This window comes from Saccostrea echinata, unplaced genomic scaffold (assembly GCF_033153115.1).
Source record: "Saccostrea echinata isolate AGI-Se365-2 ecotype Australia unplaced genomic scaffold, CSIRO_AGI_Sech_v1 ptg000029l, whole genome shotgun sequence".
In the NCBI taxonomy this organism is placed as follows: Eukaryota; Metazoa; Mollusca; class Bivalvia; order Ostreida; family Ostreidae; genus Saccostrea; species Saccostrea echinata.
Window position 1 is genome coordinate 36,106,123 of NW_026889778.1, and position 62,672 is coordinate 36,168,794.

Here is a 62,672-nt window from a genome sequence, read left to right on the forward strand (position 1 = left end):
TTATTTATACCAGTGTGTTGCCTCTTTGGGAAATGAATTTTTCAATCTTTAAATCTAAATTTAGAAATTTAAAAAGACCTACATGTACCTGTTTTATATTTCCTCTTTAGAAATTCACATATCAGTAATTGTTTATGGTCATGAATTAATGTGTTAAATTAACTACAGTTTAATTGCAGAAATATTCTTTTTATTTTATGAAAACATTCTCCTGTGGTTTTTGTCAAAGAAATAAATTCCTTTTTACATGCCATACTAAAATAATTTCTTTATATACGATGATAAATCATGTGCTCAAAGACCTATGTTGAATCTTAATTCTTTTAAAAAGATTTTATGCATAGAGGTAAGTAAAAACTTCATATGCCGGTCAATTTATAAAAAAAAATATTAAAAGAGATTTACAAAGCAAAATCATTTTTCAATAAAAGTTTATAACTGTTTTTTGAGTTTATTATAATACAACTTTGTACAAGCTTTGTTTGGAATATGCGAACAGATTCTAAGATTGACTTAAAAAGGAAATGTGTCTCATAAACAGGTTGATTAAGAGGCAAAGACAACAGTGGCACACAAACTTAAATGAGACGAAATAAGATGTTATTAGCTCGAGGTAAGCTGCAAGCTGCATAATTATTTTGAAAAATTCAACATAGAGTTCACCTGATTTTCATTAAGAGGGTAAATAAAATATATTTATTAATTAGAGTACAGTATCATCCTAAGAAATAAAAATAACATGATCTTTCTTTTTACAGCACTTTTTGACGAGAATTGCATCCCTCTTTCATGTTCTTTTAATATTTTTCTTTTCAAGTAATTTTGTTTGCTGGTGTTCCCCCTAATAAAAATGTTTGGTTGTGGCCCCTTTTACTGAAATTGCTTCTCTCAGGCCTTTGGATAAAGCATTGATGAGCTTGAGATTCAGGCATTTGTACAGTAACATGGTGTATAAAACTTTTCCCTGTGTGCTCGGGAATTTCACTCACTTCCAAGTATAACTCTTCGTTTTAGAGAAGAATAAGCTCCGTCCAGGTCTATAGTAAGAGGGTGCAAGGGGCGGACCTCTCCCTTTTCCCGAATGGTCTTTTGCTGTAGATTTAGCATGAACATTTAAAAAAAATTATTGAAAGGCTGCTTGGTCACTTACGTTTTGTTGCAGAATGCTGAAAGTGTGCCAGACATTAAAATTTGCCGAAAAGTTAGAGGAAAATCCCTCACACACGCACGAAATAGGATTTTCCAGCTTGCATGTCAATGTTTTTTTGTGGCTGCCTCCCCTCTCTTTGCAAATCGTTGCTACGGGCATGCGGTCATTGTTGTTTCGAATAAAACTAAAAAGCTAGTACTTTACCTTTAGTTTTTAGGGAAACATGAAATCGATTTTGAGGTGATCACTTTTACTTCACGGTCCGTGTCAATACTTGTAAACACCACAAGTTTTACATCTGAATATTGACCGTTCACGGTAGCTCAGTCGGTAGAGCGATCGCTCCGTGATCGGGAGGTCGTGAGTTCGAATCTCGGCCGCGACTGACCTAAGTCGATAAAAAATGGGTAGCAACTGTTCCTTCGCCATGCGCTCGGCACTTTGAAGTGAAAGTTGAGGGTCCTTCGGATGAGACCTTAAAAACCGAGGCCCCGTGTCACGGCAGGCGTTGGCACGATAAAGATCCCTCACTACTCAATGGCCCTAAGTGCCGAGTAAAGGTAAAAATTTGAAGCCCTTCACCGGTATATGGTGACGTCTCTATATGAGTGAAAAATTCTCGAATGGGACGTAAAACAACAAAATTAATCAATCTGAATATTGCACTTCACGAAGAACTTATATGTCGCTACCACAGTATAAAGAAGTGTTATAGAGACTGATAAACATACTCTATGATGTTGTTTTTTAGATATACAGATACTTCTGTTTAGATATGTACACTGACCCTAACCTTTCTCTATCAGTCATCACTCGTTGTAAGCTTTCATTAAGGACATACTCAACATAGTTGGAATTTTTATTGTCTTTTTCCCTGGAGTTGAATGAAATATATGGAGATAACGAACAGTATTTAGGCTCAAAAGTCCATCAAACAATACAAAATAGGAGCAGAGCAAACACGGACCTCCAAACATCAGAGGTGGGATCAGGTGCCATGGAGGAGTGAGCATCCCCTGCCGACCGGTCACACCCGCCGTGTGCTCCTTGTCATGATCGGGAAATAACGGAGAAATCCTTCGACAATTCAGTGTGTAAATAATGGCCTAACAATTAGTATGAAAAACGTCAATCAGCATTTGACTCAATGATAAATTGTATTTGCTGACAAGGTCATTGTACCGACCATAGAACTTACGAAATGATGACTTTAAACGAGACAGCTGATATTCTTGTTTCATCAACATGTTTGTCAATAATTTACCTCGTTTTAGAAATTGTACATTCATAGAGCATGCTCTTGCGTATCGAATCAACTGAGAGATATATATACCCCGTATGCAGGTGAATAAGGTATATTGCTGCATAAGTAAGGGAAGTTGACTATTTAAAAGTCATCACGTTTATCGTAAAGCTTGGTTGTTAGATTACCATTAATGTCATTTTCAAGTAAAATATCCAAATATGAAACAGATGTGTCAGACTCTGTGGTATCTTTTATCTCAAGCTCACCGGGATATATCGTATCGACATAAGAATGGAAATAGCCATTGTTAATTGACAATACGTCATCGATATATCTAAATGTCGAGTTGAAGGCCAAAGCAAGTGTTTTCTTCTTTTCGCGTACAAGATTTTGGACAAAGTATGCTTCATATGAATACAAAAAAGGTCTGCTAATAACGGGGCGCAATTAGTACCCATGGGAATTCCAATAGATTGTTGGAAGACCTGGTCTCAAAAAAACCACATAGAAATTGTCAATCAGAAACTCAAGCATCTTTTAATGTCAACTTCAGAGTACTTGTGTGTACAATCAGAAGAGTTCCAATACATAAAGGAACCGTGTACTACATTTTAATGTCTATATATGCTGTTGTTCACTTCTTCTAAAACAAGTCTGGATATACAAAATATTAAGAATGTATGTTTATTAATTTTTGTTTATCTTTCTTTGAATTATATATAAATTTTCATCAGTTGATATCTTTTCAAAACCCCTGGTAATGCATGCTGATTTTTTTTGTCTACGAACGTCTGATGGCACTATCATCTTAAATTAAGAATATCTTGAAAAATTATCAGTAGGTAACGTACGTTGCGTATGTCCTTAAATATGCTATAACTTTGTGCTTGCTCACGATTATCTCACAATATATCAATTTTCAGACGTTTTTCTATATAAAAATTACTAAATTCGTGTACCTTAGCATAGAGATTTTGAAAATTTTACATTTTTTTTGTTACGTTTTAATGTTCGAGAGTCATTCGATGGAATATTTTGAGTTCATCATTAAATATTTTAGCCGTTTAATGTCAAAGCTAATGCACTGGAGATAAACTTTAAAATTTAATTTTGAAAAGACACTTTGAAATCATTTAAATATCTTGTTGGATAAAAGGGATTTAAATTTAACCTTCTGGACTGAAGTTACAGTTATATCCTATTTTCATTTCCTCTTACTGATGCAATCTACGCGGCTAGGATAAGGCTGTCCGAAGAATGTCACAGTGCACCAGCCGTAGTAACTTCTCTGAACTACCTAGATATGACGTCATAATGGAATATGACGTCAAGTCACTGCAAATTTGAGCACACATGACGGGGAAAGTGTCATAATTTTTACATTCCTTTCAAGTCACATGTAGAATATTCTTTACGTTGATGTTTAATTCATGTGTCTGGATTGTTGTATATATCTAATGCATATTAAGCCTTCGGACAGCCTTAACATAGCTGCGTAGTCAAATTCACTAATTGCTTGTGTTTTGTAAATGGTCTATTACATTCAGTAGAAAGAGGAATTTCTTATGAATGTCGAATATCAAGAAAAAAATCACATGTTGCGTTTTACCCTATCCGTATTTAACACATTAAATAATGTTTTTGATGAAACTTGAATTGTGCATTTTAAAATTTGAAGCTCTGACTCATTAGAACTTGAAGTCTGATGATCAACCAAAGGCGCTATATCACATTGCCTCACAAATTCTCTATTCATGTTAAAAGATATCAATTTTTATTGGTAGAAATTTAAGTGTTTTTTTAATGATCTTAATGTATATACTACATGACAATTTTTTCCTCTTCAATAACGAGAACAGGGAGTTCGAGCTGAGACAAGGCGCTAATCAGTCATGCTTTATTTATTCATGCTTTATCAAAGTATGATACATTTTCTTTTTAATAATTCTATCACATAATTCACTAAGCAAAATTAAAAAAAACAAAACATTTTTCAAGTAGTGGAAAAACAACGTTGTCTTCACACAAAAACTTTACAACTGAAATAACTGTAGAATAAATACTATAGGTATATCTGCTACAAATCATGATAATGTTATCAACGTGCACTTGATATTACTGTAATGTCAGATACATTTTAGATGTCTTGATATATATTTGAAACAAGCGATGTGGTGAAACTATCTATTTCATTTTGAAATAAGTTTGAAAGAAATGAAAATGTTTTAATTATTTTTGAAACGCAGCAATTTGATCACCATTTACACATATATTGATAATACATATAATATTTTTATAAAATACATGTATACATCTTTAAAACCTACAAATGGAGTCAGATAAACTTTAAAATGCAGTATGAATATTTAACTTCAATCCTTTACAACTGTTTGCTCCGGGTCTTCATCCATTTCTATATCTAAATCTCTGTCACACTGAGTGCTCACTTCCATACTGTAAGTGTCCTTCTTTTTCTCCATTTCAAAGAAAAACATTGCTGCTTTAAATCGGTAGAATATTACAAGTGGGAAAACTATTTTGTTAAATATTTTCCACCATATGTCGTTGTAAAAAGATTTTATAGAATATGTAAAAGCAGGGTACCTTTCTTGCGCTAAGGAATCGACCATCCAAAATGCTAAGTTATTGGTGGCAAGCAGGAAAAACATAATGCCCAGTTGCTGCTGAGAGATATCGCTGTCCTCATTATGTCTAAGTACAACCAAATACGTAGTTTGAAGGAAAGTGTTAAGCATTGTAAGAATTGCATTAGCTCCTCCAACGTTTTCTTCAATTGAAAAAGCACCGAAGCAGTTAAAGAAATTATATGAAACGTGTGCAAAAGCACAAATTGAGAAGACAATTGTGTCCAAATGCATGTTTGCATGCCTAAACCAAGGGTAGGTTGCAACAATAATTATCAAGAGGAACAAAAATTGTAATATGGCAAAACCAAATTCAACTTTGCTATAAAAACGGTAATATAAAGTTATAGTTATTTCACCAGGTTTAGCTCTAACAAGCACAACAACAATTGCAAATAAAACGAATAGAAAGATGAGGAAACAAAAAATTCCTTTAACCGTAAATTCGAATTGTTGTTTATTTTTTATTTTTAATAAAATTAAATTCACACAATTCGGATTTGTCGCTTCTTCGTTTGAGCGAGTTTGCCCCATGTCGGTAGGTGTAGCCGACTGAGCATCGTGCTTTGCAAGAGAATACTCTAGCTTTGACGTCAGTAATTCTAAAGCCATGAGAAAATATTCGATCTTTAATGGTGTCGAGAAAGGATGAATTGCATCTGAAATATCATCATAAAGATTTTTTGGTGTGACATTGACGGTATTATTTAAACTAGAATTACTAGAATTAGACACATGGAAAATTTTGTAGATTTCCTCAGTTTCTGTATCTAGCCAAATGCATAAATTTACTGTCATTAGGATAGTGAAGGCAATACTGGTTAGTTTATTTATTTGAAGACAATTGGAATCATTGGCACAGAGGTAAAACGTTTGAATAGTCGTAAAAGTACAACACAAAATAATGTATGGCAATGGGCAGGAGCTTTCATTATTTAATGCATCTGCAAAAAATGATGCAATCGTAAAAAAGCCTAGAACAAGAAAAAATAGTCTTTGCACAGAGAAAACAACACTTCCTTCACAACTATTTTTAAAGAAGGTTGCAAGAACCAAAATTAGATAACAAAAGTTTCCAGTCACAGCAATGGTTGTAAGAATTGTACAAAGAGGGTATATGTATTCTGTATCCCCATTTGCTTCTCTTGATAAATCAGATAGAAATCGTAAGCATAGTATAGTGCTTGCGATTAGACCGAAGAAAAACAATGTCATCAAATATACGCAGCATTTGACGTCACTTTTGTTGTCATCAACTGCAAAGGGAAAAATAATAAAGGTGATCGATCAAATTAATTTTAAAACTGCATTAAATATTTCTCCAAAATCTAACAAAGGTTTATGTTTGTTTAAATAAATGTAATTCATGTGTAAGTTCACTTTCTAGGAAAGGTTTTAATGATGCCATATAACTTTTTCCAAATGGAATTTTTATATAAAGAGTCTCATATTACATAAATATTTTTTTGAACATGTTCTCTATTTAGAGATATGAATTGTTTTATCCTTTCACACACACAAACACACACACACACACCCTCACACACACACACACACACACACACACACAGAGTTTACCAGCAACAGTTAGTTTTGTTTCATCGGTTTCTGTCTCTGGTCTGGGAAGGAGACTTGAATCTTCACAAACCTCTATTTCATTCTCATCAGAATTCATCTTCAATTTTCTTTGTTCTCGTTCTTTTAATCTGTCAATAATATGTCTTGTGTTTTATCAAAGATATGTATCATTTGTCTTTTATCTGTTAAATGGATAGAAATATTATGCATATTTTCATTTCTGAATATATTTATATTTTAAAGTTAAATTGTATGAAATTCAAAAATCGTGAAAATTGATTAAGAATAGAATGTTTTTAAAACCGAGAGATTACAAAAAGCGAAAAACAAGAGATCGGAATGGAAAAAAAAGAATATTTTTCGTGCCCATAGTGATGTGGGTATCGTTTCACCACGCAGAAGCTATAGTATAGTTAGCAGTGGTAAGTTTATTTGTTTGATTATTGTTTAACGTCCCTATAGAGAATTTTTCACTCATATGTAGACGCCACCACCTGACGGTGGAGGGCTGCAAATTTAGACTTATACTTGGCAGTCAGGTCCATTAAACAGTGAAGGATCTTTTCGTTCCAGCGACAGTGACACGGGACCTCGATTTATACGGTCTCATCTGAAGGACCGGTCTCCACGTCCCGCATTTGGATTTGAACCCGCGACGTAAGGATCAATTCCTTACACCCCGACTAGACTTGAGGAAATGCTCTTACCACTGCGCAAGTAGTAGTGGAACGTAGTCGAATAAGTGTGTATTATGTATCAAACACAAAGTTTTCTATGAACATTATGCTCACATTACAACAAGGTGAGGTCGTTCAATATATGCCAGCATTCAAATAAAGAAGATGGGTGAACATGACGAGCAAAAAGCCTACAGTGTGACAAACAAGAAGGTGAAAAATTAAATGTCAATTATATCAAAATTTTCCTTAATATTTCATCTAACATTGAAGTACATTTTATGTAAAATCTCTACAATTTGCAAAAATCTCAAAAAGATTGAAATTATTTCCTTATGAAATATTATACATATACACAGACTAAAGAGGGCAAAAAGAGTTATTTTCTCATACTATAACACTATTTTTCGATACGAGTTGGTCTTCGCTACATTATTTTGAAAGTTAATCCACGATGTTTGCATAAAAATATATATATTTTGGTTTCCAAATATATGGAACAAGGACCCACTATACCTTAAAAATATACTTTTATGACATATCATTCGCATCTTTTCGAGAAATACTTAAAGTCCAAGAAGTCAAGGGTCATATCACAGACATGATTTAAATGCCACTATTCGTCAGGACTTGTGTAGTCTAGTGGTTAGAGTGCTAGTCTCGATAGGAAATGATACTCAAATTTTTATTGCTAGGGTTCGAACCCCATGAATACCACTATTTTTTTTTAATAAAAGAATAAATTTTACCGAGAAAATTTTCCTCAGAAAAGTTTTGTTTATCAAAATTTCATAAATTTCAATAAGAAAACTTTACTCTAAATACTGAATTCACAAATTGAACATGATTTTTATATATCTGAAGCTATAGGCTTTCTGCAAGCTATGTTCGCCCATCTCCTTTTAACTAAATCACAGATGAGTTTTAGCGACAAATAAATATATCTATAATTATAGGGTAAGTAAATCCAAATGGAACTCTGTTAGGTTTGTTTAAAAGGTAGGGTTTTCATAGCCTAATGCCCCTAAGTAAGGTAATATAGCATGGACTAGCATGGACTACCGAAACAACCAATTCAAAACTGTCTTGGACCTTGAAAATATATTATGACATATATATGGTTTATCTATCAAAGATGTAATTTTGGCAAGTATATTTTATAGATTCTATAATCGTAAAATTTCAAATAAATTTAATTTTGTTTTTAGATTTAAATATTTATTAAAACGTAATCTAAAAAAATGGTTATAAATAAAGTAGTAATCCCATTCAAAGATTGATACACCGTTCACGGTAGCTCAGACGGTAGAGCGCTCGCGACTGACCTTAGTCGATAAAAAATGGGTAGCAGCTGTTCCTTCGCCATGCGCTCGGCTCTTTGAAGTGAAAGTTGCGGGTCCTTTGGATGAGACCTAAAAAACCGAGGTCCCGTGTCATGACTGGCGTTGGCACGATAAAGATCCCTCACTGCTCAATGGTTGTAAGTGCCGAGAAAAGGTCAATATTTGAAGCCCTTCACCGGTAAATGGTGACGTCTCTATATGAGTGAAAAATTCTCGAATGGTACGTAAAACAACATATAATCAATCAATCAAAGATTGATACTGAATAACGGTTTCAAAAGGTTTCTAGAATCAGTAAACTTTTGATTTGAGAGATCTGATTACTGTTATGTATTATTAGGTAATTAAAAAGATTCATTACAGATGAATGATCAATTTTTTTTTCTTTGCTTTCTGTTTTGACTCTTTCTTTGAATAACTTTGCGATTTTTTTGGCAAGAAATCACCTTTTTGCTATGGTTCTTCATGTTGCCTCAAATTATTTTTATGTCTAGTATATCTAGGATGTATTTTGCCTCTTTTTGTTCTCATCAAATGATTAATATAACACGTATTTATTAAGGAGAAATGATACAAAATAAATAAATAACAAAAATGGATACCTGGATTGGAATGTATTTTAATGATTTTTGATAAAAGTTTGTAGCATTTGTCCTTAATCATTGATACAAAGTAGCATAAGTAAGTAAAGAAATTAGTTAGATCCCAAAAACAAAATAATGCTTATTTTTCTCCCCCCTCTCGATGTTTTCTAGCATTCAGTTTTTACAAAGAAAGTCATTTTTTTTAATTCCTGCTGAAAAATAAACTATTTTGCAACTTACTTATGAAACTAATGATGCCTTCCAAAAGGAAACGTATTTCCATCACACATAATACGTATAATAAACTTGTGAGGAAAAAACTCAACGAAAAATCAATGCACTAATCAAAACTATGCTTATGTTTTGGTGTTTTAGAAACGAGTATCATAAATACTTTTAAAACACACTGTCACGTGAAATGGGTCTTATGGTTAAAAAAAATCCCATACTTTTGTTTTCACAAAACCTTATTTTAAAATGCTTCCTGGATAAATATAAATAAAAACCTTACTTCATTATATTCCGAAATTATATGATATTCATTTCCATCATATGATAGTTATTAGCTACTATTAATAAGTTCAATTAATTCTGAAAGCTTCCTGGTAGATATTTTATCTTTCATTGTACTACATCTCTTTTTTCTAAAGTAATTCTTAATGTATTGTTTCATAAAACACTCAGTTACTTGAGCAAAGGTGAAGTGCAAATAACATACTATACTTATGTATCTCTTTCGTTGAAGCCTGATTTCATGGAAAGGGATATTGAAAAATATATAAGACGTGTAATGACATATTGCACGTGCATGTTGTTAAACTTGTAAATAGCATTATAAAATCGAAAGTGAAAATTTTTTCGCTAGATCTACATGTGCAAATCATTAAACCCATATGAAGTAAGTAAAATTGCAATTGTTTTAATTTAAATTAGTCAATTACTTAGTTGTCCAAATGAATTACAATTTTTTCCGAACAAATTACTAATTTGTCCAAACGAATTACTAATTTGTCCGATCGAATAACTAATTTTATGAGCAGTTAATGACTATAATTATTATATATCAACTTTCACTTGCGGTCTTAAGATTAAAGAAACCTCTATGTAAGGGTAATTTTTATATTGGTTTGAGGGTGGTGATTAGGTATTTGTATTCGATAGACATACTTTCAAAGAAATTCAATATGTTTATGGGGAAAGTGGTCATTCGAACTTACATGTAAAATTTTGGGATGCAGACAAGACGTGTAGGGTGAGTTCACCATGCAATGGGCGCATATATTGCTTCGAACAAACTTGAAGTTATAAATTTGCATTGAGCCTGAATGTCTCCGTGTTTAGACTTGTGTCTGACTAAAATCCGAAGGATTAAAGATGCCAATTTTTATTATCATGTGTTGATAAAAATACCAGGATAATGGCCTTGAAGTTACGCCATATTTGACTCATCAAATGGAAGTAAACAGATTTTTTTTGATTTTGCAAATTTTTCTTACTATCATTAGATTTGATAATTTTATAGATTATCTCAGGAAACTTGATTTCAAAGTTTGTATATTAAATTTTCAAAGAAATGTTTTACTCAGGCCCGTAGGAAGCAATTTCAGTTTTTTTTTTTTTTTTGGGGGGGGGGGTACAGCTATACATTTTCAGTTGAGGGGACATTATCAACTACCAAAAAAAGGTCCTCAAACGTTTTTATGAAGGGGCACAAGCATATAGTAGCTATGTTTTCTATAGTAAACTAATTATCGGCAAAATTATTTGGGGGGCACGCCCCCCGTGCCCCCCCCCCCCCGTTCTTAAGGCCATGTTACTAGTATGTTCATTTTACCATGCATCGGACATTGTCCGATGCATGGATAATTACTTTCTTGTTCTTATATAAAAAACATGTTTAATGCGCAACATATTAAGTGAAAATACAAAGTATCGATATATGAAAACTAGAAGTGGCCTCTTCATATTTCTTCAGACTAGATGATAACCCCTAAGACCAATGCTCAAGTTGCCATATCACGAGGCTTTGCAAGGCCTTTCTACGGCGATGTGATGCAACTAAAATTCACATTGGTTGATCAATAACCTTATTCAAATTAAACTGGAGAATCAGTTTTTAAATTAAGAATAACTATATTTTTATGTCGTTTATTCATAACCATTGCAAGTGTTTTAAAGACCACTGTAATAAAGGTTGGCAAAACATTTGCAAAAATTAACAATTCATTGCAATTTGAAGATGCAAGCCGGTATATTTTTTAGATACTAACAAGGAAATCTACCATTTTTAATGTTAATGTTGAAACAAAAGGGAAAAACATCCATTCTCTGCAGCACTCAATGAATCCATATCCCATTAAAAGACGTGTGTACATGTAGCTAAAATGTGAATTGTATCATAAAGAAAAAATTGCAAAATTCTTTTCCAGCTTTCACATTCCTTGGGCATATATAAAAAAGAATTTATATATCCTCTATTGCATCGCAGGAACATAGAGGGCTTGAAGTTAAATTGCATTTGTAAAGGTCATTATTCAATACATTATCATGCCGAGGTCTGGTTTTAAGAAATTAAGTTGCCAGTTACCATAATCAATACATGATGGTGGAGCCAGTTCGTTAAATAGGTTACTACGAGGGTTGTCCGGTAAAATCGTGGACAAAGCGTTTTTCTCGAAAAATAATGGGCGCACTAAGCTGAAATTTTCAGCAAATGTTTCTTCATCATATCTAAGTGCATCTTAATTTTTTTGATAAAATATAGACAAAAATAAAGATTTTATTATGCTTGAATGTGCACAGGGTACAGTCCTACGGCGCACGATAAAAAATTCAGGGTTTCATTAGCGAATACACGAGTATTATTTCGAAATAAAAGTATTAAATAGATAAGGTTGGGGTAAAAATTATCATATTTTTAATCCACTATCTATTATTTCGTCTTTTGTAAAATATCAAGGCATTTGCTTAATTTTTCGTTGTTTCCCGAGCATTTGAAATGGGAAAGTGGTAAACGCAACACACGAAAAATGGCGACGTTTGGTGACGTTACGGCTCACCGGAGAGCAGTTCAGTTTGATTTAGATGTAGTAATGATGCCCTAAGAAACTTTAAATGACTACAGAAGAAAAACAAATATAAAAATATCACTAGATCTTTAGTATACAAGTGAAATGCGAGTTTTCTAAGCGGAAGTTTATGATCTGGTCCCCGGGTAGAACAAAACATGCGGGCAAACAGCTACTGGCAATAGCAAAAGACGCTGTCACTGTAGACCGTCGATATAAGAGAGCCTGTTTAGTTGAATGATAGTGAGAGTACTGTCCATAACTTACTAATAAATCTTCAAAAGGTCCCAGGTGTGTGCGAGATTGGTTCCTCGACTATTTATCGAGGAATAAAGGGTAAATCAAGTATGTGCATCAATGAAAACCCCGAATTTAAGTGGAGCTTATCTAACTTTTATTTAGAAAAAAGGAAACGTGACGCTGCTTTAGAGACTTTGACGTTATTATCCGTGCACCGTAAGGCGATACCACATATAACATAAAGTCTCATATTTTGTTTATTTGAGCAGATATCTGTTTGAAATTTGCTATGTATAATGATGAAAAATGTACTAAAAAGTAGTGAAAGTTTTAGAACGCAGTGATTATTATTTTTCAATATAGACAACTTGTCCACGATTTTACCGGACAACCCTCGTAATTTTACATTTTCTAAATTTGACATCAATCGTAAATTTCTAATTTCAAGTGGTAGAGAGTTCTATTGCGTCAACTACAGTAGGAATAAATGTAGAGTTTTAAGTTTGAAATATCGTAATTTTCATAATTTCTTATAGAATAAAAATATGTACTACAACGCAATTTGATTTCAGGTTTGATTCAAAATAATGTATTTAACATAGAAAAAAATATCATAAACGAACATTGCGACATGCATTTATTCACTGAAACGTATTAGCATAAGTAAGTTTTTTTGTATCATTTACATTTTATATCACATTGTCACGTGAAATGGGTGTCATGGTAAACAATTCCCAAGTCAACTGAAAATAAAATACCCCTGTACATGTTTTACTATAAATAGATATCTCACTGTATTATTTTTGTCATCATCTAATATCTACAAACAATGTATTAGCTATGATTAAAAATAGCATATTTATGTAAACCTTCCTGCTTATAGTTTGCTCATGTATCATTTCCGAAAACACTAAGGTACTTACACCAAGTTTTAGTTGTGTTAGTTATATGAAAACTAAACATAAATGAATTGCAAAACTTCTATTTCGAGAGAAAGTAATTAACACTGTTTCATTCATTTCAAGTAGGCCAAATATCGTTTTTTGCTGTAAATTAATTTAATTGATTTCTCGGAAAGAGCATTAAAATTTTGAAAAAATAAAACTTCTTAATAATCAATTATAGCAAGTGCAACATGACTCAATAAATTGTTTGCATATATAGCCTACCATACGCACATTTACTTTGCATAACAACATATCAAGCATACGCCTCCTTTAGTGTTCCAAGAAATTATTTAGAATTTTTTATGTTACATTTATTTAAATTGTTGGATTAATAACATGCAAAATAACTTAATGTTACTATTTTATTTAATGACAGTACCACATACTTAATTTCTAATGATACATGCAGTTTTCATGGATAGCCTCCCATTTATTTAATATACCTACCATGATAGTTTGCTGATGCCATTGTAAATAGAAAGCATATTTCAGTATGGGATTGTTAAATCTTGTGATATTTCTGAAAAACCGAATATTTCACTTTCTACTTTGCAATTGTATTGTGTGATACACAAATTCTGAAAAAAAAAAGAGGAATTCAGATAAGGAAAAGAGTTTGTAGGCCAAGTAAACTTACATTCAAAGATCAAAGAAGGCTTGGATATTTGCTAAGTAAGAACAACACTAAGTGTACAAAACGGGGTTTCATTCCTAGTCCAATCAGCTCTTTCCCTCTGTTGAATTCCTTTTTTTTTATAATTTGTCCCATGTAAATCAATAGTAGACAGTGAAATACTCAGTGTTTCAGAAGTATCGCTAGTTTTGCAATTCTTTGATAATAAACATCTACAAAAAGGCTTTCTTTTTTCAAAAACACTCATTTTGAAAATTAGCAATCGAACGGAAGTATACAATGAAATCGGTGATTTTTTCATGAAAACTATATAAAACAAGAAAGTAGCATTTATTGTCATTTAAGAAAAAACTAATTTTAAACAATAAATATTTTATTTTTAAAATATTTTGAAAAAACATTTCACGAAAAAATTCTCAATAATTTTTGGGAACACTATATTTGCAAAACATGACAATAGCAAAACCAACTCACTAGGTATAATGCCAAAGCGTTTCATCGGATGTTATATCTGGTTATGACATTTGAGAAAGTCAGTTGTACATCCTGTGTAAAGAAGTATCGAAACTATGTCGCTCCTTGATGAAGGAATCGTTTAGCACTTCTCTTGCTTTACTTTCTATAGATATTGCTTGATTTAGTCAGACAAGCTTTTTGAAAAGCTATTACTTGTATCAATTACCTATATTTATTTCTTTCCTGCGTAAATTAGATATATAACAGAAGCCCAATAGTGCAAACAAAAACTAAAAAAAAGATACAAAATTAAAAAAAAAAAAAAGAAATTAAAAAAAAAAAAAAGAAAGAAAGAAAATGATAATATAAAAAAGAAAATACAAAATAAAAACCAAAATTATCAAATAGGAAAAACGAAATAAAAAAAAAAAACGAAACTAAAATACGGAATTTAGATGTGCATGTATGTTAAAGCCCGAGATAATAAGCACCGCCTTCAGATTTACCTGGTCTGTATACCCCCGTCAATTCAAGTGAATTAAGGTTTATCATTGGGTGCTTAAAATTGATTGACATTTAGCTACTAGTTCCTGTGTATACCTTGTACACCTTGTTTGACGCTCGTGGAGACCATCAAATTAACTTTTGGTCTTTTCATGTTTACCGCATATACAGGCTGTATAACAGCGCGATAAAGAAGCCTTCTGCAAAAAAAAAAAAAAAAAAAAAAAAAAAAAAAAAAAATAATAATAATAAATCTTAATTTACAGCATTAAATTAATTTATGTAAAACATCTGACATGGCAAGAAGAACAACTCTGATTTCTTTCTTCGTTCAATTTACATTCTTGTAATCTGATAATTTCTTATCAGCAACCGACCAGATGCTCTAATTTTGCACACGCCTTCATTCTTCCAGCGTGCATTGCCTCGTCAACATACATTCGCCAGTCAACTTGATTTGTTTTTATTGTGGGATATTCAACCCCTTATTATCGCAGGTACAAAGCTCAAATCTGTACAACGAATTTCTTATTTTTGTTATTTTGTTGGATTATTCTTTATATGTGCCTTGATGAGATTCTTTGGGCTGCTTCTGTGTATGCTTTGCAATCTGATGCTTTTTGTGTTTGACTGGCGAAAAACGTAAATACATTGTATGACTGCGTTAAATGATTGTATATTGTACTTGAGATATCACTTCTACGAAATGTCATGAAACATTGCATGAGAAATATATGTTTAATTAAACCCTGTACTGTTACAAGTGGTAACATGTGATTTAGTATCAGCTCCAGTAGACTGTGAGCTGGCACAGTTGTAAACGTACATTCCCGAAGGCATGAGTTTGCAGAGTGAGCTGACACTAATGCATCTCATATGATGTTGCACGTACGTTTTGGAATGTGCTATGGCACATAAAGTATGCATTTGTATGACCTTTCACTCCTAGAATAATTTCTTGAGCCATGGCGAAAAATTACGATGGAAATAGAGTAGGGAAAAAGCTGCTAACACGACGCTTTTTGCGTATAATGGATAGCGAGGATAAAAGCAAAATATCAGTAACAACTTTGCCTTTGTGTACAAAGTATTGAGGGTTTCTTACCCAGTATTTCTCGCTACGTGGGTTGTTATCTCCTCACCGGGGTGTTAAAAATATTTTTGAAAGAAATACGTATGTTAACAATTGATATATAATTCGTTCGAAATTGGTTAATTATAATCTAAATTTACTTAAATACTGTACGAGTATTTTTAACTCTATGAAAGCATCGTTCTCACAAATTTTTCACCATAGGACACATTTGCTAAAAATAGGATCACGCGACTTTTCATGAAGACGGGAAGTAATATATAAATATTGCATGTAGTTGAGTGTAACATTGAAAATTTTCACCCCAAGAAAACCATTGTCAACCGAGGCGCAGCCGAGGTTGACAATGGTTTTCGAGGGGTGAAAATTTTCAATGTTACACTCAACTACATGCGATATTTATTATATTATACTGAATGTTTTATACAAATACATATAACAGTGAACCTTGCGCGCATAAATTCTGCGCAGTCACTATTTTTTGGAATATCACCCGTCGTCAAGCAATGTTGACTGTTGCTACGCTGGAGGGCGTGGCTTCAACATTCAGCGGGTAATAGTGTTTTTTAACAAATGTTTCTCGACGAATCAGATTCAACTAATTTACATGAAAGTATAATATCTGTTAATATTGACCGTGATCGAGGCTACGATATTCACGATAATAATTTTTAAAAAATTTGAAATGGACAAGAAGGATGAATATCTTATATTACTTCAAAAAATATACCTGTATTCGTTAATTTTAACAATGAACTTAACTCATTGCTAAAATGACTTAAGGTACACAGATTTTTACAAAAATCGATGGGATTTTCGTTTGTTTGACATTAGTGTAATAATGATATTTTCTATCGATGTAGAAATCTAATAATTTTATTTCCCGATGAAATGTAGGCCAAACAAGCTGTACAGGTAATACTCATGGACTTCCTGTGTATACTGTTTGTGTATAGGGATTAACGCTCTGCACGGTCTGCACGACCGTCAATGCCTCGGGGTACCAAGCATGTAAAATTAAGTCCCTCCCCTTACTTGAGAAAACTCTGCGGTTAAAAATCTCGGCCTTTAAGGACGTGGACCCATGAATCATTCCATTAGGCGCACCTGTTTTAAAGCATTAATTCTATATAAAGACCTGATTTTTTTTTCAACATTAATACAAGTGTGATAACATTCACATTTACACTCAGCTCTTCTCATATGAATAGCATAATAACCAGATGGAATAGACGATCACAACAGGGGGAATTTTTCACCTTTGGTTATCAAATACGCTTAGATCTATGTTTTTATCTTACATTTATGTGAAGTTTGACCAGTTTGATGAATTTGCAAGTGATTCTAGAGAGGACTATTACAAATTAACATTAGCTCTCTTAATCCCTCAGCCATCAGGTATATTTATCAGCAAACAATGAATCTGGACATGAGACATCAAGGGGATGAGGAAAATATTCGTATGTTCAGAAAATCTTGAAAATTAATAGAGGTTTATTAATACATTTTAAAATTTACTCAAGCTACTATTTTCCATTAGTAAAAAGCAAGTGCAATTACATCTATATGATAATAAGCGAAAAGCCAAAGTGCGGTTTATTTTTCCGACTACAATTTCAAAGAGAAGTAAAACAAAAGAAAGAAAATGAATTCAAACGATGGGAAACTAAATATACAATTATTATAATAAAATGTATACTTGTAATGATTTGATCATTCGTATATGTGTGGACAGACAAAGTTAACTTCAAAATGATTCGATTAGGTTTAAAATGAATCAGATATCCTCATGACATTGTGTGAAATTCAAATTATTAACATCGTAGATATTGCTTATAGCATGGTTATTAAGAGATGAAAGAATAAATGTGAAGGAAATTGATTTCGGTAAGTATAGCCTCCAGATTTGAGTATTAGTGAAATGGTTTTCCTGTGACAGAATATCTTTCTTTTTCAGAACCCTGACTTGAATAGGAGACAAAACTTAAAACTTCATTTGTCAATCTGTTTAATGACACTTTGAAATTCTAAGAAATTTTCCCCTGTAAAAAACGAAAAAAAAATCTACATACATTTTGATCAAGTGGCATGTTTTTAAGTGACAAATAATTCATAATACAGAGTAATAAATGGTCATAGGCAAATTTTGCTCCAGTCAGAGTCTCTATTGCAGCAAAAGCCTTCTTTGATTTTTTCAGTATATGTACAACGATCTCCATTCATTATTCATTTCATCGAGAAAGACACGACAAAGATAGGATAAGCACGATTATATACTTTCAAAATATTGGATTTATGACTGGTGAAGAAAGGAAGAAATTTTACATACAAAAGTATTGGACTCCTTTTGAAAAACCGAAAATTTTAAAAAGTTTTCGGAGTTTAGAGACTGACAGAGTGTTTGACATTGGGACAAAAATAGAAAAAAAAATCGGAAATCCTAATCATCAGGAAACCAGGAAAATGTCTAAATGCAAATGATTAGTTTGAACAGAAAAAAAAAGTAAAAGGGAAGAAACAAAATTGTTCTCAAATGATAAATGAGCTTAATCCGTACGTAAATACATGTGAAACGTTTAACCCTGTCTCTCTCACTTGACGGAAATAGTTAAAATGTAATGAGACAAGCCGTCATTCCGGTCCTTGATGATGAAGATCTGTTGACGTTTGGTGTAATATTAATTAATAACTTACGTATATGACTGGACCTGATTTAGTAAACTTAACTCGATTAACTTGACTGTTGGACGGAATGATGATTACTTTATATAATCTATATGCGAGACGCCTTGGATTTTAACTCCCCCATCTAGCAATAGCATCCTCAAACAGTTTTAAAACTGCCGATTCGAAAATGTTAATTGTATGTTGAATACTTTATAAAGACAAAATTGTTTTTTATGGGGAACGCTTTTTGTGACTAAGGTACCCCTTTTAAATTTTTATTTTGACTTTCCACACGTGGTTATGAGAAATGTATTTAGATGTATTTATATATCCTGTAACAACGTTTAATTGGAAAAACAATAAAATAAATGTTTTATTCAAGATAATTATTTTCTTAATTAAGGATGACAAATTTGAATTATAATTGTTCTTGATTTTATTTTCGTGTGGCGCGACACCAGAAATCGCTATCGAAAGTAGAACAAAAATGACGCCGAAATGAATTTTCAAATGTAAGGTGTATAAGAAATAACTTTGAAGGTTAATTGTAACTAAACTTCATTGCGGAGAGGACTGTGACGGTAAAAATTGTCGTTTTGTACATATTGTCGTCGGCAACAATATGTACTTACCTTTATTGCACATATTGCCGTCCATCGGTACGTATTGTCGCCAGCTGAAAAGTTAAACATGTACATATTGTCACTGGCGACAATATGTGTCTCACTCTCCTATATTTTCCCATGTAAAACTTTGATCACCCATTGTGACTCACCCTACCCCGGGGGTCATGATTTGAAGATACTTGAATCTACACTACTGATAGTACTTCCATATAAACATTACTAATCACGGGCCTACTGCTGTTTTTAATGGTGAATCGAAAAATTTCAGAAAGGGGGAGGGGTCAGAATTTTTTAGACAAGATAAAAATGTCATATGTGTGCGATGCTGTATTACTATATATTAAGTAAATTATTTCATTATGAAATTTTACCTGTGGATCCACCTTTGGCTCTTGAGAAGAATTCTAAAAAAAATTCTGTATATATTACTAGTATGTAAAACTTTGATCTCCCATTGTGGCCCTACTCTAGCCCTTTGGGTCATGGTTGAACAAACTGATTTTGCTTAAGTTTGTTTGTTTGTTGTTTAATGTCCCTCTCTCGAATTTTTCACTCATATGGAGACTCCACCATTTGCAAGTTTTCAAAATAAGCTTCAATTAATTTTTTCTTACACAGTGGTTCTTGAGAAGATTTTTAAAAGATGTTACTAATGTTTCACCAATTCCTAACTTATTCTCTTGAAAGAGAGCATTGTCCTTCATTTAAACAAACTTGAATCCCCTTTATCCACGGATGCTTTGAGGCAATTTTGGTTGAAAGTGGCCCAGTAGTTCGTGAGAAGAAGCTGAAAATGTAAAAAATTTATAGACGGACGGACGGACGACAGACAAAAAGTGATCAGAAAAGCTCACTTTAGCTTTTACCTCAGGTGAGCTAGAAGTGCCAACCCCAACACCAATTATATCGGCGTTTTAGAAGAATGTAAAACTAATTTCCAGATATTTATTACTACTGAACAAAAAAAAAACCATTCAATCTCAAAGTATATATACAAAAAAAAAAAAAAAAAAAAAAAAAAAAAAAAGAATAGGTTAATTTATCAGATATCTCAAGTGTTACGGTATCTTGACATTTCATTGTGATATGCACCAATCCTGGACAGAATTTTCTAACCGAAACCTTTTCTCCCCACAGTATTGCGAGTTATGCTAAATAAATACAACTTGTTCACTTATTAACTCACATACACTCTGTCTCTGTCTATCCTTCTTTCTGACTCTCTCTCTCTCTGAGTGTTTTTTGTGTCAATCTCTCTCTCTCTCTCTTCACGACCTTAGTAAGTATTCTTCATCACAATATATCGGCGACAAAATGTGCAAATGTTCACAGTACATATTGTGGCCGACAACAAAATGTGCCGATGCGTGAATGTACATTTTGTCGTCCATTATGCACGAGGAAAAAAGGCTCGTCTCAGTACATATTGTTGCCGGCGAAGATATGTACCGATGGACAACAATGTGTGCAGTGAGGATTGGTACATTTTGTCGCCGACGACAATATGTAGAGAACGACAATATGTTCCGTCCCAGTACCATTGATGTGATAAAGGCTTGGATTAAATTATTGAGGAATTTGGAACCTTTATGTGAAGGAATCCTTGTGTTGATCAATTTGGCGATTTATTCCTGAATGATTCGCTTAACATTGCATCGTTGCTATCGTTTTATGTCTAAAATTTCCTTTTAAGTCGATGGAAGGGAAAATATTTAGATAAAAGACGCCAGAGCGCTACCGATATATTATCTCCAACCACATATGAAACGCGGAAGTTTTTACAAAACACGTGAAAATTTCCTGCTCCCAATCCGAGCAAACTTCCTGTCATATTCATTTATGATGATTCAAGAAATCTAGAGTGCCACACAGTTATTAAAGACTTCGGAAACTACGTTTTTGAACTGCTCTCAATAGAATTTATTTACCATCTAGAAATATAAGTAAACAATATAATTACCTCCAAATGGGTTTATCTTAAAAACTCTTTTAATGCCACACGATTATTAAACATTTGGATGTATTTCATTTATCACTTTTTAAACTTGACAATGGAATAATTTCTCCCTTTGTTAATGCAGAGATAAGCTTTTGCAACATTACAGAAAAATGAATTGAATGGGTAATGCAAATGTCTGCATTGGTTGCATCTGTAATCCATGTTTCAGAAAGAGACAATGGAAGTTTCTATGTTTATATATGTATACATTCGTTTAAAAATTACATGTATTTTAACCATATGATTAAGTAGATTAATTAAAGAAAATTACATTTTTAAATTTTATTTCTTTTAAAAGGTATACTTAAGACTGTAACTCTTACTTGTAATACTACATTCATACATTTTCTTAATTCTACATCCATTGTGAAATGGTATCCCCAATATTTTCAATTTATTCTTTTTTTTTCAAAATTTACGCCTATTGCAACATTTATTGAAATAATACCAATAAAAACCAGTTTTTCTTTTTTTCTTTTTGTCTGATCAATATTTTTTGCTTCCGACATTTAAATATTGACTTCAAAGTCAAGACTGAGGTTTAGATTTAACTAAATGTATTTTTTGGATTGCTTTTCTTTGATTCCCATAATTTTTATGTGTGCTTGATTATAATATATTCACATTGTTGATGTGTGCTTCATCATAATATATTCACATTTTTAATGTGTGTTTTATCATAATATATTCACATCCACTGAATTTGTTAGATTTTTTTTCTTTTTTATATTTTCTAATAACACTGATTGCCTTATTCAACAAATAAATTCTTAACTAGTAAGATATGTTTCTAAAACTTAACAAACAATGTTACATTAAGAGCAATTATACAAACTTTCACTCCTTTAAGTCATCCCACTCAAAATATAAACTAAACCATTTTACTAATTCTGAAACCAGAGTATAACTATTGAAATTTGAAAGTACACTTGATTTAACAGTTTGTATTAGTGCATAAATACGTTTTTGTTCTAAAAAAAAAAAGAAAATAAAAAAAAGAAAATAAAAACATTTAGCAAAAAAAAAAAAAAAAAAAAAAAAAAAAAAAAAAAAAAATAACGAAAAAAAACCCCAATAATTCCAACAAGAAGGGCAGAGAATATTATTAGTTTTCCAAATTCAAGTTATACTGTCTAATCCTAGCATTTGATTCAGTTTCCTGTATGAATTTCTGTGAGCATGTTCAATTTCTGTATGATTGCATATTTGTCTGATCTGAGCTTATTTCATCTCAAAAACATCAACAAATAATTACTTCCGTATGGCAGGCCTTAATGTTTCCGTGTTGCAATCTGATTTTTATTTAAGGGATCCAAGTATCGAAGCATGAGTTGAAATGAAAGCGACTTCTAAAATATGTCAGAAGAATCAAATTTCTAAGGAAATCTAATTGCTTTGGATTGTAATAAGTACTCAAGAGTGTGATAGTAAATGCAGTTTTCCATGGAATAGCCCCTAAATGGTTATATGTTCAGAATTATGGAATGCAATCTTAACATCTTTGGAAATCTTTGTGTTCTTATAATATACGTAAGCGTTGATGCCAAATATGCTTTGATTCAGAACTGTACTTATGTGAGTGACAGAGATGGAGTAAAAGTAAATTGTTCCTCCCAGGGATTGACAACTGTGCCAGAATTTTGTCAAAATGTGCAAGCTCTGAATAACGTTTCCATTGGAAAAATAGCTACTGATCCACTTAAAATTATTGAGCTTGACTTGTCGAACAATAACATCCGTAATCTCTCTGACAATCCATTTCATTGTCTAAGAAATTTAAAAGTTTTAAATCTGGAAAGAAACAAGGTCGAACTTTCAAACAGAAATTACTTTAAGGGATTGTTTTCGCCTTTGATATCACTGTTTCATCTAAATATAAAACACAACTCGAAGGAAGGATATATAAATGACACCATTTTTGCAGAATTGAAAACATTAGAAGTACTTTCCATCGACACGCCAAATGGAACAGTATTTGGAAAACATTTTTCTCAGTTGAGGAAACTGCATACTTTGGATCTTTCAGGAATAAATGGATACTGTTATATGAGACGAATTAAAGAGAACACTTTTCAGTACTTTCCATTTCTTCAAATTTTGGACATATCTGCATGTATGATCAAATATACTGACAAGGGAGCGTTTGGTATCCTTCACCATTTATCAGAACTATGTCTTTCATACAATGTAGATCTAGGATTTGAAAGTTTAGGAAACATAACATTCAATCTACAAAATACAAATATTCAGAAGCTGCATTTGGAAAACATCAGGTGCTTCAGAGGAGCTGGAACACAACTTTGTAAGAGTCACTTAAAATACCTTTTAAATACAGAATTAAAAGAGTTGAATTTAGCAGGAAATCGACTAGAATGGATGGAAAAAGGCGTGTTAAGTAATCTACCTAAAACCCTCCAAAAACTGTCTATGGCAAATAACAGACTATCTCTGGGGTTATATGATTTTGAATATCGCCTACTAAAGGAATTGAGAGAATTAAATGTTAGTTTACAGCTGAACCCACCGAGTGTAATAGAAAAACTATTTCAGATTTGCGACGAGAATCCCGACAAACTTCCTTGCCCATCACTTGGGGAAGAATTACAGGCAAAAACAATTCTATACAAAAATGGACAGAGGCAAGATTTGCATTTGGAGAAGGCAAAAGAGAAAAAATCCATACCTTATGTTACGTTTTATCTACCCCCAAAGCTTGAGGTTTTGTATTGGTCCTCTAGTCGTTTGTTTGGATATTTAGGCAGAGTCGGATTTCATGCAACCTCTCTTAGAAAAATATATATGCAAAACAACATTTGGTACTCATGGAAAGGTCCAATATATGGATTAGATTCTGTAGAAGAACTTGATCTCTCTCAAAACTTTTGCTTCAACATTTCAACAGAATTTCTGTTACACTTTTCTGGTGTTAAAACATTAAAATTCAGAGGCAACAATCTAGCAGAAAGTTTATCATCGGATTCTAAAGGATTAATTTTCAGAAATCAGGTAAACCTGGAATTCTTAGACATATCTAATAACAATATAGAATATCTACCAGGGCAAATATTTATTAATGTCACAGGTATCAAGCAACTATTGCTTCAAGGAAACCGTCTTTACAAATGGGGAGTGAAAATAAATCATATGAGAAATTTAAGATATCTTGATCTCTCAGGGAACCGCATAGAGACCCTCACTTCCACTGACATAGAGTATCTTAATCAGCATTTTCAAGCCGGGAATCTCACCGTGGACTTATCCAATAATCGTCTTTCTTGCACTTGCGAAAACCTAAACTTCTTACATTGGATAATAAAGTTTTCTCCGCATTTCAAAGATTTCAGCGATTATTTCTGCCTTGATGAATCTCGCTTTGTTCAAAATCTTCAGAATTCGGTAAATATATTGGACAAAAATTGTAAATCATATTTGATCTGGTATGTTATTAGTTGCATTGGATGTACTTTGGTGGTCACCATTACCGCATGCTACTTAGTTTATAAAAACCGCTGGAAAATACGTTACTTACGATACATAGCAGACAAAAAATTAAAGGGATATCACCGCCTTGAATCAGGTGGAGGCGATGATACTTTTGAATTTGACGCTTACATATCCTACTCTGCAAAAGATGTATCATTTGTAAAAGAAGAAATGATACCCAACCTTGAAGATAATAATGACCATCATATAAGACTTGCAGTAATGCATAGAGACATGGAACCTAGCGGAGACCATGCAAATAATATTATGGATTACATCAGTCGAAGTAAAAGAACTATTTGTGTTGTCTCTAAGAATTTTCTGGAATCCGACTGGCAGGACTACGAGTTAAATATGGCCAGGATGGAAGGAGTTCAAGCGAGAAAAACATTGAATTTTGTACACTTAATCCTAATGCCAGGTGTATGCAAGTCGAAGATTCTTCAAAAAGCTCGTGATTTTATAAAGAAGGGTTATTATTTGGAATATCCTGAGGAAACCTTTGGACAACCAGTGTTTTGGGAAAGTCTTAGACAAGAGATAGAGAAAGATCTGTCGTCAACTCTATAAAAAAGCAGTGTTTTTAGTATGAAAATGAATAATTTCTAAGTTCAAGCTTTGGCTGAGTACTTTATATGCAAATTTTTGTATTCAAAGGCAGAGAAATAAGAACCTCCTTCAAATTTACCTGATCTAAGGACCTCCGTCAATCAAACGAATTAAGGTCCAGGATTGGGTGATAGAAACTGACATACATTTAGTTCCTAGTTCTGTGTATACTTAAGATATTCCTAGGTACTTTTTCTGGGTCTCATGGCGATCGCCAAACTAATTTTTGGCCTTTTGATGATTACTGCATACTGATTATCCCAGTGTGAAAATGATACTGTACTGATAATACGAAAATGTTCGGCGTGGCAAGATATTTCATGGATATTTTATGAAATACACTGTATGTAGTATGTAAAACAATTTTATTCAAAAAGAAAATTATGCTTATTTTAATATTTTTTCAAGTCAGTTTTGATCATTATGGGGTATGTACATTAAATTTACACGCACCCAGCAGCCCTACAGAAAGTGCTGAACTTCGATCATTGAAATCGTCATTTTATGTCATTATTTTACATGTATTAATCATTTATGATACGTTATGAGGATAACATGGATAAAAGGTGTCTACTGGAAATATATTTGAGTTCATTACGAAGCAAGCAGAATGTTGTAGGCCATCATAAATATGTCATAAAATTTAGAATACGAGGATAAAAACTTTAATTCGAATTTACGGTTGTACATGTGTCCCTAAACAATATAAGGTGTAGTGACTTTTCATCCTTGTCAAGGAATTTCTGTTTAGTTTAGCCTCTCAGCCTAAAGGTCTATATTACATTTATTCCTCCTTCTTTAATATATCTCTTAAAACTTAATTAGCTCTATTTTCAGCAGTGATTTGAAACAAAATACTAGTACTAAAATCTCAGAATAAGCCATATTGATAAAATCCAGTTATCAATGAATCATGCACTACTTTTCATGAAGATTAAAAAAGTGCAATTTGCTATGGAATAAAATAATTTACCTATAATTACTCTATTTCATTATTAAAGAAAAATTTCTGGAAATATTCGATAAAAAGACGGCAGGAATGTCTGTCCCCTTTTATGAACCCATGTATATATTGCTGTTTATCGACTTTAATAGCGTGGGAGAGAAGTGAACACGGTTACTTCCTTTGATATGATTACAATGTGACGTAGTAGTTAAACTTCTCAACATGGAAAGCGTCAGCACGTCACGAAAAGTGAAATCCAAAAAGCTCTAATTCCTTCAAAAATAGTTTTTTTTTTCATTATTATTATTATCATTGATACATATTATTACTTGAATTTTTCACTTTCTTAATTGTCTCACAATATGCATTTCGCTCGCCTTCTTTCACAGGTATTAAAGATTGCTCTTGGTATCTTAGAGATTTACATCTCAAGATGGATACAGAAAACATTTACAGAAGAAAAATAATGTGTCAGGGTGAAGGAATTCGTCCTTATTAAATCATTGTATTGAGCTTACAATGTGATTATTTGAAAGCTTATACAATAAAAATAGTTCTAAGTTAAGGTACAACGGATTTCATAACCAGACTTAGAGACTTTATTCGCAGTAGAGAGGGGAGGAGGGTGTGAAAAAGGGGGCAATAATGAGTGGATAAATATCACCTTCAAAGTCTTATTTCCATATCTATGTTAATTCTTTTAAGGTATTCCATGTGTGGTATTCTTCGCTTCATTGTTCGATGCAGTTGAAAAGTTTCTGTTACCTTCATTATATACAAAGGGAATAATTCCCTTATCAGCTTGATATTGCTATGAATATTTATGTTCTTTAAATTTCTCATCTTATTTGATATGCAACTGTGGTCTAAGAAATTTATAATGATACCACGATGTTTGTGAATTTTTAGGGCTTTCAAACATAAGCGTTCTTTGATTATTTTAATGGAACTCAATTGCACAGTCTTTCATACGTTTTTAAACGAAAACTAATAAAAAATCATTCAATTCCTTGAAAAAAAAAAGGTCTTTCTTGATTATAAATGGATATCAAATTGAAGATCTGTTTCGATATGGAGATCATAACTAAACAAAGTTTAAGCTTTGAAAAATAAAAAAGAAGAATTATTCGTCAACTTCAAAGATTTAGACATTGTTTGAATTAGAGATCTTATCTCTTTTGCTTTTACAACATAAATTACTTCTTCATCCAATTTTGATAATATTTATTGCTAAGGTTGATCACTCTTGTTAATTATATACTCTCAATATTCAGTTTGACTTCAATATACCGGAGGCTTTAATCAAACTGAGACTATAACGTAAGGGACATCAAAATCAGCAAATATTGTTTCTATTTCGCATGGAGCTGAGGAAGATTTTCCTTTTTGTTTTCGCCACTTACATAGTTATTAATTCATTAGAACAAGAAAAATGGTCAAGGAATGAGGGCATGAATGATGTCTACACTGATTTGTCCATCCAATCTTACTACTCAGGCGTCGCATGCTTAGAATGTGCCATGAAGACCGCACGCGAGAATCGTAGAGCATTCTCATGTCACAATGGCAGAGAGATCTGTGTGATATTCGGTCTTTGTCATGTCAAGAGTATCCTTCCATCGTGGGATTGTTATCCTGAAGAAGGTTGGAGATATTTCTGTAAAGGTAAAACTGCATCGATTAAAATTTGCTCGTCAATTTTGCCTCTTCTTAAACTTTATGTGAAATAATCTATTTCTGAAACAGTCATTTTTATTGAGCTATTTTCTGGAATTATATATTTAATTCTTTAATTTTCAGATTTTCACTATATTTTTTCTATTTTCTTGATTTTTTACTCTATCTTGAATTGTTTTATCAACGTGATATGCACCGTACCCCGTAGTTTATTTTTAGAAATGACAACACTTTAAAAATATTTTTTAATCTTTTCAGAAGTGCGTCTCATAATAAGTAAAAAATCTTCTTGGATTCAAACAGGAATATCCCTAGCAAGAAGAAATTCAATTCGATTCAAAGTAAAGGTATCCAGTGATGCAGATGTGGCTCTGTCGTCTGGTAACTCAACCGCGGACCCCGCGTATTATATCATAATCGGAGGTCATAGCAATACAAAATCATGTATCAGAGTCGAATTATCAATAGGTGCAACTTGCTATTCGACATATCAGGGGTCTATTTTGAGTGGATCGGAGTATAAACGACTTCTGGATCACATGGACAAATAATCGCATTCGCGTGGGTACTGGCAATGTTATTGGGATCAGTGTAATCATGGACCACACTTTTGTTAATGCCTATTCAATCAACTCCCTCATGGTCAGGAACGCATATACGGCGACAAGTTGGTGGATAATATACTTATAAACACAGCTGAGAAAAAGAGATTAATATGCGCATATATGATTCATTCTGTAAAGGAAGTAAAACTTTTTTCAAACCAGTAAACTAATTGTTCAGAGAACAATTAGAGGTCTTTCCACCTTTTTAAGTGTTTCCCTGTCATTTGGGCTGAAAAAAATGAAGAAAAATGCAATAAATGCAAAAAAACAAAAAAAAAACAAAAAACTCCTCTAGCTGGGATCGAACTCAAAACCCTTGGTTTGAAAGGCAGGTGCGCTAACCATTAGGCCACGCACTCCAATAACAATATTATGTTAAAATGTTTAGGACTATAGAATAATTGCAAGCGTATTTTTAGAATCGGTAGGGGAAGAAAGAAGTTCCGTAAAAGGAAATAGTTCCTGAATTTGCAAACAGTATATTAAATAATAAGGGACGGGCTGCGTTAGAAAACATTAACACTGTTCCCTAATGAAAATGTATTAATGGACTGTAGCCGGATTCATCGATATTGTGAGCATGCTGAATTTTTTGTAAATAGCTTTGTTGTAAGCTTAAAAGATCGGGTTCGGATTTTAACATTTCTGACTGAATATCCTGAAATAACTATGATACATTTTAATAAGCATTTCTTTGGGTTAAATTAAACATAACATGCATTTTTAGAAGGGAAAGACGACAATGAAAGCGAAAATTGTTTTTAATCTACCGAAAATCGCTATTTCTGGAAACTGATTAATTCTAAATAAAAATCAAATAAATTCCAAATGCAAAAGAAAGAGAGAATGCTTGGTATTAAAATGTCATATAATATCAGGAGAATCGAATGCTGCTAACGACATCTGAAGAAATAGCCGATAAAAGGTTTAGATCATTTCTTCGTTCACCTGCACTTTAATTACAAACACAACAGAACTTGTAATTTTTGCCGTGAAACTTCAAGACTTCTATAAACTTATAGGACTCACCGTAAAACTCTCAAGAAGCTTTCTCTGAGGTCTATACTACAATTGTACCAAATACGGTGTCGATCCGAGGTCTGGTTTGAATTTGACAGAAATATTCTACGTTGTTGTTGATGTGATTTTTTTTTAAGAGGGGGGGGGGGAGGTTAATTATTTATTTTATGCCTCTTTTAAACTAAGAATTGTAACTACTTCCACATCCTTAAGCCTGATTGTGACCTTGGGTCAAGGTCAAAGGTCAAGGTTAAAAAAAAGAGAAATCTTTTCTATGTTTTTACCTGATACTGGAGCTGAATGCATGTCCTTACTTTTCCATTTGACCCAAGGTCAAGGTGAAAGGTCAAGGTCAAAGTTCAAGGTCATTTGGTAAATTGCCATATTTTACACATATATAAGGAATTTCTAATGTTTTTGAATGACCTTGACCTTTGACCTTGACCTATATTTCAAGGTCAAAGGTCGAACATGCCCATGCAGTTGATCCCATGTCTCTAGGATACACCGTTTTAAAAAAAGGTTCATTAAATGTAAGCGGTGTAAACTTTCAGGGGCAGAAACTCATACAAGGGACCAAAGAATGCTTTTGCAATGATAGAATGAAGAGCGTACTAAATGAGTCGAAGACACTGATGAAGGTTTGGAATCTCTACGGTTTACGGTTTCGGAGGAGTAGCTATAACAAGGTTTTGTTGCACAAGGGGTGACAACTTTTGAATGGGTCAAGCTCGGGGGACAAGAATGAAATCTTTGAAATAGTTTTAGAAGGACATATTATAGATGTAAAGATATTCAGTATATGTTGAAAGACAAAAGAGATATTAAAAGAGCTAATTTTCTCATATTTTGAATGACCTTGACCTTTGACCTCTATATAAATTTCAAGGTCAAAGGTCATACATGCCAATGCTATTGGTCCCATGTCTCTACGATTAATCGTTTAGGAAAAAATTAATTATTCGTAACCATCAAAAACTTTCAGGGGCAATAACTAATTAAAGGGGGTTTATGCAACCTTTCGCACTGAATAGATTGAAGAGTCTACTAAATTAGTCAAAGACATTAGTGAAGGTTTCCTATCTCTACGGTTTAGGGTTTCGAAGGAGTAGCGATAACAAGCTTTTATTGCGAAAGGGGTTGTAACTCCTTGAGGGGTCAAAGTTCATATACGCAGGGTCAACTGTAAAAATCTTTTACGAAGTGCATTCTTATGGACCATAAATCTTTTCGATAACTTTTAAAACAAAAAACCATTCGGCGGAAAAATAATAAAAATAATACTAATAAACTAGTAGACTAATTGTTCTCGAACAATTAGAGGTCTTTCCACCTTCTTTAAATTTCTTCAATTTTTTATTTTACTCTCTAAAGTTAATTTTTATACAAAAAGAATCCAGAAATGGCTTGAAAATAGAAAAAAATGAAAATTTTGAAAATTTTGAAATGACCTTGACCTTTGACCTTTACCACACATTAAAGGTCAAAGGTCAAGAATCACATTGCAATTATTTTAATGCTTCTAGGACTTATACTTTTAAAGTTATAAGGCCTACTATTAAGCGCAAAGCCGTTAAAGGGCGATAACTCATATAAAGGGTCATCAAATCCTTTCGCACTGAATAGATTGAAGTTGTGTCTAAAGACCCTGAAGACATTAGTGAAGGTTTGATGTCTCTACGGTCTACGGTTTCAGAGGAGTAGCGATAACAAGGTTTTTCGCACAAGGGGCAATAACTTTCAAAGGGGTTAAGCTTAGGGGACAAGAATGAAATCTTTGAAATAGTTTTAGAAGGACATATTAAAGATGCAAAGACCTATAGTATATGTTGAAAGACAAGAGAGTTATAAATATCTCATAGTTTGAATGACCTTGACCTTTGACCTTGACATAAATTTCAAGGTCAAAGGTCAAAGAATTCAATGCAGTTGGTTTCATGTCTCTACGACTTATGGTTTTGAAAATTTTTAATTTTTCATGAATATCAAAAACTTTCAGGGGCAATAACTCATTGAAGTGGTCAACGAATTCTTTCGCAATGAATAGATTGAAGAATCCCCTCAATTAGTCAAAGACATTGGTGAAGGTTTCGTGCCTCTACGGTTTCAAAGGAGTAGCGATAACAAGCTATTCTTGCAAAAGGGGCAATAACTTCGTAAGAGGTCAAAGTTCAAACATGGGGGATCGTTTTTTGGAATAACTTTTAATATCCAGTATCATGAACTATAAAGTTTTTCGATAAGTCTTGCGGTTTCAAAAGTCCGGGAAGAAAAATAATAATAACTAGTAGACTAATTGTTCTCGAACAATTAGAGGTCTTTCCACCTTCTTTAAATTTTCTATATTCTTCACATTTAAGTCTCTACTGTTTATTTTTATACAAAAGAAACCAGAAATGGCTAAAGAGATGGAAAAAATAGCAACTTAAAAAATTTGAAATGACCTTGACCTTTGACCTTGAACAAATATTCAAGGTCAAAGGTCAAGGGTCAAATTGCAATTAACCCCATGCTTCTACGACTTTTAGTTTTAAAGTTATAAGGTTTACTAGTAAGTGCAAAGACATTAAAGGGCGATAACTCATATAAGGGGTCTGGGGATACTTTCGCACTGATAGACTGAAGTTGTGTTTAAAGACCCTGAATACATTAGTGAAGGTTTCGTGTCTCTGTGGTTTACGGTTTCAGAGGAGTAGCGATAACAAGGTTTTTTGCACAAGGGGCAATAACTTTTAAAAGGGTTAAGATTAGGGTACAAGATTGAAATGTTTGAAATAGTTTTAAAAGTACATATTAAAGATGTTAAGATATACTGTATATGTTGAAAGACAAAAGGGCTATAAAAAGAGCTTTATTTCTCATATTTGGAATGACCTTGACCTTTGACCTTGACATAAACTTCAAGGTCTAAGGTCAAAGAATCTAATGCAGTTGGTTTCATGTCTCTATGTCTTATCGTTTTGAAAATTTTTCATTATTTGTAAACTTCAACAACTTTCAGGGGCATTAACTCATAAAAGGGGTCGACGAATACTTTCGCAATGATACAATGAAGCAAGTACTTAGATAGTCGAAGACATTGATGAAGGTTTTGTATCTCTACGGTTTACGCTTTCGGAGGAGTAGCGATAACAAGTTTTCTAGCGAAAGGGGCAATAACTGCGAAAGGGGTCATAGGTTATATGCGTTGGATCAAATTTGTTCATAACTTTTTATGACCTTTACGATGAACAAAAAATCTTTTCGATAAATGTCGAAACAAAAAATCAGCGGAAGAAAAATAATAATAATAAGAATAATAAGAATAACTAGTAGACTAATTGTTCTCGAACAATTAGAGGTCTTTCCACCTTTAAATTTCATATATTCTTCATATTTAACTCTCTACTCTTTATTTTTATACAAAAGAAACCAGAAATGGCTTGAGAGATGGAAAAAATGAAAAATTAAAAATTTTGAAATGACCTTGACCTTTGACCTTGAACAAATATTCAAAGTCAAAGGCCAAGGGTCACATTACAATTAACCCCATGCTTCTACCACTTTTAGCTTTAAAGTTATAAGGTTTACTAGTAAGCGCAAAGACGTTAAAGGGCGATAACTCATATAAGGGGTCATCGGATACTTTCGCACTGAATAGATTGAAGTTGTGTCTAAAGACACTGAATACATTAGTGAAGGTTTCGTGTCTCTGCGGTTTACGGTTTCAGAGGAGTAGCGATAACAAGGTTTTTCGCACAAGGGGCAATAACTTTTAAAAGGGTTAAGCTAAGGGGACAAGATTGAAATCTTTGAAATAGTTTTAAAAGTACATATTAAAGATGCAAAGATATACTGTATATGTTGAAAGACAAAAGAGCTATAAAAAGAGCTTTATTTCTTTTATTTGGAATGACCTTGACCTTTGACCTTGACATAAACTTCAAGGTCTAGGGTTAAGGAATCTAATGCAGTTAGTTTCATGTCTCTACGACTTATCGTTTTGAAAATTTTTCATTATTTGTAAACTTCAAAAACTTTCAGGGGCAACAACTCATAAAAGGGCTCAACGAATCCTTTCGTAATGAATAGATTGAAGAGTCTCCTCAATTAGTCGAAGACATTGGTGAAGGTTTCGTACCTCTATGGTTTACGGTTTCAGAGGAGTAGCGATAACAAGGTTTCTAGCGAAAGGGGCAATAACTACGAAAGAGGTCATAGGTTATACGCGTTGGGTCAAATTTGTTCATAACTTTTTATGACCTTTACGATGAAAAAAAAATCTTTTCGATAAATGTCGAAACAAAAAAATCAGCGGAAGAAAAATAATAATAATAAGAATAATAATAATAATAATAATAATAATAATAAACAGAAGAAAATCAATAGGTCTTTCCACAGAAAGGTGGAAAGACCTAATAATAAACAGAAGAAAATCAATAGGTCTTTCCACAGAAAGGTGGAAAGACCTAACTAGGAGACTAATTGTTCAGAGAACAATTAGAGGCCTTTCCACCTTTTTAAGTGTTTCCGTGAGATTTGGGTTGTAATAAAGAAGAAAAAAGCAAGAAATAAAAAAAAAAAAGAGGTTCCTCCAGCATGGATCGAACCCAAAACCCTTGGTTTGAAAGGCAGGTGCGCTAATCATTAGGCCACGCACTCCGATGAAGATGGAGGTAGTAAATATATTGTTTAGGAATAAATAGGAATATAAGAGCACGTGTCCTTTTGTTTGTTGTCCAATGTAGTAATCAGTAATAAATTGTTTTGAGAAACACGATTGGTGTATAATAAAAAAGCAGATTTTCTGTAAAAATAATTTATTTGAGTAGGTTTATACTCTGAATAAATGGAGTTAATCATCTAGAGCCTAGGATACATTAGAACTGCTGTGCCGAGACTTTGTTTACGAATTTATGAAAAATGTCGCGTTCGGTTTGACCGAATATGGTGATTCAAAATAATAGGTCAGATTTAATAAACATCTCCATGTGGGTTGAGTTAAATGTAACTAGCATAAATTAAATTTCAGACATGCATTTCAGGAAGAAAAATAAAGGTGTCAATGTGAGCGTGGAAATTTATTTGATAGGAAAAATCGCTATTTTCGAGACTCATTCCATTAACATTAAATCTAAATAAAATTGAAATAAATCCCACATACTAAAGAAATCAAGAATGCTTGGTATTAAAATATTGTATTAGAGCAGGAGAATCGAATGCTATTAATAACAACTGAAGAAATAGCCGATAAAAGCTTAAATTCATTTTTATGCTCACCAGCACCTAAATTTCAGATGGAAAAAAAAATGTAGTATTTGCCGATAAAATTCATAATTTCGTTACACTTCAGAGACTCACCGTAAAACTTTCGGGAAACTTTTTTTGAGGTCTTTTCTGCAGTTTCTTAAAATCTTATGTCGATCCGAGGTGTATGAGTTTTAGAGAAATTTTCTACGTTGCTATTGATTTTTTTTTTTTTTCAAAAGGGAGGGGGGGTTGGGTTGAGGAGATTTATTTATTTATTTATTCCTAACATTTTTAGAAGTAAGAGTTGTAGCAACCTCCACGAACTTAATCTTGATTGTGACCTTTGGGTTAAAGGTCAAGGTCATTAAAAAAAACAACTTTGCTTTAAACTGAGTTCAACACTGAAATGTACATGAATCTAGATGCATGTTCTGAATTTTTTTACCCTTGAGTCAGTGTCAAGGTCAAAGGTTAAAGGTCATTTAAATAAATAGCTGATATCAAGAATTTATATAGTTTTCAATGACCTTGACATACATTTCAAGGTCAAAGGTCAAACATGCCCATGCAGTTTGTTCCACGTCTCTAGGTTAGACCCTTTGGAAAAAAGTTCATTAAATGTAAGCAGCGAAAACTTTCAGGGACAGTAACTCATAGAAGGGGCCAAAGAACCCTTTCGCACTGTATAGATTGAAGAGTGTACTAAATGAGTCGAAGACACTGATGAAGGTTTGGAATCTCTACGCTTTACGGTTTCAGAGGAGTAGCGATAACAAGGTTTTATTGCGAAAGGGGTGACAACTTTTGAATGGGTCAAGCTTGGGGGACAAGAATGAAATCTTTAAAATAGTTTTAGAAGGACAAATTAAAGATGCAAAGATATGTAGTATATGTTGAAAGACAAAAGAGCTATAAAAAGAGCTAATTTTTTCTTATATTTTGAATGACCTTGACCTTTGACCTTGACCTTAACTTCAAGGTATAAGGTCAAAGAATCTTATGCAGTTGGTCCTATTTCTTTACGACTTATCGTTAAGAAAATTTTTCATTATTCGTAAACACCAAAAAATCTCAGGGGCGATAACTTATGAAAGGGCTCGACAAATCATTTTGCAATGAAAAGAGTGAAAAGTCCTCTCAAGTAGTCGAAAACATTGGTAATGGTTTCGAACCTTTGCGGTTTATGATTTCGAAGGAGTAGCGATAACAAGGTTTTTCGTTCAAAGGGCAAGAACGCCAAAAGGGGTCATAGGTCATACTCGTTGCGTAGTTTTTCGAAATAACTTTTGATGTGAAGTATCATGAACTATAAAGTTCTTCGAAAAGTCTTTCGGTTCAAAAGGCGGTAACGGAAAAATAATAATAATAATAAACATAAGCATTATCTATAGGTCTTTCCACAGAAAGGTGGAAAGACCTAATAACTAGGAAACTAATTGTTCTCGAACAATTAGAGGTCTTTTCACCTTCTTCAAATTTCTTTAATTTTTATATTCTACTCTCTAGAGTTAATTTTTATAGAAAAAGAATCCATGAATGGCCTGAAAGATAGAAAAAATGGAAATTTTAAAAGTTTGAAATGACCTTGACCTTTGACCTTTACCACATATTGAAGGTCAAAGGTCAAGAATCACATTGCAATTGGTTCCATGCTTCTAGGACTTATACTTTTAAAGTTATAAGGCCTACTATTAAGCGCAAGGACGTTTAAGGGCTATAACTCATATCAGGGGTCATCGGATCCTTTCACACTGTATAGATTGAAGTTGTGTCTAAAGACCCTGAAGACATTAGTGAAGATTTGATGTCTCTACGGTATACGGTTTCAGAGGAGTAGCGATAACAAGGTTTTTCGCACAAGGGGCAATAACTTTCAAAGGGGTTAAGAGTAGGGGACAAGAATGAAATCTTTGAAATAGATTTAAGAGTGCATATTAATGATGCAAAGACAGATAGTATATGTTGAAAGACAAAAGAGATGTAAAAAGAGCTTAATTTCTCATTTTTGAAATGACCTTGACCTTTGACCTTTGCGTATATTTTAAGTTCAGAAGTCAATAAATCTTATGCATTTGGTCCCATGTCTCTATGACTTATGGTTTTGAAAATTTTTAATTATTCGTAAACATCAAAAACTTTCAGGGGCAATAACTCATAAAAGGGGTCGACGAATACTTTCGCAATGAAAAGATTGAAGAGTCCCCTCAATTAGTTGAAAACATTGGTGATGGTTCCGTACCTCTACGGTTTACGGTTTTGAAGGAGCAGCGATAACAAGCTTTACGGTGAAAGGGGTAATAACTCCTTGAGGGATCAAAGTTCATATACGCAGGGTCAACTGCGAAAATCTTTTACAGAGTACATTCTCATGGACTATAAATCTTTTCGATAAATCTTGAAACTCAAAATCACACGGCGGAAAAATAATAAAAATAACTAGTAGACTAATTGTTCTCGAACAATTAGAGGTCTTTCCACCTTCTTTAAATTTCATATTATATTTTTCATATTTTACTCTCTAAAGTTAATTTTTAAACAAAAAGAATCCATAAATGGCTTAAAAGATAGAAAAAATGAAAAATTCGAAAATTTTGAAATGACCTTGACCTTTGACCTAGGATAAATATTCAAGGTCAAATGTCAAGGGTCACATTGCACTTGACCACATGCTTCTACGACTTTTAGTTTTAAAGTTTTAAGGTTTAATAGTAAGCGCAAAGCCGTTAAAGGGCAATAACTCATAAAAGGGGTCATCGGATACTTTCGCACTGAATAGATTGAAGTTGTGTCTAAAGACCCTGAAGACATTGGTGAAGGTTTTGTGTCTCTACGGTTTACAGTTTCAGAGGAGTAGCGATAACAAGGTTTTCAGTAAAAGGGGCAATAACTTTTAAAGGGGTAAATCTTAGGGGACAAGTATGAAATCTTTGAAATAGTTTTAAGAGGACATATTAAGGATGCAAAGATATTTAGTATATGTTGAAAGACAAAATAGATATAAAAAGAGCTTAATTTCTCATATTTTGAATGACTTTGACCTTTGACCTTTGCATATATTTAAGGTCAAAGGTCAATGAACCTTATGCAGTTAGTCCCATGTCTCTACGACTTATCGTTTTGAAAATTTTTAATTATTTGTAAACATCAAAACTTTCAGGGGCAATAACTCATAAAAGGGGTTGACGAATACTTTCGCAATAAAAAGATTGAAGAGTCCCCTCAATTAGTCAAATACATTGGTGAAGGTTTTGGACCTCTATGGTTTACGGTTTCGAAGGAGTAGCGATAACAAGCTTATATTGCGAAAGGGGTAATAACTCTTTGATGGGTCAAAGTTCATATACACAGGGTCAACTGCAAAAATCTTTTATGGAGTACATTCTTATGGACTATAAATCTTTTCGATATATCTTGAAACTCAAAATCACACGGCGGAAAAATAATAAAAAATAAGAAACAGAAGAATATCAATAGGTCTTTCCACAGAAAGGTGGAAAGACCTAATAAGAAACAGAAGAAAATCAATAGGTCTTTCCACAGAAAGGTGGAAAGACCTAAAAACAGAACAATTTCAATAGGTCTTTCCACAGAAAGGTGGAAAGACCTAAAAAAAAAACTTTGCCTTCTCTAGCAGTAAACTGAAATACACCTAATGTATCAGGTTGTATTATTCATGAGTAGTTCTTAGATTTTTTGTCTTAACAGCTTTTTATTGATATAATTCCTAAAGTATACTAATTAAAGACAGTGCAGAAACAAAGACAAAAGAATAAAAATATTAATGTTTGCATGCAATTACTGCTAACCATGAAAATATGAGAACAGTTTGAATAGTTGTTATAAATATATAGGTGTGGGTCTCAGTTATATTATTGCAATTTTCCTTTTTTTTTGTTTTGGCATTTTTTAAGATTGAAAAGCTTGAAAATTTCAGTCGTACGAAAATAAGACCCCCCAAGTTATCTCCCTTGCCTTGAACGGCATTTAACCAGTGTAATATTTGAATATTTTTAAATCATGCATTTTCAGTTGATTCGATACGCAAGAGCATGCTCTACGTACGAACAATTTCGAAAACGAGGCAAGCTATTGACAAGCAAGTTGATGAAACAGGGATAACAACGATCTCGTTTGAAGTCAACATTTGGCAAGTTCTTTGGTCCATTCAATGACCAATTCACCAAATACAATCTATCATTATGTCGAATGCTAACTGAAGTTTTTCACACTTATTGTTAGGATATTATTTATACACTGAATTGTCTGCGGATTATTCCTTTGATCGATCATGACAAGGAGCACGCGGCAAGTGTGACCCGTCGACAGGGAATACTTTCTCCTCCATGGCACCTGATCCCACCTCTGATGATTTTAGAGGTCCGTGTTTGCTCTGCTCCCAATTTCTATTGTTTCAGTGGACTTTTGAGCTTGATAACTGTTCGTTCTCTCCATATTTCATTCTACCAATCGCAAAAGAGAGGAAGTGCATAGTCCAAATACTATAAAATACTTCTATTCTGTATATATACCGTCCTCTTTGGAATATGGTTATACTTATTTTACTTCTCTTAAAATGTTTCTTTTATGAAGTTAGGAAGGTAAAATTGCATTCATTATTTTTCAGAGTCTAATAATTTTCACATGAAGCAATACACTGGGGTATAATGTGCTATGCTTTCTCAAAAAAACTTCATTCAAATTTTGACTCCAATTTTAATTTTCTGTAATATGTTTGTTGGCGAGTTCTCCAACATCAAAGAGTTCCGCAAAGCTATATCCCGGAGTATAAACTGTGCTACATGTATCCATACCTTAGGAAATGTTTAAATTAGTATCATGATAAAACACGTATCCATTGGCTTTAAGTGGGATCGCCCTTTCGTCAAACCCTTGACAAGAAATATTCTAGGGCAAGCCTTCCCTACTCAAAGCAAGGAAGTGCACAGTGCTATACAATGTTAATTCTAAACTCCATACTAGTTTCTTGAAATATGAAAAGAAATTGAACAGTGGAAGTTTGATGTGATGTACACCATGAATATAATGGTTAGTTTTAAGAGTTCCAATTTGAATTATTTTCTAATAATATTTGTGTGAAATTTGCGTAAGAATTGCATTCGCAACTGTCACAATCTTGATTCCTCCGTGCATGAGTTTAATCAGTGCATTCATCATTCTAAGAGAATATTATTTCACCTAACAAGGCAGCCCATAATTGGTCGAGAATAGTGGGGGCATTCAGACGTATTCTTGCCCAACTGTCCAGTTATTCCCACGTATGTTCCATTTGAGGCAGTGTAGTGAGTAAATGTGATGGTTAAAATGATAGTTTTCACGACTATGCTACATTGGGCCTGGGGTTACATGTATCATATTCGGGAATTACGCAGAACTCTCACTTGAGCGAGTAAGAGAAAGACCGGCGTACATGTATAAGAGCGAATTTAAGAAAATGACCATCAAATTGAATTTTTTTGAAAAAAAATCAACTAACCGTAACATATGATTTACTTATATCATCATGCATGTACATGCATTCTAGTTAAAATTCCTGAAGGTACAATAGAATAGGCAATTGCATAAGAAAGTTTTAGAATTTTTATTAGTAAAACTTTATTTGAAAAAAAGAAAATATTACTACATCCTAAATGACTTTCTAGAATTCATAATCAAAGAAAATATAGTTTTTTATGCTTCAAAGTAGTGCCAGAGATAAATGGTAAGATCTAAACCTTGATTGAGTTTCTTCTCTTGTATATGTGAAAGAAATTTGCTTTTTGATTTTGATTGTTATTTTACATTTTTTTTTTTTCAATTCTGGTATGAAAAGTTTTATGTGAAAGAAATATGATAAAATAAATTCCCAAAAATTACTTTTTGGTTCAATGATAATTATAAAACAGTTTTGTTGCACTCCTGACTGCACAAAAGTAAGACCATAGAACACAAAAATTCAAAAAGCGTTGGCAACATCAAGTGGTGACAAAATTGTGCAATGCTTATGGTATAATACTTATGGTTAAAACACATCAAAGTACTTAAACTTGTCTTTATATCTTGAATTATTCCTTATCTATGTAAAAAAAAGCTCAAAATATATATAAAGATAAAAGTATATTTTATATTACATTTTCCTTCACGGGACAAACACTGTTAGCAATTGAGTTCAACTAGAAAACATTCTACTCATCGATTTTTTTTCTGTATATTTATTCATTTTTGATCAGCAATAATTCTAACAATTTAGTTGCCCTCATGACCAAGAGCATACTAGTTTTTAAAGTAGAATTGTGAAGCATGAATTACATCAGGACATGTTCTATTGTTTCAGTATTACTTGAATTTATAACATTTTTAGTCTGTTTTTTTAAACCTTCATAAAAATATTCAAAGAAAAGATAAAAACACATGAAACATGTGGAGAAAACGAACAGTATTCGAGCTCAAACGTCCATTAAACATTACAAAATAGGAGAAGAGCAAACACAGACCTCTCAGACATCAGAGGTGGGATCAGGTGCCATGGAGGAGTGAGCATCCCCTGCAGACCGGTCACACCCGTCGTGTTCTCCTTGTCATGATCGGGAAATAACGGAAATTCCGTCGACAAATCAGTGTGTAAATAATGGCCTAACAATTAGTATGAAAAAAGTCAGTCAGCATTTGATTAAATTAAGGATTTTATTTGCTGACAAGGTCATTGTATCGACCATAGAACTTACAAAATGATGACTGTAAACGAGACTGATGGTACTTGTTTCATCAACTTGTTTGTCAAAAATTTACCTCGTTTTAGAAATTGTTCATACGTAGAGCATGCTCATGTGTATCGAATCAATTGAGAGATATAAACCCCGTATGCAGGAGATAAGGGTATATTGCTGCATAAGTAAGGGAAGCTGACGATTGAAAAGTCATCACGTTTATCATAAAGCTTTGTTGTTAGATTGCAATTAACGTCTTTTTCTAATAAAATATCCAAATATAAAACAGATGTGTCAGACTCTGTGGTATTGGTAGTATCTTTTATCTCAAGCTCACCGGGATATATCCTGTCGACATAAGAATAAAAATGACCATTGTTAATTGACAATACGTCGTCGATATATCTAAATGTCGAGTTGAAGGCCACAGCAAGTGTTTTCTTCTTTTCACGTAAAAGATTTTGAACAAATTCTGCTTCATATGAATACAAAAATAAGTCTGCCAATAACGGGGCGCAATTGGTACCCAGTGGAATTCCAACAGATTGTTGGAGGATCTGGTCTCCAAAAACCACATAGATATTGTCAATCAGAAACTCGAGCATCTTTTTAATGTCAGCTTCAGAGTACTTGTGTGTACAATCAGATTATTTTTTAACAAAGTAATTTTGCAAATGACCAATGACAAGGTAAGTAAATTTACGAGTTCCATTTTTATTGAAAAAGAAGCTGTCAACGATGTCAGAAAGTCTGGACTTAAATTTATCTTGGGGAATGCATATCTTGGGGAATGCATATAAAGTTGAAAAGTCATAAGTTTTTATGTTGTTGATTTTAGTAAAATTTTGTGATTTTAAATATTCCAAAAGTTCCTTGGAATTTTTTAGTATCCACATCTGATTTACACTACTTCTCGAATATATTGTTGCACAGTACTCTTGAAGTTTCTCCTTCACTATTGTTAATATCTTAGTGAGGAGTAAAGAAAGAGGTTTGGTAGAACATTTACTGGAACCCGCTATGTATCTTTGTAAGGATTTTTATGAAGTTTCGGAATTCAATATAGATATGGTAATTCAAATTCATTTTGTTTGTTTGGAATATTAAAAATATTCAAAACTGACATATGATTTTGAAGAATTAAATCCTCAGAAATGGAGCTATGGGTATAAGTTGGATTACCACTTGTAGAATTAAATCCCAATTCCTCTAAATATCTAATTCTTTTTTCACTTCCGATTTATTGAATACAGAAGGATAGATGGTTTTATTACTGCCCCTCATTCGTTTAATGCCGAAAAAGTCCGAGAGATTCCGAATAAAAAAAATCCAGATCGAAGCTAGAGCGTACGAGAATCGTGTACAAAGCGTGTGAGAAACGTGTACAAAGCGATTCATGCAGCCTTTCGTGCAAAGCGTTTCGTGTAAACCGTGTAGCGTTTCGTGCGAACCGTGTAGCGAGCGTGCACTGTTCGTGCAGCGTGCGTGTGAGGTAGTAGCACGTTTCAGGTTCTGTTACTATAGTAAACTATAGCTAACTATAGTATTTTGGGGGGTTGCACTCCTGACATAATTGGGTATCCATGGATACTTGACTCTCATTAATGCTGCTTGTGATTAATATAACATTTTTTTTTTTATAACATTTTTAAATTTACATGGTATATCAGTTATTGGTTTTCACTTTGAAAATTCTATTTTGACTAAATTGTCATTACAGATTTTTAAAATAAATATTTTTTGGAAACACTACATTTTTTCTGTTGCACTTCTGACATGGTATAATATTTTTTTTTCAGCTTCAGCCATGACCACAAATTGGTAAAACAAAATTTGCTATTGTCTACAGTTAAAGCTCAATACTTTGAATATTATCAGAAAATCCTTTATCTCCAGCATAAACCAGTATTATTCATTTCACAGATCTTCAAAGAATTTTGAATTTTCAAAATGTCACAAAAAATGTTGCACTCCTGACATTTTTTAGATCATTTTTGGGCATACCTTTTTCGTGTCTTGAGATTTCAATAAGATATTTGGCAGGTATTTAGACAATATCAATAGACATATGCTAAGACATAGAGGTCTGTATTTTAGTGCAGATCGATAAATATGTCTGGTCTTTATTTTAAATTCACTCATAAGCTGGAATTCATGAGCTCACAGACGGTTGCTTCCATTTTTTGGCTGGTTTAGAGGATACAATTGCCTACCGTTATCATCAGCAGTTTCAATGGTAAAACCTTGGCGAGTACAAAAGTGACTATATAAATGGCCCTGTTTTGACATGGCATCCATACGTGGGGTTGGTCGGCAACCCTTCCAGTTGCTCTCAGGAGACTGAGAACATGTTTATTCACAACGATGTTGTTGTTTGACCTTACATTAGCAAGTAATAGACAGACCATCTAAACTTCCGTCAGCCGAACCATGATTGTAAAAACAAAAAAAATTTTCACAAAATTAACAAGTATTCCTGTGACAAATTTTCACTATTTTCGGACATAGTATAAATTGATTATGGTATATTATGTTACCCTACATTTTTTTTATCCCATTAGTAAATTTGTTTTGCATAACTTTGAACATGTTGAAATCGTTTAGAAATCCAAATTTTTAATGCTTCAATTTTTAAGACGAGAAAATTGAATGTAAATTACAAAAAAGCACGATATTTGTTATTGTAATGATGCGCTGTTTCCAAAATGGAATTATGATTTTCAGGTTGATTGTACTCCCTATTAGGCCTATTAAAAAAGTAGACAGATTTGAAAAATAAAGAATGAGGGCGGTTTTGGTTCGAACATGTGATAAGGAAAGGGAAAATAATATTTCCCGATATTGTGTTTTGATTTGCTAAATATGCCTTGAAATATGGTTAGATATATAATTTGGTAGGAACTTTTAAATTTTAATACACGTTTTTCTATAAACTGATATCAAACAATCTGCTTCATAGTTCTTTTAAAACCCAATGCATGTTTATAGCGAATATAACATAGCAGAATGCATAATCTGTCTATGACGGGGAGATATCGATATCTGTTGGTTCGATCCTGGTTTAGGGTGTTTATTTATTTTCTTTTTAAACAGTCTAATCAGTTGTCGGTTTAATTCTTTTATATACTTCTGTTTTAGAATTTTCAATAAAGTTAAATTTTGATTCTGTTGAACCAAAAGACCAAAGCCATTCCTTCCACCAACTTAAAGTTTATCACATCTGCATTCATCTAAATCCTATTATTTTATAGCCGTTTATTAATTATGTGAAATGTTACATATGTTATCGTAACTGTTAAGATATTTCAATGTAATGTAAAATTTTCTTTCGTATTGTCTGCAAAGGCTAGCTGTGACCAACCGACTAAATCGTGTGCTTGACATGGACATTTAAGTTTAAACGTATTAAATTATCACTTATAAATAAACTTATCAAATTAAGCTTAAACTATAAAAAAGTTGTATACATCATTCCCGCAGATTACACGCCAAATACGCCCACCTTCTTTAGGAAAAATAAGTAGTATATTATATAAATTGCTATTTTACACTCTGATCCAGTAATAAGATATACCTTCTCCCAAGTAATTCATTTTTTTTAAAATATTTTTTTACTAATATAAATTGCTTATTAGGGATACCCCAAAGATTTCCAAAATGCCAGAAATTAATTTGCATTTAATTTTTTTTTTTTCATTTTCAAAGATAACAATAAAAGTATATATCAATTGAAAGCTTGTTAAAATTATTATTTTATTATCCTAATTAAACTTTAATTAATAACTTATTTAAAGATCATTCAAATATTAATGTAAATTTTAGTGCATAAATAATTTATAAATCAACTTGTTGTAATTTACCCCCCAAGGTAGTCAATTGCCAATGAAAGGGCGAATGAAAACTTTTCTTTTAGAATTTAAAGCAAATGAAAACGTTTTGCTGCCAAACTTTTCTGATAAAAATTCAGTGCATACAGTCTGCATATTTTAATAATAAGTGTTCTATCGTTCTGTTGCCAAAGAACTTTTTTCCATCCAGATGATGCTATGGTATTAGTGAAATAGTGAAATATTTATCTTCCGCTGAATAATTAAAACAAGAAGAGGGCAAATTAAGTTTTAAGAATTTGTGCCCAATTCCATATTGTACATGTAGATATTTAATACTAGAAAAATCAAATCAATCAAAAGGAACAAAAATTAATTTAATGTTTTCATGCAAAGGATTCAAAATATTTTCATGTTCCAAAACCTGTATATTTCCTTACGATACTTAACCTGGATTCTTTTAAAAAGACTACTTTGGTTGAAAGCCCGTCATTTTTAAAAATCAGGAATAGCTACATGTATGGAATATATTTGGAAATAAGCTTAAGCTTGGTTTTCAATTCGTATTAACACATCATCATTAGGACCATAGGTAGCAGTTTTAGTTGAGGGCACAACCAAATATTTTCAGGATGGGGAAGGTACTACGAAACAAAAATTCCTTGACAAGCAAAAAAGCTCAGCTTTAAGGAGGCAAAAGCATAAAGTAGCTATGTTTCCTATAATATACCATATAACGGCATTTTTGAGGGCCCCTCCCGTGCACCCCTCTTCAGTTTCCTACGGCCATAATCATATGTGTTTCATCTGTGCGATTATTTAACAAACCATGAGCTGGAAATGCATTTAACTTGAAGAAGAAAAAAGAATCCTTAAAGAACCTCTATTATATATAAAATACATTCATAAGAGAGAAAAAAGTTGTATAAATACACGTACTTTGAAATATATATTTCTTAGTACTTTATAGCTGACACGCGGCAATTTTAAAACTCTGTTTGATTGATACACGTATATTGTTCTCCTACACTGCCCATGAATGTAGTCACGTGCAATAATATGAATGAAAGGAAAATGATTGAAAGTAATGCAACTCTGATCAGTGTAATTATATTTCTCTAACAGGAATTTCAAATTCCAAAATTATAGCTTATCGCTATCAAATAAGTGCAGCTTGGGAAATATTACAAAAAGTGTCAACTTTTTTTTATTACATAGAACTACATGTAAATGTTATAGACATCATATTAAAAGAAATAAAATTATACGTGTAATTAACTCCATATGAGTACATTAGATCATGCCTACCCAACCAGGATAGATAAAATCAGAAATTTCCCCTCCTCGAAAGGCATTAGAAAATAAAGAGCCAGGGGTATATAAATGTTTATAGTATACAACTGTTCCACGTGTCATCCACCCTGCCCACCAACCAAAGGTTCCAGATGACATAATCACATGATTACAAAGAGATAAAATAGCCATATCAATAATTGGTCTATTATCATGCAGAAAAAATATATTTTCTTCCTCGTGTAGCTTTTGTTTTAACCAGCCTATCTCATTTGAAGCAGCAATAAAGAAAACTCTCTTTGTTTTAAATTTGTCCCTAAAATACTTCATTGCATTGAGATAATATGTTTCATTCGGCGTGACGTAGCCATAATTCTTGGCAGGTTTAGACACGTAATCGCCTCTTCTCGAATGAATGCCAATTACTACATCTTCCGATGTATCCCTGAATCCCATTTCATTCAAAATGTCAGACAGTTTTTCACGAGCTTCATCTTGAATTTCGGAATTGAATGTAAAAAGTTCCCTGATTTCATCTTCATATTGAGTCCAATACTTCCATGACTGAAAATAGCCATGAAAATAAACTCTTTTGTTCATGGACAGTTTTGTAAATTTTTCATCATAAGAACACGGCCATCGCTCAGCTTCACGAACAACTGTGTTGCATTCTTGTCTTCTTGCATTCTGCTCTTGAGATTCGTAGTGAGGTAAAGTGAAATATCTAGACAACTCGAAATTTTCAGGAAATATAGGATATAAATTTTTAATTTTTGACATAACGTGGAGAAAGGCGTATTTAAACATGAGATTCCCTATCCTCCCATTAAATGTCATACAGGCAATGGACTTATTTCCGCCTGTGTAAGCATGCGTATTGCGAACATATGAAGATGTCGTTGTAAATATCTTCAGAATGCCTTTTTGTCTTGAATGTTTTGTTTGCTTGTTTTCTTTGTGGAGATATGCTGAGGACGAGTGATATAAAATTTCAGTCTTTTCCCGAGGGAAATTTTCTTTTTTGATTTGATTTTGTCTCAAATAAATGTTCTGGACAGTAAGAAAAATAACGGAAACCAGTAACAGCAATGTACCTGAAAGCAAGAAAAGAAATAATTATCTAAAAATATGAAAAGTTTGAATTTAAAAAAAAAAGTGGAGAGATGAATTATCTATTCATTTTTAAAAGTTTGTTACATGTAGTTACTATTAAGTTCAGAAGATTCGTGTTTTCATTGCTCCTTTCTTGAAATTCAATATTACCTCTGTTTTAGTTGCAATTAAAAAAAATATTCATTGAAACCTTATTCAAATAGATTTGTCTGTTTATTGTGAGATATATATTAAATTTCCCATAAAAATAATGATTTAATGGAAAACGTACATGGAGAAACAAAGGAAGACAACATATGAACTCAAGAATGTTTTACAATTTACATTCATATTAGCAGTGTGTCATCATAACAGTTTTGTCTTGATGTTTTAGTAAGCTATACTACGGAAGCCCTGGAGGGAGTTACTTATTTGTTATGTCTTATTTGTTATGACTTATTTGTTGTGACTTATTTGTTATGACTTCTTGTTGCTGGTTATAACTAAGTGTAACGTAGCTATGGAGAACATGTAGCTTGGCTTACGTTTATTATTAAAACAGTCCTAGTTTAACTGTACATGTGGTTTTTGATTGATAGATGGTAGTTTAACATCCAGGACACTTATGATTACTTAATCCTTACCTGTTTTATCTTGTAACTTAGATGTTTTAACTTCATTGTTATTTGTTCATCTTTATTTGTTATTTCTTGTTTCTTAATATTTATTATTTTGTCATTAGTAATAATTTCAAACGCAAAACATTCCTACGTAGAAGATGAAGAATACGTGTAGTTTCACAAAAGAAGAATGGAATATTTTGCCCTCGAATTTATTTCTAATGACAAGATAAAATATAAGTTATGTTCATGAGTTCAATCATTATGCACACTGGAAGTTACGAATTAGAATTTAGTAATAACTATTAAGTAACAAAAAAATAAAAAATAAGAATGAACAAATAACAATTAAGTTATAAGAACTTAGAGACAAGGCATAATAACAGATAAAAATTAATTAAACTACAATTCATCAATCAAAAGCCACAGTTAAACTAGGACTTAACATATTTTGATAATGAATTTTAGCAAAAATACACTTTCTCCATAGCTACATTACACTTAGGCGTAACCACCAACAAAAAGGTCATTACAAATAAGTCATAAAAAAATAAGTCATAACAAGTAAGTCAGTGTCCCTCCAGGGCTTCCGTACTATACGCATATATATTATGGAATTTTAGTCTTCTTTAAAAATCTACATTATATAAAATTTGTTTACGAAATGTGCAAGAAAAGATATTGTTATTAGATTTCATAATTAATAAATAATTGAGAACCGTCAAATTTCAATTATTCCAGGGATTATAAAAAAGAAAAAATAATCCATGCAAGCAATTTGTGTGCTATTTACAGTATTCCCAGAGAGCAAGCTAACATTGGGCCAACGTTGGGCCAACGTCATCGGTTACATTGGGCCAATGTTGGCAAACTACATTGGCCCAATGTAAGTTTGCTCATCGGCCCAATGTTGGCCCGATATGTTGGGCCAACGTTGGCCCAATGTAAAGTGTGATTCTACAGATATTGGACCAACATTGAGCCAACATTGGCCCGATGAATGCGACATTGGGTCAATGTTGGGCCAACGTCATTAATTACAATCAGAAAAAAATCTACCTCAAATCCTATGCTTGAAAATACAAGTTAGCTAAAATAAATAAAAAATAATATCAGGCTTGTTTAACTTCTTATATTTAATCAGAACAAAATAAATTATTAGTGATGGAATTAATTGTTTCTACACAAGGGCATTAAGCAAATGAAAGTATAAAATAACAAATGTATTTTGAATATAATTAAAACAATAAATAATTTTTCCCATTTTAAAGATTAAAATATGTATCTAGAATTATTTTCCAAACTTTTCCACTTATTGTTACTATATACACTTTTTTTTCGCAAATTCACTCGTTAACAGGTTAATAACCAATCACTGTCCTCTGTTTCATTTTTGAACGCATTTCCGTCTTTCTTTCCCTGTCTGTTCTCATTCTTCCTTCATGATCACATGCAGTGGAATTGCTAATTTCCATATGAATTTATTTGGCACACAAGCAGTTAGTTCGAACAGCTCCTTCAAATAAATGTTAAATCCATTTAGCAAATCTCAAAATAAAGAGAAATTCTGAAAACTAAAAGTAAAGTCGTACTTACAAGTTCACATTAATTTAATTATTCCTTGCATTAGAAACTATTAATACAATGGATATTTTAATTATTTTGTATTCTTTTTTAAATTAGTAATAATATAATATTTTTCTACATTTAGTAGCAATATACGACTATAGCATTTGGGGGGGGGGGGGGGGCTGAGCACGTATTTTTATTACTTACTTTTTAAATCCCCATCATCTTTGAAAAAGCTGGTTTTCCTCATTTGCCCATCCAATGGAATTACTTGCAATTTTGTTAGAGAACATTGGCAGCAAATACTTTCCTCTTTATTCGCCAAGTTATTTCCACCAATTAAATAGAATGAGAATTTTAATCTAAAAAGAGATTTGCTTTCCATCAAAGCACCAAGTAATAACTCCTTGAGTTCTTTTCTTACCACTTGGTAGAAAATATGACAGAATTTTATAGATGTCTTAATGATTATGAATTAAACTGACCCAGCCAAACTTTCATAGATATTCAAAAAAATAAAATTTATGAATCCAAATGTAGTTGGAATGTGGACGTGATTATATATTTTCCTTTAATTGTTACAGTCACGGTTGATGCACTTTATATACCATTTTTCAAAAATTAAGCTCAAGAGCTCTTAACCGTGTACAAATTAGATTTTAATGGTAACAATGATACGTTTTATTTTATGATTTATACATCATGCTGAAAAGGCACAGTGATTAGCAACTGAAGTAGTTACATAAAACTTAAGCATAAGCTTAGAAAAAAGATATAAAGATTGCATTTAGCATGTTTAGCAAACTTTGCATTTTGTGCATTAAAATCTGAAATAATTTGAGGTAATGGTACTTACATTTCTGTATATGTGAAATGTCTTGACACAGCTCTAAAAATCCATACAAAGAACGCACATTTCAAATTTAAGCTTTCTTTTTTACATAACACCTTCAACGTTCTTCTGTGGGAAACCTCAGTAATTATAATGTTGGATGTGCTAAAAAGATGCAGATTTGACCATCCCAGACGGAGATCCTATCAGATATCACGATTACCATAGAAACTGGCCAGTCTCACGCTGTGAAAAGCCCTGTCCTAATTGCTTGGTCAGAAAATGTGCTCTTATCTTGGAATTTGCTCCTTAAATCCAACGCTTTAGAAAATTATGTAATGGGAGTCTTTATATAGCGTGTTCCTTTTATATTTTCCTTTTATTTTTTTGACATACAAGTTAATTTAGATTTATGCATAATTGAATAAATTTTTATGTGATTCTCAAAAACATTTAATTTATTACTACGTTTAAAAAATTAAACATATTTTACGTTAAATAACTTGATACATCACCATGCATGTTTATTTAGAACATACGGTATGTGTAACATTAAATACATATAATTAACTATTTTTTGATCTTTTACTTTCACCCTCTCTCCCTCTCGTTGTCTTTGTCCGATTATATAAAGAACACTTCACCCTGTTCCCTGAATTCTGACTTCACCCCAACGTTGGCTCAACGTTGTCTACCCAACTAAATGTATCAAAATACGGACGTAATTCACAATGTTGGCCCAACGTTGGGCCATCGTTGTACTCCCAACAAACTTCGTCAACTTAGTGGTGACAAGATAACAACAGTGGCCCAACGTTGGGCCAACGTTGTGTCCCCAATCAACCTCGGCTTCTAAGTAAAATAGTGTTATGTTGACATTGGCCCAACGTCGGGCCAACGTTGTACACCCAACGCCAACCATCGGCCAACGGTCCAACCATTAGCCAACGTTGGGCCAACGTAGTCATGCTATCTGGGATTAATGTCAAAATAAAATGTAAGGCTAAGCAATGAGTCCAAGCGATAGTATATGAGCGCATTGACTGATCTTAGTTGAATATCAACTCATCTCAGTCAACTGAGATGTATAAGGGTCTGTAAATTTAGGTGCATTTATTTCGATACAGCAAATTTATAACGCACAAATTGTTTTCAAACTTCCTGGCTAAAAAAAAAAAATTAGGATTCTTATATTTAATGAAATTAAAAACTAAGATATCATCTGAAAAGGGAAGATTAAATACCATTATTAAGATGCAGGTTGATAGACGTTAACAACTCTTGCTAAAATGAAGCATGTTTGACCAAACAGTACGTGACACATGAAAAAACAATATTACAAACAAAAAATGTTGAAATATATCAATAAAATTTAAAACAGGATCCATGCGTTACTAAGCAAGATTTTCAGCCAGTTTTATATTATTGTTGAAAGTGTTTGACGTTCTTCACTCCATGTCTTTCGGTTATAAAATTCACGAAGTCGTGTTAACAATCCTTATCGTACATTTTCTTGGAAAATTGATTTAACACACGATAACAATATTTACAATTCTCATAAGAACTAATTACAACCAACCAAACAAAAATCGCAAAAAATATGTAATTAAGAAAAATACTCCTTGAAACTTTAGATTTATCTGTTTAATGTGATGGACATATTTAATTTCCTATAAAAAGTATAATTTCAATGAAGAGCATGCAAGGTAAATCAAAGAAAGCATCCATTTGAACATGAATATTTTTCCCCAGTTTATATTCATATTAGCATTGTGACATCATAACAGTTTCATGTTTAGGTTTAGCTATATGCAATTTTATTGTGAAATTTTGGTCTTTATTTTTACGAACAATGTTTTTTTGTTTTTTTTTTTTTTTATTTTTTATTAAGAATGTATTTTTAAAAAAAATACAAGAAAAGATTTTATAAATATAAAAGTTCTTAGATTTTACAATAAAATTATTGATAAATAATTGAAAACTGGCAAATTGCAATTACTCAAGGGATAATGAAACAGGATGATATCAGGTATAAGTATCAAAATTACACGTAAGGCTTAGCAATGATAGCAAGCGATAGAATAAACAACATTGACGGATTTTAATTGAAAATCCATTCACATCAGTCCGTTGCAATTTGTTATCAGTAAGTGATCTGGTCATGACATGTGTTTATATACTTAAGACGAATTTATTTGAACTTCCAAGTTAAAAATTCATGATTCTGATACTAATGAAATAAAAACCTGAGATACCATCTAGAAATGGGAAATTAAATACTATGATTAAGATTCACTCGGTTGACGTTCACAACTCTTGCTAAACATGAAGTATATATGCTTGATCAAAAAAGTACGTGACACATGGGGAGAAAAGCGATATTACAAATAAAAGATATGTTGAAATATATCAATAAACTATAAACACATTAAGCAAGATTTTTACCCAGTTTTATATACTTGTTGTATATCATAAAATTTATGGTCATTATAATGACCTTGTTCGCAAATATAACCTATCATTGGATTGTGTTTTGGCTGACGTGTTTCATACCAATTATTAGATTTTTGTTTTAATAATGAATTTTACTACGGAATGTTCCATCTACCTGATCAATACAGAGGGCTCACGGCGGGTGTGATAGGTAAACAGGGGATGCTTACTACTCCTAAGCACCTGATCCCACCTGGAATTTTCATGGAGCCGTGTTTTATTTCCCTCTTCACAGATATTTATTGTTTATAGATTTTTTTTTGGAGATCGATCACTGTTCATTATCTTCACTGTTTTTATTGAAAGTATTTGACGTTGTTCACTCACAGTCTTTTATTTATAAAATTCACGAAATCTTGTTCACAATCATTATTGTTTGATTCAAAAAAATGTCGACACTATTTTCAATTTCACCCCCCCCCCCCAAAAAAAAATAAATAAAAAAAATAACGAGAAAAAGGGACTGTGCCAATTAAGAAGAAGGAGGAAATATAATTTACAGGTTGTTCGTATCAGTATCCTCTAATTTAACGAAGGTCTAAATCTAGGTGATAGGTCAAACAAGTCAGATACATACATCCGGGGTTTATATCCTATATGTAGGATGTTATCATCCGAAGATATTTCTAACGGATTTGACTAGTACATAGACAATCAAGTTAGATCCAGAAAGTTTAAGACAGTTTAAATTATAAAACTTGACTTTTTCATCTGATACATGTAATCATTCCAAAAGGATAGTAATTTAACTTACCTAATTTAGACTTCGTAAAATTATTCATTATTTTCCTTCCTCTGCACTCAGTTGATAACCCTTATACTGTGTTTGCATTGATTTATCAATGTAGGAGTTGATAAGTTATAGATATGAATTTATATTGTGCAGTCTTAATGGTTCAGTAATATTGTAATATCACAGTTTGTATTCTAGTTTATACACGGCTTTATACAATGAAATAAATGATATTTGTATGTAAGCATAATTTGTTAATTTGAGGGCATTGTCATACTGTTTTAAAACAGGCCAAGCATCTTTATCAACTGTTTAAATTATTGTAACAAAAACATACCATCCCTGACGCATACCTGGGTTATATTGTCTCTCTTTGACAAACAAATGCCATACTTAAAAAGAAGTTTCAAATTTTAGCGTTTTCAAGATATAACATTGTTAGAATTGCCATTGATGTTTAAGATGTGAATTGCACAATATACATTATGGTTTTTATTTATATTTGCATAAGCCATACATCAACGATACAACTATTGTTCACTGCAACAGATAATGAACCCCGATTTGCGACATAATTCAGCACTTGACAATTTCACTCCTTTGTTTATCATCTGTGATGGCGTAATCAGTATCGTGGTGTTCATGTACTGAGCTAACAAACTGTTCACACTAAATGCTGTAAAATTACAACAAACGCACAAGCTTGACATCTATGCTTATTCACTTTATTCGGATCAGGCATCGCGGTCAATTTTATACTGTCGACAGGGCAGGTATGATTCATTTTGTGACACTTGCGAAATGTTACCTAGTTTATTCAATTTAGCATCCTTACACTCTTGATAAATAAATAAAAAAAAAAAACCTAGATGATTCTTAAAATTTTATTTAAATGGTATGTAAATAATGGAAACATATATTTTATGCAATTATAAACGTGAAGTCAACAATTTTGGTGTTTACCAAAACCTCGTTTATAAATAAATGGATTGATGAGGATTCTATGTTATTTTATGTTAAATAAGTGTCGTGGTCCTATCTTGACTAAAGTGGGCTTACCTAAGGCAATCAGAAGTTAGAAGGTTATTCCCTATTCCCTTTTGACTATTCGAATGGCGAACCGGATGCTGCTACCGGTTTCCTATTCAAATTACCGTAAGTGTCCTAATAATTTAAAAAAAAAAACAACTTGAATAACTCATTATAATACATGTTAAAGAAGCAAATCAAAGACATCACTTAAAAAAGAAGAGTGAGGACCCCAAACCAACGTAGCTAGCTTGACCAAAATGATGACAATGGATAGAAAACTTTGAACCAGGAGCTGGTTAACACCCTGGATCCCATATTTAGATCTTCATATTTTTACAGAGGAGGGGACTGGGAAGGACCCCTTGACTTTCAAAAGGAATTGAGTTTACAAGAGCGGTAGCCCTAATGCTGTTCATGTTTAATCCATGTGGATGCTTGCATTAATTATTTTTACTTTTAATAAAATATGGAGATAACGAACAGTAACAAATGTAAAAAAAAAAAAAAAAAAAAAAAAAAAAAAAAAAAAAAACCATTGAAAAAATACAAATCGGGAGCAGGGCAAATACGGATTTCTTTAAAAAAAATCTGAGGTAGGATCAGGTGCCATGGAGGAGTAAGCATCCGCTATCGACCAGTCACACCCGTCGTGTGCTCCTTGTCTTGATCTGGCAAATGGAAAATTTAACGACAGAGAGAACAATTCCTACTCATTTAAAATACATATACATTTATTGATTACAAAATAGCCCACAAAATAAATAATGTTCATAAAAATAAGAATAAATTCCGGAGTAGATATTATAAAGTACTTTACATACTTATACCGTGGTATTTTGTTATCTCTTCTCTAAATTGTCTCATAAAAATTGTTTTTAAAATTTCTATTCTGAAGAAAGTCATTATAAATAAATAAAATGTGAATTAACATAAAAACTGCTACACATGTACATATTCTTAACTGAACTGTTAAACGAGGATTACGGATCTGTGCTAGTTATCTCTGATTTGATTAAATTCATTGACCAGGATTTGTTCTGCTAAACTTATCAAATACAAGCATCTATATCCTCCTTGTACTCTGTGTACAACATTCTCCGGTGTTTCCAGTACTTTTCATCTTTCTGATAGACGTTTTGTGGTTCTTTTCTATTCTTTTTCAAACATGGTGAAGACTTTCAAGGAGGAATTTCAGGTTGAGTTTTTCAAACTCGATAATGCAGAACCCAGGAATTTTGTCATTTCCAAAGTAAGTCCTATTATAAAGTATTCATCTATATTAATATACAAAAAATTAAAATTCATTTTTGTTTTCAAGTACAGTGAAAACATATATTTTTTTAAAACTTGAAAAAAACTTCAATTATTCTAAAACATTTCAAAATAATCTTATTAAATAGATGTTTAACTTATTGTTAACTCAGTCTGTTTTTTTTTTTTTATTTACAGAATTTAACTGTAGCTATCTCTAAAATTAGAGGAAAGTGCAGAAGCTAAATCTTAAAATAACTGCCGTATCATATTATCTACCATTTTTTTTTTCATTTAAAATACTAACCAGATGAATTCTCTTTTTCTAGTTGATGCACATGCTTTTCTATCCAATATGGACAGTGATCTGGGCCGTATTTCATTTACTTAATTTGCTCTTGATGCCATACTATAGAATAGACCTAGCACCGTATCCTGAACCATGGCCATTTTACCTTTCTAACTGGGCCTGTCTCATTCTTGCTGTTCATGCGGTATTAGACTGTGTAATTACTTTCTACATCTTTCTGAAAAAGCAGCCACTTCTGGTCCCTGATCCAGGTAAGAGAATATAACAGCAACATCATCATCTTAAAAAAAAAAAAAAAAAAAAAAAAAAAAGAAACAATAATAATGATGTCATAAAATCTTGAAGTTAATTATATGAATAACATAAAACACATATAGCACATATTACTTACACATCAACTTTTCAAAGACAATTACATATTTTTATAAAGCAAAACAGTAATATTATTCAGAGTTTTTATAATTTTGATAATTGATAATAGTTTATGTGTATATAAGCTTGTATCTACGTGATATGGATTTAAAACCAGAACTGATTATAAAATGTTATATTACAGCTGGTTTGATGAACACCCCCTGGTATGAGAAGCTACTGTGGGTGACATACAACATCACAAACGTTACAACTCTGACGATGACACTTCTACTTGGATCTCTTGTTACTTACCGTAAGACATACCACTGAAACACTCACAGTTTTCTATAGAAGATATTAATTCGATTCCCTTTAGGTCTATTGCAACCAATCGCAAAAATGAATCTTTAATATGCAAGTTATTAAAAGTCAGTACAAAATATTATAAATTACAAGAGTTTTAAAAGCCTTTGATTTATGTTTAAAAAATAATAAATTTGATAATTTTATGATTTTTTGATGTTTTTTTTATTTTTATATGTAACGTCCCTTCAAGAATTTTTCACTCATATTGAGATGCCACCATTTAATGGTGGAGGGCTGCAAATTTAGGCCTGTACTCGGCACTTAGGGCCTTTAGTTATGAGGGATCTTTTCGTGCCAGCACCTTCTGCAACAAAGAACCTCTATTTAAACAATCTCATTCGAAGGATTGATCTCCGCCTTGCACAGTGGATTCTAACCCGCGACGTAAGGATCAACTCCTTACACCGCGATTCTAGAGCAAACGCTCTAACCACTGCGCCACGCGGATGAAAGCACTGTTTATGGCATTTATCTTTGGGATCATTTATTTCTGCGAGAAAAAAAAAAATATCGAATTTAATTCATTTAATAAAAAAATAATATAATGTAAAAGTAAATTGGTTGTCTCATTTTTCAATAAAAGAATAATTATAGAGACAAAAACTTTTTTACAGGTGCTGACGCTCCAAGTATTCTGATACAAATATTCAGCTCCTTCTACGTCATCGCTAATATTATAATCGGAGGCAAGGAAACAAGGATTTTGCATGCCTACCAACCAATGGCATATCTGTTCCTTTACATCCTGTTCAATTTGATTTACTCGGCAGCTTCCGGTAACGCAATTTATCCAACTATGGATTGGGCGAAGACGCCTGGATATGGAATCCTCTGGCTTCTTTGTATCCTCCTGTTAATTGCACCCCTGATTCATCTTCTTGTTTATGGTATTTATAGACTCCGAGAATTCATTGTTGAGAAGTGTAAGAAAGATGACGTACCTGTCTAAAATACTTCTGAAACTATTCCCACGACAAATACTAGACCTGTTTGCTTATAATTGTTAATCAATTAAACCTGTCAGTCATATCTGAACATTCCATACACTAATAATGTATAAAATTTTAAAACAATAAATAAATAAATAAAATAGAAAAATAAATGAAAGGATGTTTCAGACTGTCTTGTAGTGTTTTTGATTTTTGTTGATGGCATATATTACCTCAAGAAAATCTGTATATGAAGAAAATACCATTGCATTCTAGATTTGTTTTAAAATACCAGTGGGTATGCAATGAAACATTGTTATGTTATTTCTTACAAACTTAATTATTAATGAAATAAATGCAGACAAGCAGTGAAGATTAACAAGTTTTTGTAGATTTTAAAGAAATATTTTTTTTTCAATATTGATTTGTTACGTTTGAGTATGTCACAAAAAGTCATTTCTTCTGAGTGTTGCATAATAGAAGATGATCTTAAATTAAATGAATTGAATCAAACAAATAAATCTTTTTAAAAAAAATGTACATAGAAATGATTAAAGTGTGTTTATTCTGTGTGTTCTTCCTATAAGATAACAATTTCAAATTAATAATAATATTATATTATTTATTTGAAAAATGATGTTGTTTACTTGTTATGTCGGCAAATGAAAATCTTTTTAAGAATCAATACATTTGCCTAAGTGATACGTTGGCACTTTGCCATCAACCTATGGTGTACAGTAATGCAAAGTGAACTAAAATACATGCAATAACAATTAAATATGTTCGAATAACTCCTTGATCAGGACTAATTGATAAAAAGTATAAACACCTTATATAAAGAAAAAAAACAACAACATTTGATATGGTATATGGGTTTAATATCACGGGAATATGATGCTGCATATCAATTTAAACTAGACACCTATAATCAGTTGTGTTTTAAATACAAGTAAATATATCTTGAAAATTTAGCAACCCTTTTTAACATATAACCTACATGTAATCTCTATTCCTTGACTGAAGGTACATTTAATATAACTGAAATTTTAAAATACCGCGAAATAATTCATCCACACAGTACATCATCTTCATTGATTAGAAGTCTTGGGAGTTCATCAATACGAAAGACAGACTTTTGTTAACTTTTGATTTGGCTTTTAACTTTATTTTCCACCCGATAAATAGTCGCTTTTTTTCCAGATGTGATTTTCTTTGACAGTTACTCTGTAAATAGTTAAAGATTATTTCTGCTCCCTCCAAAATTTAAGGAAAAAATACTAGTAGTTTAATAATGTTTCATTTTGAAATAATACCAATATTATTTCTTTTTATTTGTTATTTTGATATTAAAAGAATATAAGATTTAGTTTGGGAGATCCAATTACAAGAAGGTTTAATGGGCAAAATTCTGAATCATCTTTAGAATAGAAAGGTACACCGATTGCATGTCATTGATCATGGCAGAACGTCAGCAAAAAGTATAAACTGCTACTTAACTCTCAAGGAAGAAGTGCATTAAGATTCAACATCCCTCTGTTAATGTATGTAAAATTTTATTTAAGAAGGCTGGGGGGTTGTGGCCATTTTCAGACTATATTGATCTCCTTTAGAAGAAGAGCTCAATATAAAGATATACAAAAATGATCAAATTTTAAAACTAAAATTTATGAAATTTTTCTTTGCCAAATGAAAGTTGACAGCTTAATATATCATTCCTAAAAAATTAAGTTATATCTGATGATTAATTTGTTGACCCCCCAGCCTCCTTAAATCCTAATGAATTTCCAAAAGGAATTCAATTTATAAATGAAATACAGACACTTTCAGCATAGATTGCGGGGATACAAGAATTGACAGAAATTGGTTTATTAACTTGACAGTCTTATAAATAATAGCTATTTATCCCGATGATACTCATCTCTCTTATCAAAGGGTCAATGAATCCTTAAAGATTAAGATAAAGCATTAACAGGTGGTCAACTATGTTCAGCATTTCAAGCTGAAAATCATTTTGAAATGATTTTTTTAGTATGTATAGATGAACAAGGGCCGTAATTTCATCTGTGTAAACTGCAAGGAAATGCATCGGGGATGAAACAAAGCATTTGCAATAAATATGATATAAAGGGCTATAAAATTGCAAAGTATTTTCATTTTAATCGTATTAAAATATTTTATTTTTATATCGAATTATCAATGGAATATAGGATTAGATGTATTTTTCCAATAGAAAAAAGTGTAGTGCTTTAAGACATTGAAGACTCAAACTATTGCAGAAAAGATCGATGTAAGAAACTTATACTTGATGAGGTTATCGATAAGTGTGCTGCACTTAACTTTACGAAAGGCCAAGGGCACTTACCTGTAATAAAACATGTAGATAGCCCATGGTGACCAGTCAAATCTGATCTATAACTTCGCCGAATGTAGCTTACGGTTGTTATCGTTTCATGGTGTTACTTTGAGCTGGCTAAAGGTAAGTAATTTACTGTTATGTTAGGTTAAAGAAAAAAAATCCACGTTAAAAAATAAAGTAAACAGATATGTTTGTATTTGATAAATATTACAATAAAGAATGACATATATAACAAGCATGTATATAAAAAAATGGGTTATCTCATCAGTCACATAGGTTACTCAAAGGCCCAATTTTTTTTACCGTACGGTTACCTGAGCAGATGGAGTGGTCTTAGTTGTACTGGTATTATTTACCTGGAGGGCCCCAATACTAAAAATGTAAAAAATCCGTATACACATTGTAGTACACAGGAAGTCTGTCTTTGGTAATCAGGATCAACATTACGCGTTTTTGTCTAATTTTGAGAGAAACTAATGTAAATAATTTTTATATTTTAATATAAAATTGGTTTTCATCGATATCTTTTGAAGGAAAAAAAATTATAAAGAAATATGATAATCTTTTTTTTTTAAGAAAAAAAAAGTAAATGAAAACCACGAGTGAAAACTACAAAGCAATCATATCAATATTTTTTTAATTGTCAGTAAAAGAAATCATCATTCAATAAGTGTAAATATTGAAATAAAGAGATTTCATTTATCGTGTGCACAATCCGACATGTGCCATAACCAGAATATTATTTATTTTTCTGGCCAACAATCGTGTCCAAAGTATTCACCAATGCAATTTCCGGGGTCCGTTTTTTTATGCCCTGTTCACAGATTTGTATTGTTTGTAGACTTTTTATAAAAGATCGATCACTGTTCATTATCTTCACCCTTTTCATTATACGAATATATACGTTAGAGGAAATTCGAACAGTGATTGTGACAGTTGAGTTGTCTTGGACGTCATATCGCTTACAACATGTACAGGTACCAAAGAACAATGGAGATTGAAAAAATTAATCATAAAGTCAATGTTTAATTATCTACTCTAAATTATTTTTTTGAAATATAATTACCAAACAATATTACAGCGATTTGATTTTTTTTTACCAGAGTGTATACATCTGGTCATGCGGTTCATGAAAGCGTTTTACGCGTGACCAGATAATTGTTTCCCAAACATACAAACTCAGATTATCAGGAAGCACAGGTAGATGGCCTGTCAATCAAATCAGTAGCTTTTTGTTTTTTTTAATGATTGACGGGCGGTATATTATTGATCTCGAATTAAGTAAATTTTGGGGGCGTTAACGTAAAATTGGGTGTTTAACCGTTATGCTAAGATCACTGCAACTGTAGAAATGTTTCTAGCTCCAGCCTTTTTTCAAGAATGTATATTAATCTAAGCCCGTGTCTTCTACATATTATGCAGGATTTATCATTTCACCTGGGATGGGCCATATATTTGCATGTTATGTTTCTCTATAAAAAAAATGACTATATAATTATTGGTCTCTGCAATCATATACGAATAAGCCCCTTACCATATTAGGAGAAAACTGCATATGGTCGGCCCATTTAACTATAATGTACTAATTTATACCTTTAGATGCCTTATTCATGCAGTAACATCTATCGTAGAGGCAAGCTCTATACGCGTGCTAAAGGTATTTGAATTCCAGAAACAGTAGTTACTGTTTTAAAGCCTTATTCAGAACGGACAGTGAACTGCTTATGTCTGAAGTCTTATTCCTTCAGTCATTTTGGGAGGGAACGACAAAAAATTAAGCAAACCCCCATGAAGTCAACTTTTAACTTTTAAATTAATTTATAACTCATCAAGCAAAGGGATAAAGAGGTTGTTTAATTAGTTACAGATTACACCCTTTGACTAG

At 32.3% G+C, this 62,672-nt stretch overlaps 2 protein-coding genes across 2 annotated transcripts; both read left to right on the forward strand.

Annotated features, from left to right (window-relative positions):
• Positions 1-12,252: 12,252 nt before the first annotated feature.
• LOC133195246 (uncharacterized) lies at positions 12,253-58,626 on the forward strand. Its single transcript, XM_061331103.1, has 6 exons — positions 12,253-12,296; positions 15,488-15,569; positions 56,396-56,470; positions 56,802-57,033; positions 57,339-57,449; positions 58,117-58,626. The coding sequence occupies exons 1-6, from the start codon at positions 12,253-12,255 to the stop codon at positions 58,449-58,451; spliced, it is 879 nt and encodes a 292-aa protein (XP_061187087.1). The 3' UTR covers positions 58,452-58,626.
• LOC133195874 (uncharacterized) lies at positions 27,798-28,991 on the forward strand. Its single transcript, XM_061331843.1, has 2 exons — positions 27,798-28,160; positions 28,431-28,991. Exons 1-2 carry the CDS (start codon positions 27,857-27,859, stop codon positions 28,721-28,723), a joined length of 597 nt encoding a protein of 198 aa, XP_061187827.1. The 5' UTR covers positions 27,798-27,856; the 3' UTR covers positions 28,724-28,991.
• Positions 58,627-62,672: the final 4,046 nt, after the last annotated feature.

Excerpts from the sequence above, each read along its gene's own strand:
- LOC133195246 (XM_061331103.1), top strand. The coding sequence starts at position 12,253 with ATGGCGACGTTTGGTGACGTTACGGCTCACCGGAGAGCAGTTCA. Across the intron at positions 56,471-56,801 it reads GGAATTTTGTCATTTCCAAA|TTGATGCACATGCTTTTCTA; the intron begins GTAAGTCCTATT and ends CTCTTTTTCTAG. Across the intron at positions 57,450-58,116 it reads TGGATCTCTTGTTACTTACC|GTGCTGACGCTCCAAGTATT; the intron begins GTAAGACATACC and ends ACTTTTTTACAG.
- LOC133195874 (XM_061331843.1), top strand. The coding sequence starts at position 27,857 with ATGGAGCTGAGGAAGATTTTCCTTTTTGTTTTCGCCACTTACATAGTT. Across the intron at positions 28,161-28,430 it reads TTGGAGATATTTCTGTAAAG|AAGTGCGTCTCATAATAAGT; the intron begins GTAAAACTGCAT and ends TAATCTTTTCAG.